This window comes from Bombus huntii, chromosome 12 (genome assembly GCF_024542735.1).
Source record: "Bombus huntii isolate Logan2020A chromosome 12, iyBomHunt1.1, whole genome shotgun sequence".
NCBI lineage: Eukaryota > Metazoa > Arthropoda > Insecta > Hymenoptera > Apidae > Bombus > Bombus huntii.
The window spans coordinates 7451374-7523462 of NC_066249.1; the positions used below are offsets into that span (position 1 = coordinate 7451374).

General features: G+C 37.2%; 1 long non-coding RNA gene across 1 annotated transcript; it reads right to left on the reverse strand.

Annotated features, from left to right (window-relative positions):
• Positions 1-5129: 5129 nt before the first annotated feature.
• On the reverse strand, positions 5130-35272 carry LOC126871825 (uncharacterized). Its single transcript, XR_007691754.1, has 5 exons — positions 34671-35272; positions 15739-15924; positions 14279-14449; positions 8137-8290; positions 5130-7546 (listed from the first exon to the last, which is right to left on the reverse strand). It is a non-coding gene; the product is annotated as an uncharacterized LOC126871825 (long non-coding RNA).
• Between the last annotated feature and the right edge of the window lie 36817 nt (positions 35273-72089).

Below are 72089 nucleotides of genomic sequence, written 5' to 3' on the forward strand. Positions count from 1 at the left end.
ATTACCAAATTTCCAGTGTTATTTGTTTTCGTAGGCATTCTCAGGGTGAAGAACATGAAACGCGAATAGAACAAAGATCTGTCATTTGATATATTGATTTGCACTACTAGCGTAAAATTACATTGTCTACTACTTGAAAAATACTATCACTGTTTCACTGTCTTCGTGTATGCAATTTCATTACGTCTTATAAATATCGCTCACTTTGCTACCACTCTGTATAACGTAATCGAACCGGATTCTTTCTGGGATGAAGATCGGAGAATGCAATAAATGGAAAACCCGAAAGTACCGACGAATTATTACATTTTTGTGTAAAGCACACGGTCCATTACCGTGTCTACGCTTTTTAACGAAATTGAATGCTCCAATCCTCTCCGATGAAATTTTTAAACTGTACTTTTTGAAATAAGTCGAATGACCAATATTTGTTGACTCAATTTAAGTAGATAGTACAAGAATTATTAAACGGAATGGTTTCAATGATCAATGGTCGCTTTATTACAATACCAAAAGATCGATCTCCCTAAGAATTTGAGACACGTAATTTCCTATGACCCCTTAACGTTGACCAGTGACCAACTGGAAACATGTAAAACCAACGTGTAGTATACAAAAGGAGGTCGATACAGTTAAACAGGAGGAAGCTTTCAGCAAGGCCACCGAGGCCACCCCTTTTGGTTCAGCGCCCCGGAATTCAATAAGCCGCTTATTCCGGCACGTAATGCGGTAAGCCACGCGGAAAAGTTTACGGTGTCTGCTAGTTTCGGTACAGCAGTGCCTTAAAAGTAACGTAGGATATAGGGAGTGGTTCTCCAATGTGCAGCGCCACCCCTTTACGATGCACCGTGTAGCAGTTGATAATATCTGGTAAACCATTACTTCCGTTTTCCGGGCGGACCCTGTAGCTTATCTTAAACTGGGAAGGCGTACGAGGAACCATTTAGGAGATTTAAAGTAAACTACAGTCGGCTATGAGCCAGCACCCACTGGTTTTCGTTCTGTCTTCTATCCTTCTATTCTTTGGTTTTTTCCAGAGTCCTACCATCTTTTATGATTTACCATGGTTTCGTTCGTAGCTGAAATAATTTCACTTTTTGTCGGCTAGGACTCGATCACTGTCTTGTTCCGCTGCCACTGATTTACAAATCAGTATTACGAGTATTATAACGAATAACGCCCATGTATTATACCGCAGGTGGAAACAATATAAGTGCTTATGCACGGATAATCAAAGAAAGTTTTGGTCGCTGTAAGATTCTCGAGCAATATTGCATCAAAACGCTATATTGATTCTAATATTCTATCAACATTTTCATTTTTAAATTTCATTACATTTCTTACACATAACACACTAACATTATAATTTTATTTCCACCCTATGAACACGCTTACACATATATTACAAATAAAAACAAATAGACAAATAATAAACAGACAAATAGACATTGTCGAAGTTTCTTCGGTACGGTACGGGAATACAGTCCTAAGCAAAATCCTAACAGTTTCTATATAGGGTGCACGATAAACGTTCGACAATTCTTCAAGTCCAGTTACAAAAGACGACACGAAACATCCCGAGGGTTGTTCGATTTAACAAACAGATGGAATTCGTAGCAGCGTCCTAGCGAAAATAGTATCGACAGGGAAGCTTCTCACAGGGGTTAGTCCTTAGAGATTGAAGAACCTCCCTCTGAACAAGGGTCGCTATCAAGAGCCAAGCGAAACGCCCACTTCGTTCAGTGGTAACATAGTTTATTTGGGTAAACAATATCTGTATTGGTGAGTCATTGCTATGATTCATCGTGAGAAAGTTAACAGGCCGTTTATATTTAGAAGAGAAAATGTATATATATATATTCGAGTTTCTCTATTTGCAAGTAGTTTGATGGAAAGTACTAATTTATTTTTATTTGGTAACTTCGTAACCATAAATAGCTAGCTACGTTAAAAAGAACATACTTACACGTACATACTTCTTAGGCACAACAAATCTTCCACAACTACAGAAAATTTTTGAATACTTTGAAAACTTTGTTCGATATACCTAATTCAATATTTCGGTACCTGATATCTGAAACTTTGATCAGGAGGAATCATGACGCGTGGGAGTAAACGTTCGATCCTTAGGATGAACACACAGGGGAATCAAACTGCTTCTTGCCACTACCTCATTTCATCCTACCATATCCCTGGTCCAAGTTTACTATTTGCATAACTAAACTGTTCCAACAGCCGTGGCTGCTGTTGGCGCTCTTTAGTACGGATGCAAGCACTTTCTCGGCTCGGCTACAAAGTCACTCGATGTACGTGCACATGGATGCAGGCGCACATGGATACTGGTGCACATGGATACTGGTGCACACGGGGTCATGTAAAGTCCCAACAGTTTAGACTTCCTCTCCTTTTACCTGCGCCACCCTCTTCCTTTCTTCTTCGTCGCGTCACCGCGGTAAATTGCATAAAGTACACGACAAATGTTTAGTTGGGCAATGCGCGTATTAAACGTGGAATTATTATACGATGAAGATATTCATAACACAATGTCGCTGAATATCGATACGTAAGAGGTTTGATATAAGGTCAGTCGAATAGTTTCAGCGACTGAAAGATCTAAATGGATAGAAGCTGATTTCATATAGAAAAATTGATTAAACGCGATACAATAAAATGCTTTTATTTGAAGTTTGCTTTTTTAATTGAAAATTAGTATAGTTCGAAACCTTTATCCTATGAAAGTCTAAAAAGTGCTCTTAACAGACATAAAGAATTATTCTATACGAATAACGAAATCGTTCTATAAAGAGCCAATTTATCCGATAAGGATTGGCTTCGTAATAACTCCGTAATTAAATATTCAAATTCCCATAAGGCTGGTTGCATTACCGTAATTTCCAACGCGAACGTTCGTGTATCACCGTGCACAACCACGCTGACCGATTAAGAGAACACGTCAAATTTAAACTCGTTGCCCTGCCGTAATTTTGTTCGATCGATTCCGAAGGAAAGAAAATCAACGACAACATTTTTATGTGCGACAATTCTATCAGTTTTAATTATTGAAAGGTCGCGAAATTGAGAAGCACAGCAGCTTTTGTTTTTATAATGAGCAACATCAGCTCATTATGACAAACTCGAACGAGGCTGTTTTAAGCTGCCTGGTGTAATCAAGGCAGACAATGTCGGATATTGCTCTATCAATCTAACAACGTCCTTTCTCATTCTACTTCCTTAAACTTCTTGCAACTTTAGCCAGTCTTTAGCGACGAACGCTGAACAAATGACTAAAGAGGAGATAACGGATGCTTCCAGATGGTCGTTTGTAAAGAATTGATATTGAAGGGTAAGAATGAGGAAAAAAGATTGTGACGCGTTTTACGTTTGAGAAAGTTTGTAAAAATTGTCATATACGTATATAGGTATAAAAATGAGAATGTAGAGAAAGAAATTAATTTCACGAACGCTTATACTACGCTAAAAAACACAACAACTGTATATGTCGCAATAGATCATGTTGTAGACGTAAATTTGTTCGATAACAACTTTCTCAACGTAACAAAAATCAAATTTCCATTGGATTCTATTTTAAAACGAAAACATAAACCGACAAGTAAATTTACAAAACGGACTTCCATGTACTTATATTACATTTCGGAATTACGCATATTGCAGACACAACGTGTTCTCGCCGAATCATTTAACGTAATTACGCGTCAAGCGTGAATATCTCGTATCGAGATAAGTGAAATACAATAAAGATGCAGGAGACTTATCGCCTGTTCTTGTAGAGTTAAATCGTTTGGACTGAAACTGTGGAAAATGGGTTTGGTAGACAGAGAGAGGAACGGCCGCGAAAATGAATGGTAATTGGAGCATTTTAAAACTCATCACCATCATTTCCTGCAGCTCGTCCATTGTGGCCGTAGCTTGTTCGTTTTATCCGGAACGTTCGTACTAATGAACGACTCGGATCCCGGTTAAATTCGTTTTAAATACCTGATAGCCGCGGCTTTCGCTCGGCTAGGGCTCAAAACAACAATGTTAACAAGCTCCGGTCGACATGTGACGACGCAAAAAGGTCAGGTGGTTTTGGAACAATCGCGTTTTCGCCCATTTCACGCATAGTGTTTTTCTCTTTCTCTTTTTTTTCAAATGTTTCGATACTGCCCAATTAGTATTCGTTCAATCCATGGAACAATTCGTGTTCTCGCGAACAATAACGATGTTAACGTTCCAATAGCTTTCATTGAAAAGCATGCGTGTTCCGACGATTTGGATTCAATTTCAGAACAAACTTTCCCAATTTTTTCTAACACGAATATTTCTCATTCTCGTTTTCGCATCTTTTCTTGGAAGTTCCTTCCTCTTAGATGTTTTTCGTTAAGATGAGTATAAGAAAAAACTGTCACGTAGAATTTATTACGTAATATAAGTATAATATTTTAAATATTTTCATGCGTCTGCGTATGAACAGTTTGATTCTATAACACTCCTCCGTTTATTTCTTAATTAATTTACATCTTTCGCGACGATTCTTAAAGTCTATGTAAAGTCATCGATAGTTCAAGTTTGACTTGATCCTCATTTATGAATGTTTTCGGAGATTGAATGGTGGTGGATGTTTAAGCGAAATATATCAGGACGAAAACGAATAAACCATCGTTGATATGTTCTTTATTTTTTATTAGTTTTATTCTTTTTTTCAAATTAATTTCGTATTTAAGTCCATCCATGACGTGAATGAGAAAGCAATTCTATTGATAGATAACTCATAACAGGATGTTTGCACTCATCTAATATCGAGTACTTATTATATTTTTGGTTAAATCAATATTATCATCCATCCGTTTCTATTTGCTTCCTATTCGTGATTCGTAAATTCTATTATGGAAAATACACTATGATCTTGGAAAATTTTATGAGGCTATAAACTTGTCTCACGTTGGATTCGTGACGACAATCGCAAAACTTTAAGAGACATAGAGTTAACAGAAGAAACAAGGATTTATGTGTTAGGCGTTGGGAATTATAAATAAAGCTACTTGGGATTGGAAAATAGTATCCTCTTATTTCTAATATTTATTGACAGAATTCTTTAATTTGCCGAGGTTTATGTGTGTTTATTCAATAAACACTTTTTATGTATATGTTCAATAAGAGTAAAATAAAAAAAAATTTAGTGAGTTTCATTTCACTTAAAATAGTATTTGAACTTCACGAAGATCCTTTTTAATCGATATACTTCTCAGAAATTTAATATTTAATCCTTTTTATTTCTTTAGAATATATTTAGTAGCTTCTAAGCTACTTATAAATTACGAAGTAGAAGCTCTGACAGTATTAAGACACTAGTCTTATAAAAGAAGACAAAAGGTATATATTTATATACAATACCTTAATTTATAATTTAATTTCAACGTTCATAGCCTTTAAGAATACCATACAAGTTCACAAACGAACTTGTATTCTACTATTTCACTCGTACGAAACACGTATAAATTTTTATTAAACAGGCACATTGATTTATAAAAGGTTCGACGTGACATCGCAGTTTCAATTCACTGTTTGGAGCTATCGTTTTCCATTCTACCATCGATTCGCAAAAGATCTATCGGGCGGGATTGTTTAAAAGCGGCATTATTTCGGTTGGACCAACGGCGATCTAATTTCTAGTTGGACAATGGTCCTCGGGTTCGATCAGAGTCTGGTCCTTCCGTTTCGACCTTATTCTACCTCACCCTACGGAAAACCTTTCGACTCTCCAGTCTCACCCCTGCCCAATATCGACGATAAACAACGCAGAGGGCTGTTCGATGTCAGTCCGCGGATTTTAATTCCAATTTCGGACGTAAATCTGTAAGGGTGTTTACAACCACGAAATCATAAAACTCGGAGCGACGTCATAAATTTAATATGGAACTTCCATAAAGCATAAACATAAACGGAAACGCAAGCAGGGTTGCGCTATGAGAGGGACGGAGTTGGTGGCAATTGTCGAAGGAGGAGCGTGAAACGGAAGTTTCAAATGGGTGGAGGTAGCTGACCTCGCGACCGAGGTGGCAGATGACAACAGTAAGCCAAAACGGTGTCTGTAGTTGGCGGTAGAACGGAGAAAGAGAGGGAGAGAGAGAGAGAGAGAGAGAGAGAGAGAGAAAGAAAGAGAGAGAGACAGGTATTGTTAAGGGTGTCGGAGGCCACAGTGAAAAGTTGCTTTGGAAATTAAAATTCGAACAACAAGCAATATCGTAGGAGCGATGGAATTTTCTGCAGCGAGTGGAAACTGAAACAGAGTAATGTACACTGCCTCACAAAAATATTTACTTACAACCATAGAAAACTTTTATGTACGTATTGTAGATACGTATACATGACATACATAATTTTTGTGGGTTCGTTCTATTTTCTTTTTTCGTACATTCCTTCTATTGGCTTCTATTGGCGGCTATATATCTACGTACAGGTTGTAATTTCATTTTCAAACTACCTGTATCCTCTTGGAATGTTCGCAAAGATATAGAAATCACGTTTTCATAAAATATGAACCTTTTCTTATCGAACGCTAGAAAAGTTTTTATTTATACAAAGAATCCAACAAATTTATAAATATTTTGTATTTAATAGTAATTTTACTAATAGTAGAACGGACGATTACTTAATTTTGCCCGTGTCTCGGCTCAGTGACGATAGAAAAATCGCTGACAGGGCTAAGGCATTCGGGTCGAGTAGGTTGTAATTATCGGTGGATTTTTGGGCAGCGCGATCGAACCGTGAGAACGCGCACGCGATCGCTCGTTAATCCGTCGTTTGTATCCGATTAACGATCGTTTATATCTGCATAAATTTTCGAACGCGTACAAATCAGATTTCACGCTGGCGATTGTTTAGGAGCGACCGACGGATTCAGTGAAGCGCTGCGGGGTCTCGATTGTTGGAAGTAATTCAGGGATACGCTGTTCGGATAATGAGCCTCTTTTTCAGGCACAGTGATTAGATTCGAGCGACATGAATAGCAATTAATTGGGTAACAACATAGGTAAGTTTCGAGAACGATCGAAACGCGTACAACGAAAGATTCTATTATCTATTTCACGATGAGAAAATTATGAAAGATTAAAAGCAGAGAAACGTGATTTCCAATAAAAAGTAATCGAACCTGCGAAATAAATAACTCACAAGATAACGTTTCCTGCAAGACGTTCGAAAATGATTTTTCTGCAAAGATAGAAGAATCGTCGGTGCTACTTCAAGTGCAAGGAAACACAATTCTTATCGTGGTGAGGTTCAAAGGGCTTAACGAGTTTCCAAGATTATCTTCTTCCAACCGGACTTCGTGCACGTGTGTCAATCCATTTCTCGGTTCTCGTTATAGTTTCCCCTTTGTATGGGGAACCAGCTTCTTTCAAAGTGATCGTACCACCGCGTAATTACGAGTTCCTTTCGCGGGAAACCGTCTCTCTCGTGTGTATATATCATCTCTGCTAACGAGTCGGTCCGTTGTAAGCGCGTTTGTATCGAAGTCGCGTTGAAAAATCGACGATAATCCTTCCTGAAAAAGCACCGGCAATTTTTTGACATAGGTATATGCGCGCAAGTCACATGCCATCGGTTTTTCCTTTTTTTCTTTTTGTCTCGCTCTTCGCCTTTTTTTTCGCTACCGGGAAATCGTGGCGAGTTCGGTTCGACGGGAAGTGGGTCATCGGATTGCAGTACATTCAACTCCATCGACAGAAATTGGTAAAAATATAGTAAAAAGTGAATTAAACGTAACAAACTGTGTTACATGGTGACGGCGTTTACGAAACAACATTAGATTATTTTTTACGTTTTCGACAGACCGATTTTTGGGTTTGTTTTGAAATATCTCCTGAATCTGAAAATATTGTGTATACGTGTGTGCGTGTGTATATGCGTTACGAACTAAAGTTAGATAGAATATTATCATTATCTTATTTAATTTCGGTCTCATCTGCCTAGTAATGGGTATGGCTTACAATACTTTTCATTCGTCCTTCCGTAATTATACTACCTGTCTTACAATCGCTCCTTAACTAATTGCTTATTTACTTAATTTCTTCTACTCCATTACTTACATTACTACTTCATTACTACTATTTTATTACTAACTAACCTACCTACCTTCGGTTTTCTTTGCCTTCCTCTTTCTTTTCTAGTTCTTTCAGTCAATTTACTGTTTTCTCGCAGTATCTTTCGCACGCCACTTTATCCAGGCTGTTTCTTAGTCTCCAAGTTAGATACTCCATACAAGTTAGATACTAATCTCCATAAAATTCTGCAGAAAGAAAATTATTTAGGAAACGAAACATTTTATTATACAAATATTTATATTTGTAGAAAATTAATCGTTAATACAAAATTATTTGTCTATGAACTATATAAATATGAATTATTTGTTATTTGAACAATATTTATTAATAATAGAAACTGAAAAGCCACGAACTAACTGCTTTCATTGTATATCATCCCAGAGGAGAAGAAAAATTCTCGAGTCGTACGTCGCGACAGGAGCACAAATTTCATGAAATTTCTTCGTCGTTTAAGCTAGCGCTCTGCCATAAAGTGTTCGCAATTTCTTTGCGAGCGTTGTTGCGTGGACTAACTCTGTCAAGAACGATTTTCTTCAAAGAGTCGCGTGTTTTTACGAAGCGAGAACCTAATCGTTGATGTAAGAAAGATAGAAAATAGTTGAAAAATTAGCTTTAAGATGAAGAGACGAGAAAGCTCTCGAGTACCCACGAGTTTCCACATGTCACAAGATGTTCACCTGTTTAATTAATGCGATACAGGACCGGTCATGGGAAATAAACGTTGCGAGTTAATTCCCTCGCGAGTCATTCTATCTCGTTTCTGTTGATTTTCTCTCTCTTTCTGTGTCTCTTTGTCGCTATTCTTTGTCGTTCATGGCCTCTTCCTATTTTTCTCCTTTCTCTCGTTTGTCGTTTTCCTATTGGCTTCTACTTTTTTCTTAATCCATGGCGAGAATTATTCCGAGTCGATGAACGCGCGCACAGATAATCGGATTTATCGACCGAGACAATGAAGAATACACCTGGAAATAGCGGTGTCCACTTTCCATTCGGTTCGTTCGCCCGTACATGATTTGGTTTACGTTTATGTCAGCATGCCCGTGGCCTAAATTTTTGCTTCGACTCGCACGATGTGGCTACGCGCCAAAGAATCTAGTTAATGTGGTTTCCGCCATGGTTTATTGAAAATGATCTGTCCTTACACGACAACGAACAGCATCAAATAATGCTCGTAATTCCTCGCGTAATCCTTTTCATTATTTTTGTTATGTTTGTCAAATATATTCAATGTTAACAAATATGTTTTTAATTCGTTTATTAAACAGCCAGTTTCGCGGTATGGTGCCCTTATCACAAAGAATATTTTTAATCTCTCTCGTATCCCTCTGTGTAATTGGTTCCCTTGGTTTCGTTTTGGTCATATTGAAGGATTGTATGCTTTTGAAATCTTTCTATTTTATGATCATTGCGAGAATTATGTTACCATTACACGTTTTCATGCATATGCGCACACACGTACCATGGTATTCGATATTTCGAAATATTCCAGCAGATATCCACTAAAGCCTATCCCAAACAGATCAAAGAGACATTATTTTCTATTGTGCCTTTCGATGCAAATAATCTGTATTGGATTTTACTTTATTTATTGCAAATAAAATGAAGCGTAATCCGTGTGAGCGCAAAACACGTGTAACAGAGAGAAAGAAGGGGCGAGAGAGATAGAGGGCTTCTGTATGGTTTTATCGGGTATTTGGTGTATGAAAAAATAGAAGGGCGACAGGAAAAAAGTTGGAAAAGTCAGAGAGACACCGATTATCGATTCACCGCAAACAGAAAGATCTCAATAGTCCATTCGAGTTCGTGATCGTTATGGGAATGCTGGGGATAACGCGTTTGCAAATACCAACGGACACGGTGTACCTATTCGAATAAACTGCTTCTCGTCCTAGATAATTTGTCACTGCGAAATCCACAGGGATTATTTGTCGAGCTAATAATGTGGGTCCACTGTCCCTGCCCGCTGTGCAAACGATAAAATCAGCGAAAATGCGCCCGCAACGAGTAATTGCACGCGCAAGTATCCATGTTCGCATCTTCCTGTATAATTATCAATGAAAATCAACAATTATATCGACAATAATGCACGTCCATGTGCTTAACATTTATTGTCATCTTCGTTTTCTGTTATTTTTCTTTCCTTGCTCGAAATAACAGTCCACGCGTGAAATGTGTCGTTAGTTATGACTCGTGATTATTTTCGTGAAACGTTTATGGAAGAGAAACGAAGAAATGTTCAACCATAGTGAAGTTCTTCAAAGTTAATGTTAATCTATAATAGATCAAAGCATAAATATAATTCCGAAATGACAATTGGTTTTCGTGGCAATGTAGCAAAACCTTTAATGATTTTATCGAGCGCAGTGCAATTTTCTAATGGCGACTAAGACCGTGGGACAGTCAAATGACAATGGCTGATCAATTTAGAATATTCACATAATACAATGTTGACGATTTAATCCGGGTAATAATTAAAATTGTAGCGTTAAAAAGAAAAAATGTACATTTTCGACGACTTTATGGTGTACAACGCACTTCTTTAACTATAATTGGGACCATAAAACAGTCGAATTTGAAAGATTTGGTATACTACGTACAAGCAGGCAGTATTAACCTTCCATCGAAATAAACAGAAAAATTTCGTCGAGAAATTTTGTTATTCTAAGACAAATAATTGTATGATGCATCGATTCATTCGTAGCAAATGCGTGAGAATCAAAGTATCTGCTTGACGATGTGTATTAATCAAATAGCTGAACATTCATTCTTCTATGAATATCTGTATCGATATCAGTTAGTATTAGTTAATTTTTTAAAGAAACATATTATTATTGCAGATTTTGAAATATTCCTAAAAATAAACTACGAAAAAAACAGACGAATAATTTATTATTGAATAAATATTAATATCAATATTATTATCCATTTACTGTCAAAGCATAAAGAAATTTCGTAGCGACTCTGTTCAATTATTATTTCATACAAGTTTCTATAAAAATACGCTATGAATAAGATTCATGAATTTTAGAGATCTTTAATTTCATCGTAACTTCATCTATTATTTATAATCTTGCGAATGCGTCCTCTATCGTAAAATGGAGTGCGATCGATTACGGATCACTTTTATCGTTTCTATGGTATGTATTTCGACTCCAATACATTAATAATAATGACCGAAACCGTTGAACAATGTATCAGCCGAGCGACATACCGGGTAATTACACTTTGTCGGCTCCGTTAAATTTGTAATCACAAGTTCCACGTTATTACCACCGATAACGTCGAACTGTTCTGTTGACTGAATCGGATTATTTTAATATGTTATTCATGTTTTAGTACCGCAACAATCGCGCACGGGGATTCGAATATTCAGTAACAGATACGCGCGATACCATTGTGTAGCTCATGCTAATTCGAGATTATATCGATTATGCTCGTGTTATCCTTTATTCCAAGACACACGATCGCATAAAGTGTCGCATTAAATGACACAATTTACCCAAATTAAACATCGTTTATTCGATAACGCTCGATCATTTGCATACGTTTGATCGACGACAGGCAGAATAAAAAAAAAAAAAAAAAACCGTGAAACAGCTAGGCAACTGTTTCGCGGCTAATCGGATGCGAGCGAGTTCGAGTGCTGGGTTATAAATCGCGACGGTTGAATATTTCTTTCTGCCAACCATCGATATATCGTCTCTTCTCAGGGTGTATTTAAATATTTCACGTTCAATTTGCGTGCAAACTATTCACCACACCCTTCAAGTTGTCATCCATTTTTTCACGTCGTAACAATGACGAGAAAGCTTTGTTTAATTCATCGCTTGTCCTCTTCTCATATTTATTTTAATGGTTTTCCACAACACGTTAGGTGACTTATTCAAAGAAGATTTTGCATTGTCAATATAGTACAACATCTTTTGCGTATTGATATTGGTTAATTGTTACCTTACGATGTAATTCCACTTGTCTCAACCCCGTTTTTTATTTATAGAGTTTTACTTACTGCTCGACTTAACGAACATTTGCAGATTAAAACCATTTATCTAAACGTGAATTACTACACGAACGAAAAATCACTTTCAAAAACACTTTCACATTTACGATATCCTGAGCGATTCTCAATTTATTTCATGAAACATCTTCCATCTGGAATTTAATTCAGACAATATTTATTGTTAGACATGCAACGATACATAACACCGTTCAAAATACGTATTATATAATTGTCTCTAGTTACAGAACTGTTTCTATGTAGTGGCGCACGAAAAACTATTCTCGTTATTTCAGCTTGATTTCCAGCGCTTGTATGTCGCTGTTCGCTCTGTACCCACCCCTTCTACCACCGTTAAAATGATAAATAGTGGACGAGAAAAGTTATCGCGCAGCGTTCATACACGAGGTGGTCACTGATCGATATTATAGGTCAGGTGTGCTCTCGGAATACCGTGCCATAGGACCAAACGGGAGTGAGTTTGATAGTGATGATACAGTGACGCTTCACAAGCGAGTACTGTTAGCTATGTTCTATCAACTTCTCTTGTGAAATTAATTTTTTAAAAACATTAAAGTTATCTTCTCCATGTTTTGCGTCGATCGATTACACTAGACATATATATATATATATTATTTTTCAGCAGATATCTGTTGTCCGTATTTTAACGAATAAAATGCGAGTTCGTAATAAAAGAATTGTTTGCATTTATATTTGAATGTCTTAGAGAGAACAGAAGAAATATTTCAAATTCTAATCTCGTGCTGAAGTTTCTCTCAAAATATTAAAATGCTCTCCGTTTTACTGAAACTAGAACGAGCTATCCGTTTTTCAGCGTGGACACCGAAACATCTCTGCCATCGACGTTTATTCGCTTAAAAAATTGATTGTACAGCATGCGACGAATCAAGCTCGAGTGGCCAATAGCTGGTCTAGTGCTTTTCAACCTCCCGCTAAGTTTTCTCCCTTCTGTCCCTGCTTTGTCTCGCACTCAACCTGCTTTCGACCTCTCCAGTTGAGCCGGCTTCCTTCTTCCACCGATTAAGATTACCCACGTAAACATACTCGAAAGGAGGTAAATGCGAATAGCTTGTGCCCCTAGTGAAAAGTATTAACTGTATTCACTTGACCTTTCGTTGAGTGTCGATCGGCCAAGTCCTGGTCGCCATCTTGTCGACCGGTAAATTGTCTTTACGGAGTTGACACGGAGAAAGACAAAAAATGAGAAAGAGATCGATGCCGAAAGCTCTGCCCTAATTTCTTGCTCGTTCGTCGCTCGTCGAAGTGGACGACAACCGAAGAAACGGGATTAAATTCTTTTCAACGATCGTTACAGAAAATGTTACGGACTCTCAAGACCGTCCGTCGTTTTCAACACGAGAAATCTTCGCAGTGAGAATGCGTTAATTCAATTGTATCTCTTTCTCAACGATCCTTTTCGCGTTTTTGTTCCATTGTCATTCGATTAATCTTCGCTTGAATCTCGATGTTACCATCACTCGTAAGAAGCATTCTTGATAATATCTACTTGGATGTTTTTTCAAACGAAAGAAAAGAAGATGATGACAATGCATCGGTGCTTTTAGTATAATTGTCTGTATATCAGACGTGTTGTGATCGCGATACCGTATACTTTCAATTAAGTTTTCTTTTCGTACAGAGATATTTTTAATCAAGATTGATTGTTAGCAGCAACTTTTAGTACACCATTTTCTTATATCTATTAGGTTCACATTTTACGAATTATACTTTACTAAGCTGGTTCTTTTCGTGTTTCTTTTTGACGCTATCCAGCTATAATGGAATAGTACGTTCTAAAATAGTACGTTGCCAAAGAACTTTTAAAACGTCTGCTGGATCGTTACAATATTTTTAACATTACCGAGACCTATCGAAATGTATGATCCCATGCTAAACGAAATTATGAATTCTATTCTGAAAATCATGCTTAACCTATTTTATTTCGAACCATTGAAGTGAATTAATATCCATTTTATTATATTATCTGCATCGAGAGGGGTTACCTAGCTAAATAGGTAAATAAGTCTAATAGGTAAAGATGTATGTATATATAACGCAATAGATGACAGATAATATGTATATAATAGTTGAAACTGACATAAATAGATGACAGACAGTCATCCAACCTCTTCTCCTCTAGTTTTCTAATTCGTACCTCTCTCTCGTTCCAGACTTCTTTTCGCTTTTCTTTCACTCTCTCCTCGTATTCTCACCCTTTATTTTCCCTTCTTCGTGTCACTTTGTATTTCCTCCTCCTTTTTCCCTTCGCGAGCTCCCTTTTTCTCCAGAGCTCTCCGTCCTCGTGTTACCTTCGCCCCGAACCAAACTGAAAAGTCGACAGACAGTATATAAATATGTATAATAGAAAAAAAGCGTAAAATAAGATTGGATATGTGAGTGTACTTATGAATGTGGATAAATGTGAATGCAAGGCAATAGAGGGGGTAACTGTAAACCAATTTTCTTTTATGATTGATAGATTGAAAGTAAACTAGATTAGCTATAACTATAATACTATATTATCTTTATCAAATTATACTGTAATCTAAAATGTCAACTTTCATTATTTCGTCAGGAATATCCTTATCAATATTATATCAACAAGTTATCGGTTATAGCAGTGCCAATAATACTGTTAAAGTACTATTTTTGATACTCAATAAGTAAACGGTAGCAATCAATTAATTTCTTAATATAATTTCAATTAATCACTCGAAATTGTGATAGTTTACGTTCATCGTTTCATCCTAAAAAGGATGCAGGGTTCACTTTCGTATACAGTCGTTCACATTAATAGGATTTAAGAGTAATACTCTATCAGTAGTATGAAAAAATGCAACAGACCATAAATAAATAAAAGTTTTACCGCTATCTCGGAAAAAATGGCTCGCGATACTTCAACTAGAATATCGTACGCGAATATTTGTGTACGTTATTTGCGTTTTTTTAAATTTCATAACTCAGATGTATATAATCCTGTACAATTGGTATTTGTCTGTTTTACTTCTTACTCCAACGCGTAACACTTGAATCAATATTTTGATAATCCTCGTTCCTAACAAAAGAAGGACAACATGAAACGAAAGGGCATAAATCGGTGTTCAATTTTATACGAAACATATTGCAAGCAGATGATACATTTTTAGACACGATCCAATCAGTAAGTGACAAATCTGAAATGTCTGCAACTGAAATTTCATATATTATCTGAAAACGCGTATACGAGTATGTATATCGCTACAGATTGATAATATTATTAGAGACGCATAAATTTCACAGCCTACCGTCACTGAAATCGACAAGTTAAGCTATCACGCTTGTAATAAATACATTAACAGCTGCATTTACCTCGAAGGATAACAAACAAACCTCCTATACAATTTTACGATACTACTAGATTAGAGACATCTGACAATAAGCTGACAAGACAGTGTCTACCACATTGCATCTATGTACAATACATTCCAGCAATGACACGGCATTTTCGCGAAACAAACTGTCATCCTGGTACGAATTTTATCGCATACCAGAAGAATCAGGGTAGAAGTAATGGCGGTGACGCAACGCGGAGAAAACGGCTTAGTCGCACTATTATTAAGCATTTTGCGTAATCACCCCTAACGTTGTCTCTGGCTGACTACGGAGTTTCCTTTGTCCCTGCCCCTAGGATTCCCATGCGCGTGATCGTGGTCGTGGTCGTGGTCGTGGTCGTGGCCGTGGTCGTCATAAGTGTGGTGGACAGGCACGGTTTGTCAGAACACGTTAAGCCCCGTCCTTCTCATTAATTACGTGCTCCGCTTCCTACCAGAAATAAACGTATTCCTCTTATTAATTCCGGCGTCAGCAATTAATCTTACACGACAATTAAATTGTTTACGGACAGAAAAGATGCACGTTCGTTGTCAAAATCATCGCGCAAATAAATGGAACGCTTCGTTCGGCAAGAGCTCCGGTTTCAACCACACCACCTCTTCATTCTTTCGTTCGTCGAAATTATAGCGGCGAATACTCGATCGTATTGCCTACCTCCGTCGCCCCTAGGTTCTTAATACATCCTTTTTGGGTTTATTTTTCGAGAAGTAGGGCTGTCTCTCGTTCCTCTTCCATCGTGTTTACTTTTGTAAGAACCTACGTATGTATATACATCACGTACGCTCGTTTGCTTTTTAAATATTAAATACGACAGAGGAGAGACGGAGCTTTTGAAATCGAGCGTGGCTTTAGGGATGAATAATTTTCACGTTATCTACTCCCTGTTCATTGGATTTGGAAGACGAGCGTGAGCGATTTTTGTACCATTCGAAAGAATATAGTTTGGAGTCGATTACGTCTTCGAATCTCACAAATTCGAATTTTCACAAATAACTCGATATATTATACACCTATCATAACCTGATTTGATTCAACCGTCTCAATGCCAACATACGCCCTCACGACTATTAGGTTTATTTTCCTCGAACGTGAAGTAAGGAAACCTCTTGGCAAGCGACTAGGTAGAATGTAGAATGCTACAATATCGCTATAACTTGGAACCTAACCCAGGCACCGTGCCATGTATATCCTGATTTTCCTTTATTATGCATCTGCTTGGGCGATCCCAAAGAACCCTTCTAAAATCTTTCAGCCCCATAAACCGTAGCAGCAGCAGCAGCAGCAGCAGCAGCAGCAGTAGCGTTACTAGATATCTCTGTCCTGTTTCCCTCAAATTTTCACCTTTGTTCGCCACGAAATATTCCTCCATTCTCTTCGATCCGTGCTTATTCAGTTTCAAAGTCACGAATATTCGCGTCTGAGCGTAATAACCAGTCGTACGTCTTCTGCTGGAAAAATCGTCCAGATAAATAATAAGAATAACGTCTACGAATCCGTTTCGTCCGAAACGAAAGAGAGCGCAACTTCGCAAACTTCTCTCAGGCTGAATTATAGCTCGTATTATGCCTACCCTACGAAATGCTTACAAAGAAATGCAAATGGCAAGAGTTACGAGGGAAAAAGAATAAGCAGCCTCGAAAGCGGGCAGGCTACGAAAAAATATTCGTGGATCGGTTATAGACAAGTTAGAGGAGGGTCTGTCAGTCGCAGCTCTAACTCGTTGGTTGAGTGACTCACCGCGCGTGGAAAAAAGTGAACGTCCTATCGCCCTTTCTTTCCTTTTCCGCCTCTTACCATGGACAAGCGAGCGTAGTGTCGCGAAAAGGCAGAAAAGGCACGGCGCGCCTCGTATTTGTCACTGGGTGCTAAGGGGTTGTCGGCTTGTCGCCACATAACTCTCCGGATACCTTATACCTCACACGGCTGTTGCCTTAACTTCAACCCTCTAACTCTGCCTCGTCTTTTTCCTCGTCTAACTTGCGTCCTCCGCGTTGTCGCAAGTGTTTGTCTTTCTCGAATCTCCTCCCGCTTTTCACCGTTTCTCCTCTCTCTCTCTCTCTCTCTCTCTCTTTCTCTTTCTATTCTCTGTATTTCCTCTTTCGCCTAGGATCTCGGTGCGTCTTTTTCTTCCTTGACTCTCGCGACACGCGGTTCCAGAGCACAGCTGAAAATTTACATTCGACCCGGAATATCTCGCTCAGTGCCGGGCGAGCTGCAATTTGTTTCGTTCCGTCCTTCGTATGTACAGCCTGTTTTTAACCTGTTCGTGCTACAACCGATCCACCTTATGGAATATTTATGCGCCAGTTAGGCCCTCGCAGCGGAGGCAACAAATTGGCAGCCAGTCGTGTTCGAAGACGAACGAGATATTATGGTCAGCGATATTCTAAACTCCATGTGATTTGTTCATATCTAACGCGAATTTCCACTTTCAAACGTGTTATTCCGATTTATGGTTTCTTCGGGGTACGTGACTTTTTCCAACCAACAAACGAATTTTTAACGTTTTGTTTTAAACTCTCTATATTCACTAAGCGGATCACGAATCGATACGTTTTATGCCCGATTCGCGCAAATCGACGCAGACTTCGTAAGAATTTTCGCGGATTATTCAAAGCGATTAAAAAACTTGGTGATGTCAGTCAGATAGATTAAGATTGACTTGCAAAATTACAATCTAATTTCAGCGTATTCCAATAAATTGGATCTGGACATTTTCACCGAGCTGAATATCTTTGCCAGTTGAAATCCTTGACGTTTTGCGATCAATCTTCGCGCCAATCGAAATCCACCGAAAATCGTGCACCAACCAGCAGCCTGAGGGATGTACACGATATCTATATACATCATAAAGATTTCAGGAAATCGAAAATGACAAATTCGATGTACGTGGCTATTTCGTATTCGCACGTTTCGGGAAAGCGGTTGAATTTGCGCTCGGAATTGCGATTCGAGCCACTCTCGTTTCACGGACCACGAATATTCTGTTTGAATCGGATTCGACTTCGAGTAAACGCGTGTCGACTTTCCTTAATCCGGCTTGGGAAATTGTACGGCACTTTCACCAAGTGAAAAATATTTTTCGAGTTATTCATGCCGTAAAAGAGTGTAAGTTTTCTCTTCTTTGATCTTCTCGTCCTTTCGATTCCATGTTTCTGCGGTTCTTGCGATATTCTGCTGCAATCAACATCGAACAGGGAATAAAAGGAACAGGGGTACGATACTTCGGCAACTATATTCCCTCGACATTTATTTCGATCTTCGGCAAACTTTCTTTACAATAAAAATTTCATTCGTTTTAAGTTGATCAAACAGCCCTTGCGTGGATCCTTTTTATCGGGAAACTTTTATGCCGGTAATATTTTTGAAATGAAACAGAGAAGCGGTCAAGAGAGGTTTCCAGAACTTTGTTTGAACAAAGAATCTTTCTCTTTATCTTTTTAATATTTTCTCGTACTTGGATCGTAGAAAGTCAGGAATACAGCGATGTAACGGGAATGTACTTATAGTGTCTGTTTCTGTCATGAAATGTTATTTCATATATAATATACAAATCATTTCTGTGTAATGCCTTTTTATAGTAAGATACGCAAATACCTGAAAGCTTGTAACAACTGTTATCGCAAATTGTAACTCATTTACTTCATTTGGCACTACACGAACCTATATATTGTACGTACTACGTTTTTCCTATTATAAGAAGAATTTTTAAAAACGCTTTTATTTTTATAGTCTTCAAATTGTTTAATTATTTCTCGTGAAAAGAATGTTCCAAACTTTGCGCTCTCTATGGACACAATCTTCTTTCTTTGTGGTCTTTGAAACTTGTGGAACAGTCTAATTTGAAAACCGCTTTTTCCTAAAATATACCAAGTGTGTTTTAAATCCTTCATCGAGGTTTCCGTTTAATTCGACTCAACAGTTTGAATAAACTCAACGATTAAAGTGTGCAAATCCTAGGTGTCAAGAACGATCCGGTCTTTATTCAGCAAGCGTCGAATCGCCGCCGATTATTGGTGAAACGTAAGGAAGAGGGTTCCTATAGTGAAAGGAAGTAGCTCAAACGAAGGAATATTTTACGAAGGAAAAATCGCGAAGTTGACAAGTGTTGGACATCGGGCGTGAAAAAGGGAGGTGGGAAGGTAGCTCGAGATTATGAGAGGAAAAACTTTCATAAAACATCCTTCGCACGACTAGTTTTCGTCGACTTGCGACCATTTTGAGCGTCTGCTAGGGAAGAATTTGAAAGCGTAGGACACAAGGATAGGTGGGTCGATAAGTACGTGGATATTACACGAGTTTGGGGACAGCCATCCCCTGCGAATTACGCTCCTCACTATTCAACTTTTAACTGCCTGCAGAAGAAAAAAGTCGCTCATCGGATCACGAGATTGGGGGATTGCTGCCAAGTGTGGTAAGTTGATTTTCAAGTATCACGTACCGTTGATGCTTTTGTTCTTAAACAATGCAAATTTTCATAGTAGATATGTTTAGGTTGCATTGAAATATTTTTACGAAATGGGATAATTTTCCCAGGCAGCTTTGATTTACGATTTAACATTATCCATTGATATTAACATAAGTATCGAGAAAAATATCGACGTCTGTAGTTACAAGTTAAGAAAGTCTCGATATATTTGCGTGCACAAAAGAAACAAAATGTTATAACAGGAATACAAATATTCTTTTATAGCGTACATATTCATACGTATAGTTCTCAGATTTGAAGAAAAGTATGGCGAGCAACGGTTTGATTCTAAAAAGAGACAGCTATATGCAGCCCTTTTGAGAGAAAAGAAAATACGGGCCACTTGTGCAGCTTGGCCTAGCTTTCTTTCGGGATCGCTAAAATATTGACCGTCTTTTCCTATACGAGTTCTTACACACATTCGTATTTTCGACCAGAAAGGAAATTTCAAATTATGTTTGAAGTTAAACATTTCACGGACGTTGTTCGTATGACGTAAGCTCGTATTATTTCCAGAACATTGAAAGAAACAGGACATGTTTCTGCAAGCTCGATGCTTCTCCCTGAAATGACGAATGCCTGTGTACTGTACATACTTCTGCCTGAAGGTATCTTTTCTTATTCACCTGTGATCTCGAAATATATTTTTTATTTTTGGAATGATAATTGAACTGTAACTCGAATACACGAGATTTTTATTCGTAAGAACGATGGTTCGATGAACTTTTTATTATTTCATTTACGTGTTTATTTCGCGTTTGACGGTAAATTAAACCTGTAAAACTATAGAGTTTAGAAATACTGTATCGATATACGATGTAATATGATAGTTAAGATCTAGAAATATTAAAAATGCTATATACATGCTGTATATTCTACTATATACTATATTATAATGTATATCTACTCTGGAAAATGGTTCGCAAGTAGCATAATGTACTCATCGTGGATAAAAATAGCTAACGGGAGGATTATTTATCGTCAGAAGTATTTTTCTCGAATGATCGATGCCGGTTTTAATTTAAGGGCACGATCGATTGTTGTTTTTACGATGGGTATGTAAAGAAGAGTTGTAGCCTGTAATTTCATTAAATTCTTTGTTGCCTCTCCAAGACTCGCTTGCGCAACGAACGATTGATAAAGGCGTGGCCCTCGTATTAATTTTAATTAAGGGAAGCCTTCTTCGCTACCATCGACTGTAACTTATCGTACTTCTTTTCTACAGCGAGTGTTTCTTTCGAACTCGCGAGAAATTGCCCCGGAGATTCATTTGGAGATTGTAAAGAAAATTTATCAAGTCCTTTATCTAATCAAAAAGTCTTGCCAGACATCTTATTCATTTTAGATATATATATATAGATATGAAACATTGTAACATCGCTACACGCATGCACTCAAGTTTTGATCAACGTGTGGCAATTAACTTTTGTTTTAACATGTTTTAATAACATGTTATAACAAGGGTAGAATATGCAAAACAAATTCGAAAAAATTCAATTGGAAACTCGCTTTTCTACGTTTGTGTGAAATATATTATTCTATGTAAAATTGTATGCTTGCATTTTTTACAAATAAAGGAGTTACGTTAAATAATAATCTATTATTTATATCGACGATCTCAGATATTATAGAACGATAGTGCAAACTGCGCAATTACGATAAATAATAAAAATGCAACTACGGCGCATGATCTGCGTGCATTAATGTTCCGATTTGATAAATATGCAAAAACGAATTGTGTCTCCGCAGCCGTATTATGAAAAGCAGATACAATTTCGAAGTGCTATTTCAAACAGATGAAAAATATTTTCGAAGATTTATTTCATTCGACCGTGGACCTTGTTTAATAATAATAAAAAAAAAAAAGAAACGTAGTTTATTGGTGGTACTGCAAACAACATACACCTAACCAATTGACACTGTCGTACTGGGGATTTTGGAGAATAATATGCATTTACTCGGTTTGTACAATCAACGGAGAATAAATTTTATACATGTTTTCCATTCAATATTTTTCGAATCATTCCGTCCAAATCCCTTTCATGTTTCTGTTTTATTCGCAATTTTATATTTACGCCATATCAAGGTATTTATTGGAAATCGCTTAAATTACAGAAAGGATTGTATCATTTAAATTTGATTCAGAAAAATTTTTCATATTACAGCTAAGGTTGAAATATTTTCGAAATAATGTCGTATAAAATAATGAAACGTATATATAGTAATAAAGAAAAAAAAACGACGCTGCGTCTCAAAATAGTAGTCTCAATTCACTCAAAATTTTCTTAACTTCTCCTTCGACTCTCAAATGACTCAACCTTTCTTCAACTATTTACACAAAATTCTCTCGCTTCTTTTTATAAATCTCACGTATACAACATACATTCTTACCACATACAACAAAATTTTCACATAGTATCATGTATTCTACTGGTCTACTTGTACATTCTTCGAATCGCTTCTCACCTGCTACCGATACTCCAGTATAAACACTCGCCACGGTCTCATTGTCACAGTATCGTAAATTATTGCGGCTAAATATACGCTAAACTCTATATGTACTTATAAATTATATCCGCAAATTATTACATACAGTTGAAATGTTATAGATTCAAACAAATACGAGGGATAATCGTATACTCTGATCTTTCTATGCTCTGATGATTCTATGCATCTAATTATTTACAAAGATACCTCAATTTCATAAGAATCGTATTCAAAGTAAAAATCTTAAGAACGTGAAACACAGAAGAAATAAGTCAAAATAAAAGATTACAATCGACTTGCTATGTAATATGTATATATTGACTTGCTCATATACCTACTTGCGATTTTAAAAAAGAACTGCAGCTTAAAAATTTAATTTTCCGTTATTTAATTATCATTTCACGATATCTCTGTTACAGCATTGAAAACATCCGTAGTATTTAAACGTTTCGAGTACGATATTGAACAGAAACTGAAATTACAAACAACACGAAATGGTTTTTTGAAAATCACCTACCACTGCGCCAGTAATACAATACTTTATCAAATATCAAACACGCTTTAAAACCTAATACCTCTCTATCCTACGTCTTTTTCTTTTTTGTTTTATCATGTCATCCTAGTGAATTAAAAAACACGACAGGTGGTAACGCAACGCAAGAACGTTGCAGAAGCTAAAGCCTTTCAGCAAGGGGTGCTTAGGCAATAGCTTATTTGATGTTTTAATAACGTTTCTAAGATGCGGCTTTACGAAGATAAGTTCGCGTAATTGTTTCCCTTTAACTGAGCAACTTCAAATTACTCGTTCACCATGCGTGTATCATCCGCCTTTGTCTCGGCATATTATAGTAGCGAGGATATTTTATTAGGAATATGAGCACAGGCTTTTATTGCGATATACATTGAATTATGACTGGAATTTGTGAGATTCCGCGAATTTTGCTTTTCGTAATTATTAGTACACGGGTTCACGGAAGTGTTCCAACGCTTGTAAATATTTTTTTATGAATATATTACATTTATACAATTTCATGTCCAGTATTGGCGATTACCACTATGGGACTAAAATAAAAAATTTAATTAAACCAACTGAAATGAAAATGAACGAAGCTTCAGATTAATTAACACGTAATTTATTATTTCAAGATGTTACTGTTTATTTTTATTTCGAATAAAATTTCTCCAAGTTTGATTAGCAAATAAGATAGATATCGCAAACACAGATGGATCATATTAGAACTAAGTTAGAAAAATATCATTGATACAGTTGCTGATCATTTTTACGATAAAGAATCGACCAATGTTCGCGACTAAAGATAATATTTTAATGCAACAAAAGTCTCTCATTTGCTACTGGTATTTTCACAGTCTATTATCCTAGGCAGCTGTTCGTTTAACGATCTTCGAGAGACCATACTTCTAGGTCGTCAGCTTTACTGAATTCTCCTCTGCTCGTTTAGCAATGCAGAACGCTGGAAACTTTCCGAGCGATTTCTTTCGCGAACCGGAGTTTCGTTCGCGATCCAGCCGTGATTAAACAGAATCTCAAAGTTCGATGCGATGCTTGCTACCGTTGTTTCAGTTCAACAATACTTCTACGATGCTCGGTAATTAACACTACTTATTTCGTCTGTGTGAAACTATCGACGAGAGGCTTAAACAAGTTTTATGAACATCGATTCTGTCTTCAAAATTAGCGCGAATAATTGTAATCAACAATAATCTGCAAACATTTTTTGTTTCTCGAGTATTTTTTTATTCTTTTTAATATTGGATCAGATACGTGTAAATAAGGTAGATTTTAACGATATACAACTGAAATCTATCTCAGATATTTGTAAGACTAGAAAATAATTTGCAATATTTAAAATAATGAAAATAATTGCTTGAGTAACAAAATACCGACGGGATGCACAAAAATTTCGCAATATGTGTCGTTTTCCTAGCAGATTTGTATACAATATTCCAAGTGCGTTAACCATTTCGAGACAACGTTAAGTGACTCTGCCTAGTTCCGAGTGTTCTCCGAGAACTTTGGAATATTTCCTTCATAATTCTTCTACAACTATTTCCTCTTCACGTTTGTTCTTTTTATGTAGTTTAACTTGGGGTTAGAATCGAGTTCGGATACACGTTGCAGTGGCTTAAGTAAATTACACATGCATCGACAGACGCGCCGAAGGGGATTATGCGATAGAAATTTTTCTCGGTGACACATGCAATTTTATTTTGGAGTAAAATATTATTAGTGGACGCCGAGAATTACGCGGTTCATTCCGGTTTTGCGTTTTACGATTCCAGAATGATATAATTTTGGAAATTTTAGTATTACAAGTCTTCACGAAAATGCTAGCAATGGGTGCTATTCTTCTAATAGTTAATCATCTTCTTTTCGCTTATAAATCTCTCTTTTTCAGTTTTCTTTAACATTAAAATAATCCTACATAATAAATAATTTTTTTTTTATTTTTGGTACTTATACTTTGCTTACTATAACACGATATAACATGTTAATTTATTAATTTCTACTAGCTTCTATCTTACATTTATTCAAAATAGAAAGCTACAAGATCAAAATTACTTTGATGTTCGAATATTTCCACGATCGACTATAATTATCGACTATAATCTCTGCTTTTTGATGATATACCGATTCAAACGTTTATTCTCTCGTATTTCGAAAAAGAATTATACCGACGTCGAATGAACGTATCCAGCTGGAAATCCTTTCAGCAGCCAGACGTCGTCAGAGTCTGACTTTATCGTTTTTGCAGCATCACCGACTTTTCGTTTAAGAAAAACGAGATAACGATGCGGTATATAGTATCGCAGCGATGTTTAATACTGCTCGTGGAATTTCGCTTTTTAAATGGTTTCTTCTCTTTCTCTTCTGCTCAAACTTTTTACGTGCCAGTCTGTGCATCATTTCGGTGGCCCCCGAATCATAAATTACGCCTTCTTTAAAAATTGAGACCAGACATCGTGGTAAAAAGTAAAAGTTTCGAGTACTACGGCTTTTCTTCGAGTCGCGCTTTACGCTTCGAAGTAGTACACGAAGGAAAGAAAATCTAATGCGCATCGTTCTTAAAGTAGCCGACGAAAATGTTTGAACGCTTACCATAGAAAATTTTTACGCATGTGTACATATATCGCGTGTAATATATTGTTTCTTTGATGACAATTAATCGATAATATTCTGAATTTGGTAAAAAAGATGGAACACGTGACTTATCACCTTTTTTCTTTCTAGTTTTCATATGCATATGCACGTGGCTGTCTTTGATGAAAACATTATTAATTCAGAAAAATTAAATATATCCATATTCATACAGCATAGTCAAATGATATAAGGGACTTTAAAAATATTTTCTGAAAGCGCCGACTTGTATAATCAACTAAATCAAAGGGATTTTTTTAATTTGAATAACATCACACTCGGATTCTACCAGCATCATTTTTAAATTGATGTTTGATGCAAAACAGTACCTACCATCTCAAGTTCATATTTTAAGTCTCACTTTTATGAAATACACAAAATAAAGCATTGTTATTGTTGAAATTATAAAATGATTATGTAAATTGCTTTGTCTGTACCTACATGAAAGTTACATGAAAGTAAAAGATAATAAGATCAGTGTCCTGAATAGTTTTACTTTAAACATTTATTTTAATTATTAATACGAGTGGCCGTAAAACCTTCCATTGCGTTATTTAAGTGAAACTGAAAAATTATAACATTTAAAGTTAAACGCACGGAGAGGTCGACTCAACAAGGTACATACTTTTATCATGAATTATCCAAGAACATTAACTTTTAACGACAGCTTTCGTCTTAGACCTAGATAGTGAAACATAGATACGTATTAAGTTCAGCTAATAATTGTTAAAGTTTCAGAGTCGTTCCATTATTGTATCTACAGTTTCTATTATCTTATCAGTACAAGATTATGCAAAACACTTTACCTCTACAATTATACGAAGTAAAACTATTAAAGCATTTTCTTCGTATCGGAATACTGATTACGGTAGAAGATTCTCTTTGCAAAAGGAACTACTATAGAATTAAGTAAACCAACTGAAACTATCGTAGATAATCAACGACGAACAATATCAACGTCAATAATTTCGCAACGCTCTTTCAACATTTTCCCATAAGCTTGCTAACACTTATGAACAAGTGTGCACATCGTTACGTACACGCTGTATGAAATCATTACCTCTGAGGCATTACTTACATGTGTAATACTTACACTAATAACCGACAAATCCAATTATTCAACAACGTCTGTGTCATAAACGCGAAGAGGGCTGCTCGACACGGAGGCATCTTTCACGCATCTGGAGGGCTCGTAAATCCGCTAACATACGGAGCTTACTGTGAGAAAATCGTCGTAGCGTTTGGCCGTCGCGTCTTGTGTCACGGACGTTTATGACTTTCAGACTACTTTCACTGTGACATACCACGTTGTTCTCCCCAATGTGTACAAATAAACCGTATATATACATATAGAACCATACGTTCTACGTACAACCAATGTCGTGCGTACAACCAATGTCGTGCGTACAAACAATGTCGTACGTACAACCAATGTCGTACGTACAACTAATGTTGTACGTACTTACACGGATATACATATACATTCCCGTTCATAAGTACTAGGGGAATGTATATGTATATCCGTGTAAGTACGTACAACCAATGTCGTACGTACAACCAATGTCGTACATACAACCAATGTCGTGCGTACAACCAATGTCGTGCGTACAACCAATGTCGTACGTACAACCAATGTTGTACGTACTTACACGGATATACATATACACTCCCGTTCATAAGTACTAGAACACTTACGCGAGTTCCATTAAATCTGAAAAATGATTAAGAAATCATTCGAATCCTTAAAAATTATTACTTAAAATAATTTACTGAAAATGACAATATAATAGATAATTTTATAAATTTTTAATATAGTAGAATTAATTTTTATAGTCGTACAGTGTTAATAAAATTTCAAGATTTTTTGCATAACACACATAATGTATTCATAAAAATATTATACAAGTGTTCGAATATTTTCGTGAGTTACTGTATATAAAATCATAATTTTACATCGATATAAAATTTTGATCGATTAATTGTTTCCTTGATAACTCGGATTAATGCTCGCTGTTCGACCAGCGTTTCGCGTTTCATCGTGAAATCAGCAAGTGTTCCAATGTTCGGTATTTATGAACAGTACGTAGGCGAAAGGCGCGAGGTTAATCGCATGTCTGAAAACCTCGTAACCCCTTACCTCGACTGCGACATTTCTACGACAGAAATAAGTTCGAGTTTAAAGAACATAACCAGAAAATTTTCCAGAGGCTTCTCTCTAATAAAACGAATTAAAGAAAAAGTCTGTTTATTGGATAATATTACGTTTTATGACAAATATTTTCAACAACACAGAGAAAAGACGTGCGGAAGGAACAGCCTAAAAACACAACGTGTAACCTGTTAGCTTGACAAGCTAGTAAATCATTCACAAGCATTGGTATTTGACGATCCGTGAAAAGCTGAGAGTGTAAAGGGTGCAGAAGGCTGACCTATAAATTGTGAGACGGACTATACCATTACGTTGCATTCTAAATCCATAATTCAAGGGGCTCTTTGCTTAGTAATTGTCAACGATACATACAGTCCCGACTGTAGGTAGGAAATTTCAACAGACAATTGTAGTTTTCGTATAACGCGTTTAAATCGACTGCGAGCTCTATTGTTCTAAATTCCGCGTACAATCTTGTTTACATTGACAAAATTCGCGGAATTAACGCTGCCCTAAAAAAGACACGATATACAGCACTCGAATATGAATTTCACGGTCCAAGCAACTATTTAGTAAGGCGAACAAATTAATCGTGACTTTGTTTAAAACAAAATCATTAAATATGCTGCAGAGAGTTTATTTAGCTACAATTAGCATTAAAAGTATCTTTACGTAATGGTTGATCAATTTTTTAATAGGAACAAAATGAAAATAATCGAAAATTAATATTTTGTCTTGGAATTGTATAATTCTGTTCTGGCCTTATTCGCTTTTGGTGTTCATATTCTTGTTAATATAATTCTATACAAATATGTACATTATCGCTTGTAACGGTAAATGAATTTCAACACTACGACATTAAAAAGATCAAAGTTACATTAACGCAACGTTTCATTTGTAATTTTGTTCTGTTTTCTTTTCAATGTACACTGTAGCGACTCCATTCGATCGCGATTATGAGAATAAATTTCAAGAATTTGCTGGATATATTATATTAACCTAATACATTCACTGTCACTAAAATATAGTTGTTTCATAACTTGCATGCATCGATAGCAGCGAATATCTTACGTAAACATCTTTCCTAACTCCTTTCAATTTTCCGAACAACATTCACATTACTCTCTTAACCCCCTGTGTCATTTATACCGCAACAAGAGACGAAGCAAAGGAAACGTAAGGGAAATAGAGACGAAGTTTTCCACTCGATTTTCAGAGCCGCTCCATTCATCCTCGAAGTAATCACACGAATCTCGTACACGTAATGATTGTGCAACGAACAATATCAATTCAGTCTCGGCAGACAGGAAAATCGGCGAAAGTCGAGAGACACAGCTCCGAAAGGGGTAGAAGAGACGAGCTGCGAACAGGAGGCTAATTTTCCCCGGAGAGGGATTAACCCCTCACGGACAATGTATAGTCCATGGAGAAGCGTCAGCGTGGTAGAGAACCACGAGGGACGGAAGAAAGACGAAGAGAGGATCTTAAGGAAGAGACTCTTACCAGTGGTAGATACACGTAAGAAGAACTTGCGGTCTTGAGAGGCTAAAGATGGTGGTAGAGAGAGGCGGTGTGGTAGAGAAGAGCACTGTGGTTGAGGAATAGCCGGTGTACAACTCGCTCTTACCAGATTTCCTACCGCTATCAACTATTTTGCATTTCGTTGTTATTCAGAAACAGTCGCAAACCGCGCCGTCTAGCGAACCTGTTGTCTTTCTACTATCTTTTCTCGTTTCTCGCCTCTTCTCTATCCCTGCCATCCCTTTTTCCATGGAACTTCTTACCCAACGAGATGTTTTATTAATGAAAATGAAGAAGCACCCTATATTTTCCTTGATCCTCTCATTCCTGCCCTTTTTGTCGCTCTTGCCTTTGCTCTTTGCGATTCCTCTTCATCTTCGTTCTTCTATCGTCCCGTGTTGTCTTCCAATCCGTATCTGGCGCCAGCTTTGTGTCGATTGTCTTTCGTTCCTGCAGCGTCCGTTTTCCCATTTTCCAGGATATTCTCAGCGACCAAGTATCTCGTTCGAAACGATTTCGACGCTCGTTCCCTCTTCGTCCTTCGGCTGACGACTCGCTTTGTCCATTTTTCCTTTTTGCTTCTCCTCTGTCGCCATCTTGCCGTCACCCTTCGTACCGTCACTTCCGCCGGTGCTTCAAGTAACGATATTACTTTCCGTACAGCGCGCCACGGCGGTCCGGTCTCCGGGGAATGCGACAACAAGCTATGCGCGAAATTAATTCAGACTGGCAACAAGCACGCCTCGGTAAGCCGACGCGAAGCTCGCGAAAAAGGGACACGGCCGTTCTAATACCTACTAAGCAGATGTAATAAACACACGGACATGTTCTCTCATCTTCAATTTTATTACTTGTGAAGCGCGTGTTTCGACCAACTAACTGCTTAAAGAATCGTATTTTGAATGGGTAGACTCTGAGCCGGCCTACACCTTGAAATCAACATTAGGATAGAGAATAAGTTATTTCGAAATATAGCTTCTTGTCGCAACTGTAAAGAGGACCTGATGTAGATTCGGATGAAACAGAATTTTTAATTTATAGTGCATATCGAGTGTCATTCTCTCTAATAGAATTTGATGCGCCAATAGGAATCATTAATTTTGTTTCGTAATCTGTTGCTATCAAAAATTACTCCAACAGTAGACGCATTAATTCCTGTTAGAGGAAGAAGAGATTTCCTTGTATGTCACATGTATCTCAACATTTCGAACAAATATCGTAAGCGCAGGAACGTGCTTTAGAGCAGCTATGCAGCATTAAGATATGCTAACATGTATTGTCAATCCGAGTGTATTTCCTAATAAATACATCCTAATAAATATCAAGAAGCTCTACAAAATCAACGCGCGTATCGTTTGATTATAAATTACTGTAAAAATGTTTAACAAATTTAAAGAGTTAGATCATAATCATTGCCAATCCTAACAAATCAACTATACACAATCTGCACCAAGAAACAATTTTATTTCACCCTAACATTGCCAAATCGTAACTCTCAAAACTTTCCTAACAATCCCAACTGGTCGCGTTCTAAAAGGACGTTTATCACTGGGAAACACGAGATCACACGTAAATCAGACGCGCTACACGGAACCCCAGGCGAAACACTTTTCCCAATAGCAGTCTCCTTGCGTTGTGGTTGTAACGGTGTGCATTTATGGCGTGGAAGAGGAGTTCGAAGCGGATGACCGATGAAACTGATGACGGGCGGAAGGTAGCGCAGAACCGGCTGCTGGTTTGGCTAAGCCGTAGATGCATAAATGCACAGTCGAGCGAACAGAACGTTGGTTCGGCTTGGTGGCGTAGTTTGTCGGGATGTCGTGCAGAAGCAGGGTCCAGTTGCACGCGGAAATGTAGGTTCGTGCTGTTTCAGCCTTCAGGCTACTACCTATATCCCTCCTTTACCCTCCCTCTACGCGTCCCTCCCTCTTCTCTGTCCCTTTTCAATGGAGGAATTCCTCTGTTCATCCCATTCGCGAATCGTGGTTTCATACGCTAATGTGCCGGAACCCGTTGCTTTATCAGATTATGACAGATTGAATGACTCTAACGAATCATTCAAGTTCGTTATTGGTTTTCATTCCCTCGTGTCAGAGGAATGTGATTGATTAACCATTTTGCTACTACGGGCGACCACAATCGCTCTCCGTAAAATGCCACTGACGTATTACTACGGGCGGCTATAGGCGCTCTACGTAAGATGCCGCGTTTTGTACATTTGTACGACGAGTATTGTACATCCTTAAGCCTTTTATTAAAAGTAAAATGGTGTGACGAGAGGGCGTATGTGGTCCTCTTTCCACAATGAAGAATTTGTTGAAAAATGATGAAAATGATGAAAAAACCGAAGTGTGTTGTCGATTATAATCGATTGATGGGAACTGTGGAGCGAATCGCGATACCAGTGTCAGATTTGATGTTAGCCTATGTGTAACACCATGTTTCGAAAAATACCACACGCAATACCATTATTAAAAGCTATTAGTATCGTACAATTATATTCTATTATATCATATTATTATGTTGTGTAATCTGTTTGTTTCCAAATTGTAATTGAAAGTGACTGTGTTAAGAAGTTATAAACACTCTATTTTGAGGAAAGTATTTTTCTTCGAAAAACACCGTTAGAGCAGCTCGGTTTGCAGTGAGACATAAACGCGGCCGCTGACGATCTTCTTCGCGCACCGTGCACTGTTTTGGCGCGGCGGAGAAGCCGCCCGTAGCCAAAGGGTTAAGGGCTAAATATCTGTGAATTTTAGACGCTTAAATCTATGTTTGCTGGAATGTAATTAAATTTTGGGTAGCTGTGCTATTACAAGCGTGGAAGTATTCAATTGTCTATGGCGAAAGTCTATATAGGGTGTCTGATTTGAATCGAACGACTAAATTGTCTTTGTGGATCACTGATCGTGTAGATCATTTTGCCTTGATATCGACTGTAAGTTTAATTACTGTAAAATCAATTGAACTCTTTTCAAGGCTTGTTCGATGTTTCTTTTTTCGTTCTTTTCCTTCTTTTTTCTTATAGTAGTTTTTTCGAATTCTTCTATCTTGCATTAATATTCAACGTTGTCGAGCGTTGATCCGTATAAGAAACGTGTATTATGTTATACATATTATGTATAACGTTGAAGTTCCTCAAGACACGTATTCTACACCACATATTTAGAGAAAAGAAAGTTTCGCGTTATGTTTTATTCAGCCAAGAATGTCTTTAGCGTTTTGTTGGATGCTAAAATATACAGTATTATGCATACCTGTATAAAACTATGGAAGATTTCTTTTGAAAGATTTCAGTGCATAAAGCATTTTAAGAGATATTCTCTTCCTGTATTTTTTCAACTACATACTTTACATTGATAAGTATAATTTCGTTAGAACTTTAACCTACACAAAACTTCAAAGTATCGAATATTTATGTAGGCTTAAAGAATATAATCACATTTCATAGTTGAAAATCAACAAACAGTTAATTGTATATCTTGCTAATCGTAAAATTTGTGTAGTTCTTTACCTCTGCCATGCAAATGCGGTTTGTAAAGGATTTCAGCCGTAATATAGTTGTTACACGACATTTACCATCAATGTAAATGACACGTGCTCGTGTTTCCGAATAAAACTCACTGCCCTTTATTACAAATCGGTCAATTACTTTCAGCGTTGAGCGAAGGCAATTTTGATCACGCAATTTGACACACATATACGTACACACAAGTAATTAAATCGTCTGCGCGGATCATCGTTGATGAGAAGATCAGTCGAGATGCGATCGTAATTTTCTATGCAATAAATGCCTGTTTATTGGAGAATATTTTTTAGCAAAGTAAACAGATGATCTTGTCAACTAGTCCAATGAATGGTAATCGTTGTAGTAATCGTTGCGATCAAACAGTATAGCCACAAATAGCGTTTGTCCATCCTATTTTGTAGCAAGTTAATTACGAGAGCAGAGTCTATTATTCCGGCGCAATGTCAACTCATAGCTGTGTTATTGGACGTACATTTAATACCTAAATTCTTCTGTGACCACGTCGCTGTTAGCTCTTGTCCTTTGTTGGAACTGCAATTTCATTGAGCACAATTGTTGATGTAAACGGTGGCCACAGCTATTCGAAAACGCGTCTTTTCCAAGATTAAATTATTCGCTGTGTTGAAGATCCATTGCATAAAAGGATGGCGTTTGTATCGGTTGTAATTTTAAATTTGGGGGTTGGATTCTATACTAAATAATTATAGCGTATTATAATAGCATTACGCGACTTCATTGTCAAATTGACGACGAGGAAAGAATTATTGGAATTTACTACAAAATTTTTATTTAATGGCGTTTAAAGATTTAAGATTCACGAACTCTTTTATTGAGATTTTCAATATTTTTATAAATACGATTATATTTGTCCGATTATACCACCAATTGCGTTTGTATTTTCAACTATACTTTACGTTCAACTTTACTTCTATAAAGTTTAATATCTCGAGATAAAATATATAGCGACACGATTTCATTTAAAAACGTGTTAAATGATGGAAGAAGAATCGTATAATGTAACATAGGCAATAATGTTGCCTTCCACGTAAACGGTGAGTACAGTTAACAACAAAACTTCGCCTCTTTACTACGTGCTTATCGTAATATATATGTCGATTACGGCAAGAACGTAGCACAAAAAGAGCGGCCAGTTGCTAAACCGCGAATTCAGCAGAAAACAAAAGAGCACGATTGGCGAAGGAACGCGGAGCAACTCAAACGGTCACGATTGTTGCAAGTAGTAACAGACGCCGCGAGTCAGCCAAACATTTTAACGATCCCTATAACCCGCTGACTTTACAACTCGCCTCGGCGGCGATCCACTCGGCTGGTTGACTGAGACTTATACAGCGGAGCATCCACATGCTTCTCCGTTGCTTTAAAGCATGAAAGTATAACAACACAATAAACCTGTCCCGTTCTCCGCCCACACTGTTCCTGACTCGTTACCTACTTTCGCTCGTCTTCTCCGCGTAATAAGCCTTCAACATTGCACGTTTTCTACCAACTACGCTTCGCCCTCAGCCAACCTCTTCTGCGCTGCTTACCCCGCACATGCGCCACGAAGCCAGAGCTTCTGCCTTGATCGGTGCATAAATAGGTTTGCCAAAAGTTTATCATGGATTAGTCTCCGGCATTGTACTCCGTTTCGGTGGTAAGGAACAAGCCATGGAGAAGACGAGGATAAGCATCGCCGGTAGGCGAGTACACAGGTGGAAGCAGCAGCGGAGGAAGGTGACTCGAGTACACCGAGGGTGTCTACCTACTCGGCTACACACTCATCCTCTCTTCTCCACAGCCGAGCTAGTGCACGTTCGAGCGAGTTCAACGAGGCAACTGCTTATGGCATCATAACCAAGCTTACGAAATGCTCGTCGTTGTCGTCGTCGTCGTCGTCGACGTCGCAATGGCGACGTCGCACCCATTTCACGTCGAGCCAGAGTCTGGGGCCAACGCTGGAGCTTGCCTCGAGGTCGGTTAGACCCGGTTGAAGCCGCTTGATTCCACTCTAGAGTGGAGCGCGCTTCCGCGGGTCATCCGACCGTACACCGCGAGCGGAATGAAGACGTTTACGTGGGTAAACCTCGACGCCTTCAACGAATTTTCCGCGAGGATACAAGCACGCCGTTAGTTGAACACACGACGGCACTACCGCGGTATCTTCGTGTGCTCCATCGCGTCGCGAACTGTCTGCTGCAGCAACCGAGGACTCCCGCGATTTTAAAGCTTGGTAATGTGAAAACCGGTCGTAGTAGAGGGGTGGCGAGTGAAACTGTTTGCCGAGTGGGGTGTAACGTGCCGGAAGTCGTTTACGGGAGAAACGATACCTGCTGGCAGCAGTTCTGCCAACTTTGTTTAACGCGATACCAGTCGGCACGTATTTTTCTTGAATTTTATGATATGCGTGGTATGTCTTATGCGAAAAATTGAAAATCATCAGATTTTAAAAAGCAGAGCTCAGTTCGTGTAAAGTACACGTATACGAGAACACGTTCCTCGAAGGAAATTGAATCGAATAAATCGTTGGATCTAAAAATGTCAATTAAAGGTAAATAACTAAAGAGTTTCATATGCAAGAGATGTAATTTCGTAGGAGATTAATTTTTTCAACGTAGCCAACCCTTTCTTTAATCGATAAACAACTGTATATACTAAATAATAAATTTTACATAATGTACAAATACTCCAGGCGAATGACGTTTTACGAAGTTTTAAATAGAAACCATTTGAATAAGACGTATATTCCTTCTTTTCGTTAAATAAGCGCAGCACAACTTACAAAGAAGGAAATGAAATGTCATTTTTCTTCGCAATTCTTAAAGAATGTTTTTAAAGAATTTTTCCAAAGAAATGAGCGAGAACAAAGAAAAAATAGTTCCTCATATTTTCAAGATAGATTCCGAGTTTAATTTCGATCAACATTACTGCTAGAAAAATAATTGTTTTACGACGAAGTATTCGTGGTCCTTTTTCCAAGTCCCGGATTCTCGAGACAACGTAACCAACGAAAACCGCTAGAGGATTTGCCAACTCCGGTGTGTACTGCCCCGTGAAAGTTTTCTCATGTTGAATTCAGAAAGCTATTCTTTCGGAAAACGAATACCAGTTAGATACTCCCTTCCAGATTTAATTCAACAACTTCGTCCCTCTGACTCTCTGAAAATGTAATGTCGGCGTTTAATAAAATACGAGTAAAATGCAATTACTGTGAGATATGGCGACACGAACGCAAGTTCGCAACGCAAGAATATCTTTTATACCTTTGGTTACTTAATAATGAAATTTCGAATTTCAGCAATTCGTTTGATCTATGCTGGACGACATACTAATTCTATGAAACCAACCCTTTTATTACACGCATGCATACAGTATGATTCTAGTAATTATGCTTGGCTTTATATGTGTTTCAAATTAAAGAGAGATCGTGCAAAAAAATTTTACTCATCAGGATCTATCATTCTGTAATGTGAATTTCTTACATCGTAAATCCTCGACGTTTCGATCTTAAATTAATCATCAAAATGCAATTATCAAAAATTATCGATGAAAGCTGGAACTACATAGTTTTTGTACCGAGCGATAGAAAAATAATATTTTACACGTCATTCGTTCAAAATTCCTCCTAGTTTTATATCTGATCTCTCAATGATATCTTCAAATTTTATGGCAGTAAAATGATTCAAAGCTTGGTATCTTGATAAACCCACGAGATCTCGAATTTGAAAGCAAACGATCTATCAATTTTATAACTATTTTATTGAAAACCGAATCGATTTGAATCAGAATCAGCAAGAAAAAGTATTTGGAAAGTTGAAGGAATTATCTGCACCATTTTAAAACACGTGGAATAATAATGCAAACGTCGTTACTGTAACAGAATAAATTTAGCAAGGGTGGAGGGAGAGGCACAGTTACCGAGAACGAAACGAAGCGTATTCGTTGAATGTTCGATAAAGCGGGGAACGCTGACGATATATTATTCAAAGGACCTTTATCTTCGAAAGTAGATTCTATCGTGCTCCTTATTTCGGACTTGAGTTCTTGCCTCTATTTACGGCCACTTAGATCGAATGGATCCCACGGTACAGGCTCAATTAAACGAGTGATAGGGCTGTAAAAAATTTGCTGCTTCGCGAAATCTTTTTTCATGTACACGTCCTTCCTTTCATTTCCTTTTATAGTCGATGTGTCGTGGATTTCTTATCACAAAGGTGGGGCCATCATTTCGAGGTAGAAAACTCGCAGGCAGCGCAATGACAAGAAAGCGTACGAAGTTTTATTCGAGTGCACACGATGACATATAAAAGTTTTCTCGTGCAGTAGTCAGAGAGTTGTTCTGGCGAATATGCGAACGTGATCGTATTCTGCGTCTGAATTTAATACACTTCTGCGTTATTTATACGTTTAGTTGCAGACTGCAGAAACAATATATTTCAATAATAAAAATTTCATAGATCAGATACGATTGTTTCCGAGGGGTATCTTTTTATTTTTTTAATTACGATATCTATTTAGTTTGGATAGTTTTATCGTCGTTGAGAATTCACACGCGTACAAATAACAAAATGCTTCGCGTCGCGTTCTGTAAAATTTCTTGATGTGCGTTTCTAGTTCATTTGTCTACATGCTAATTTCACGTTACGTTATATAAAGTAGAAAATCGTTGTATAAGACATGTAATAGAATGACACATTGTTAGTCGGCTAGTTTGCTCTCAATTGTCAAATATTGGATCTTGTCATTGAACGAAGTGCATTTACGTACAGAAGTTCTACGAATTTACACACGAAGACGAACAAGACATTTGCATGAGAGAAAATGTCCGCGTAGTATCTAAAGTGGTGTACAGTCTTGGATAAAATTTCCGTCCAAACGCTTATACTTATCATTTATTGTTACAAAAAAAAAAAAAACAATCCTATTTTATTCACGCTATAAATAGTTTTCTTCCAATGAACATGTATCTTCAAAATATTCATTCTATATACGACGATATATACGATGTTTTAAAATTCCATTTATATGACATATTAAGTTTCTCCAAAAATTACGTTCCATCGTTTCTTCCATTGTTTTTCTGCAACTTGATATTAAATAGGACAGTTAGGTGAAAATTACGACGAAGTGGAGTCTTATTTACGACCGCCGCGTCGCGTTGCGTCGTGGAAGCATACGATATTCGCTCTCTTCGTATTTCGGACTGTACATCGAGGCTCTCTAGGCGCAAGCTCAGGCTTGGCATGAGATTGGACCACATTGCACAGCTGCAAAGTACCGCATTTTCTAAATCCCATGGGTCGAAAGGCGCAAAATTCTTCCTGACGAAGTAGCAGAGAAGAATATACAGGTGCTGAGAGTTATCTTAAATGACTAAGAAGAACCACGAAACACTCTTACGAATGGAAAGTATTGTAGTGGCGCGACAATTTTTCTTAACGGGAACAGCGCAATTCATTTTGTTGTTGATTCAACGTTGAACGAAATTTATATATAATATTCTAATGAGAAAAATATAAATTATACGCAATGCTATTTACCGCGTATATCGGTATTGCATGTAGGTGGTACATTCATTATCTAAATACGACTGCTTGCATTAAGGTTAGAAGTCCTTTTATAAATCGAGAAAAATCTTTCTAATCTGACTTGTGATGCAGAAATTGAAGAATCCAAAGACGAGGAGCTAATCAATTAACAAAGTAGTTCCACCAAACTCGTCATAATGTTTCATCCTGTATTGCCGTGATGATTATAAAGAGTGAAATCGTCGCAGTTGAATATACCGTAATCTTGTAATTAAAATATATTTTGTCAAAAATAAGGGTCCGAACAGTAGTACGTGTTACAATTTTCGTCTCAAATAATAATTAACTTAATATTTTTATCATTTATCTCCCACTCTTTTCTTTCGTGAATTCCAACGCTAATACTGATTATTTAATCCTTTATTCAGCATCTAAAGCATTATTTCAATTTTTGTTTAGTATGTCCCAACAGTGAAAAATATTGCTTTGTGATATGAGAGTACAAGGTTGGAAGTGGAAGATCGTAACGTGTAAAATGTCGAACACGTAAAATATGAGGATGATATGCCGGACCAAGGTACTTCACGGTTATGTAAGATTTCCTGCTAGATGCAAACCTCAGCAGTATCGAGAGACATCACGTGTCGGCAAACGTGAAAGCAATTTTCTATAGATGGCTCGCTGCTTTGCCCTGATAATAATGAAATACTATTTAAAAATAGAGACAGTACTTTAGTTACAAGTATTGTTAATAAAATACTAGTTCGAAGTTGAAACCAAAATTGCTACTAAAATCGTACTAAATGTATGATACGTATAATACGTGTTAGCGTTCCTTCGTGCCAATATAATGGTAGATAGCCAGTCGCTATTTAACTTTACCGATAATTTATGACTGTAAACCGCAGACTCGAATTTGCCGAGCTATAAGATGTCGATGACACGACTATTCAGAGGATGCGTGAAACAGTTTGACGAAAAATAAATTAATAGAGAGATAAATTGATGGCAGGCGATTCGACGTTGAGATTTTGTTTAAAGGATCTGGCAACAGTTTCGATGCTAACATATATATCTAAGTTGTAATATTCTGTGTTTGTTTCTATTCTGTTTACGGCTGGCGGAAAATTTTCCGAAAGAGAAGATTGGCTTGTTGCTTCGAAAGCTGGTTAGGGAATGTTTGAAGGAGTTTTCGTGGAATTCTGTGGAATGGGAAAAAATAGAAGAGGTTAAAAGGCTGACGTTGCCGGGGGTGTCTCTGGTCTCCGTCTCGTCTAGGGGTTGTAACAGGTACATCCGGCTCGAGGCCGTTTGTTCTTAAACAATGGTTGTAAAAGTGACCCTCGTTGAGCAGCCGCTCGACATGCCACAACACGCGGTTTCCAGATTCAAAGAAAGACCAGAATACAACCGTAACATGAATCATAATTCATTAATCATACATTGCTAGAAATAAAACTCCAATCAGAAAATGATACGTAATATATTCAATTACGTATGTCGTTTATATAAAATACGCAAAATCTATTAAATATGAAAAATACGCACTTGTATAAAAATCCGCAATCTATTAATAATAAATGAACGAATAATACTCCTGCATGTAGAGATATTACCTGGTAGTGGTATTTTTGACACCCTTTTTTTCGAGCATTCGCTTGAAAAAATCTATCATAGAATTTTCTGTTCGTTGTACTCACTACGTTCTGTTTTCACAATATACTGGTCGCACTCAATAATTCTTTGATCCCTACATATACAACAATACGGGTTAGGATTTTATTCTCTACGAGCCTCTACCACACTCAATATTCAAGAAATATTTGTATATCGACGCTTAATTCAGTCTCATGTTAATAATAATATAAAAAATTCTTAAAAATATGTAAATTATTTATGTTTTCATGTATTTACATTTTATATTTTTCTATATTTATACTCACATTGAAACGTGGTAGCATCGAGATATAAATAAATATCTATCGAAATAAAAACTTCGGTGTATACAAATGCTTGAAAACTGAAAAGGGGAAATTCCATATACCTTTTGTATTTTCTTTTGTATGTTTTTACTATAATACGATTAAATAAAATCTCGAAATGTTTAAATATAAAAATATCTCCGAAATTTAAAAGAACAATATGTTGCATATTAAACGAATAAAAACCCTTTTCATTTAAGGAAATATAACATCACTTCAAATCGAACATGTCCGTCTTACCAATCGATCTTACCAATCAAACATGCATTATACTTGTTTCCTACTGCAGAGAAACCAAGATTCGGTTGAAATTTACACGTTTGATTTTCCTGAAAACACTGGAGCAAAGGAGCGATACAGAGATCAACAATTCTATGCAATTCCTCTAATGATTTGGCTCGTAGAATTTCCAGCACGTCGATTCGAGGAGGGCAATAAACTTTCGAGTACCATTTACGTCTAAGAAGTTTCGGTAACTTGCGCTAAATTAATTATGTTACGCGTACGATCCTACGTAGTATATCACGTCAAGCACTATAGACGCGCAACAAGCTAGTGGCAGCGTAACATCACCAAGTATCCCATGGATTGACACAGTTAATGCTACCACTTGCGACAGCTTTCTCAAGGATCAACGAATCGGCTGTTAATTATCGCAGCAATGTAAACGTTTGCCTCCATTTAATTATGGATCTCGAGAAATTACGCTAATCGATCGCTCGAACGTATAAACGATCGTGTTACGAATTTACGCTGAATCCGTGGAAAGATCCGTAGAAAGAAGATAAGCTTACGGCTTGTTTTAAACGACTCTCGGTACGAAAGGTACGATTTCCTGTTTATCAGGCGTTTAGCAATTATAATAATATTTCACAAACGATTCAACGAAATCTCGTATAAGCGAAGAAAAAACTTTTCTCGTTACTTCGCCGAGCGTATTTCAGTCGGTTAAAGGGTGGAATTTTGTTCCGAACGCAAACCATCAGCCTCTTGGTTCCGCTTCTTCGCGGGATTAAATAGGGAGGATTAATTAAAGGTGAAATTCATCGGCGTTGAACGTATCGCGGCGCGGGTGCGTAATAAACGTTCGCCTAGAAAAGAAAAGGGGGAAGAAACGCGGATAAGAGCGGGCAAAGAGAGGCGATGGGTTTCCGCTGCGGTTGATTTATGAACGAAAATAATGATGCACGCTCGAACGGCTTCGTAGGTTAATCAACAAATGATTTTCTCTCTGTCTCTCGGTTTTTCCGTGAAGCACACGGCACCGTTGGGAGGAGAAACACGAGACGCTCCAGTGGTTCGCGAGAAACGAGCAGTAGAAAGGGCCGTAAGGATAATAGGGTCCCGAGTACAATAACGTGTGATCAAAGGGAGAGTGTCTAGTTATCCGAGTGCAACGGCACAAAACACACGGAGAATCGCAAATCGATAGAGGTGAAATCGTGTTGGCGAGGGTGCAATGCGGCAATGGCTCACCCCCTCCATCACCCTTCTCTCCTACTCTCTATCCCTTCTCCTTCTATCTGTCTCAATATCTGCACCCTATCTTTTTCTTCATCTCTTCTTTTCCATTCTCACACCGTCACACCGTCTTCCTCTCACCCTATTCAATCCATCTTCTTTTTTCTTATTTCTCTCAGCATATCCTCGCACGTTTTCCCCAGCTTTTCCTTTCTAACCGGTTTTCTCTTCGTGTATATACTTCTCTGTTCTTTCTGTCCTTTTCTCTTCTTTCATGCAAAGTTCCTTCGTTTCTTTTGTAGGCGCAAACTACTCGACACTCTTCATTTTCCTTCTTTCTTTTCCTACCACGGTTTGTCGTGTTTTGCGATGGTAGAAGCGAAATCAGCAGGCACGCCCCTATCAAAACACCGACCCTGTCCCAGACCACAAGAGATTAGTCAGTGTTCACGGAGAAATTCTTCCTTCCTCCGTCTCTTAGCCATTTCTTTGTCGATTCTATAGTCGAAATCTTTCGTTTTAATGAGAAATTTTGATAGAGCCACTTCCTAGCCATATCGAATTGCCACGATTATATCGAGCGCCGTAGTGAACGCAGATTTGACAACGAAGGCAGATTGATAGGGGGAATTCTTGCTTCAGGTCAATCTTAAACGTTAAATGAAGTTAATATTTTGACTACTTTAAACCTGTTGCTTGAATACTATATATTTGTGGCATAATAAATGTTTTTATCTCATCATATTAGATACATTAGATTCATAAATTTTAGTTCTTTGTATCTTCCTTTGTTTTAGCAATTTCATAAGGAATAGGACGATATGTCGCATCATATGCTATATCCTCACCTAACTGGTACAAAATAGTTTAGCTCTTTTTAGTTCAGACTACATACGTTGCTTCATTTTCACTAATCCACTTACTTACTTGCAGTCGTATTTCTCAATTTCCTGCTATTCGCACACGTTACTACTTAACAACTAACAAGATATTCAGCCAACGCAAAACATACACAATTACTATTATTTACGACTCAGAATTGTCTACTATTCGTATCATACTACCCATACTATTGATGCTATTCACGCTATTCAAACTTACTACTATTCATAACAAAAACCAACATATAGTCAGACTTTACATAGAAAAACTTTGACGATAATTAAATCAATAAAAGATATAAAAACTACTCGATTACCGAGATCCTTCCAAGATTGGAAGAATGTTTTATATTGCTGTTTGCTTCCCTATAGTTTGAATAGTAGGAAAAATCAATCCATTCACTTGGATTTGACTGAGAGCGATCGATGCAGCCATTCGTGAAGGTGGCAACCGGAAGGAGGCCTCCTCCATAAGCTGTGAGACACGTCCTTGGCGTGGCGGCGAAGACAATGGGATATTAGATTGTAGCCAACGACGTGATTTGCCACAGGGGAAGGATTTTGGCTAGCCATTCCGCGTAATTACTGCGGTATCTGAGAGACGTTTAATCCCGTTTACAAAGCATTACCAGTTAATGGATATGTCGGGTCGCAGACTCGCGGTGCAGTAACGGTGTTCAAAGTCGGGCTACTCGATACTGGCCACGGGGATTCATTGAAATCGAATATACTTTCCTTGGCTAGTGCCACCTGACCGTAACGAAAAGAGCCTGGATTTGTTTGAAAGCGGTAAACATGGTGGCGAGGTGTAAATACGTGTACCGGCTGAATTTCAAGAGCGAGGTACAGTCAACTGTGAAACGGAGTTTTAGTCACGGTTTACGGAAATTGTTGCGGTTTCCATCGTTCCTGAACTATTCTTACTTCAATTGCTAATGTCTTAATGCGTTAAGAGGTTGTTAAGTTAAAAGTTGTACTTTGAATTAGTCGATAACGATGCACAAAACTTTGACAATTTTGTGTTCTCTTACATTTACGATATACCACGTTTATAGTTTATTTCTTTTATCCTAGTTTCAATGACGACAAATTTTTCGTTAATCCGAGCTCTATTTTCACCATGCATTTATTACCACGTAATATTTCAAAATCTACAGACATATTCTGATTCGTTTCTTTTATATTGTACCTTCTATAATATTTCCTATAATACTTTTATCCTAATTTGAACACCACCAAATTTTCCAAGATCCAAATATCTCTATCTTCGACACAAATACATTACTCTCATTATTCTCTTATGATCTCCATTTTGCAATAATTTGACGATGGTTTGAATTACACGGATCAGTTTCGCATGGGATTTAATAGGATCAGCCGTGAAATCCTTGACAAGATTCGAGATGCAGGGAGGGAACTCATCTAATGGTTGTTCACGATCACCGTCGTCGTCTAGATCATCGTCTTAGGTCCGTCATTTGCGGATGCCATAGAAACTTGGTCTCATAAAATCCAACGGTCAAACTTGGTCGTCCGGGGTAGCACGAGATCAGCCCCAGTGCCGTATAAAATAGCGTAATGCCCGAGGTACGTCGATCGGAATCAGGTGCAGCCAATTTGGCCGACGTCCAAAACCCTTGGCATGTAAATCCAGTTTGGAGGCATCAATGCTGATGGTACCGACCGGAGATCGAGCGGAATAGCATGCTCTCGACGGTCAGGGCCGATCAGCCGAGCTACACAGACTTGTTTTTCGTTCGTTTCACGTACAACACCCAGTCGAACCTTGAAAAATTTCTTGTTGAACCCGATAATTCGGCCAGTTGCATTAAAATTTTCGCGATCCTACGGTAACTACATGGTTTCACTATCGATTTAACTATTATGTGCTTGAACTGGGGTGATCGCCCAAGTAACTGCAATTGCGTGTGCTCGCTTCTATTTCAAATCGATGCATATAGAATTAAGAAAGTGTAAGAAATGAAACGTGTACTAAATTTAATGCGTGTACTAAATTTATTGTAATAGTGTAACTGAACTTTCTCTGACTTTTATTGAAATTTATTTTCTGACGTTTATTGAAATAAAATTTTAACTATTCTTTCAAGACATCATGCACAGCATATTCCTAAAGAAACCATTTACATCCACGATAATCGAAATACATTAAAAATATAAACTTACGACAAAGAATGCTTTCAATCAATTTCGCCAATTCCATTCACTGAATCCTTTCGCTTATCCTGAAGAAAATTTCTACAGATGTCTCGTACGTCACATGCTTGCCTTGAGAATGCAGAATCCAAGCTAATACGAAGTATTCTACGGAACGCATCAATGACAGAGCAAGCAAACGTCAGGCTCGAGGGATTATCATCGGCTGTAGATCGAAATCAGAGCAGCAGGTTCAGGAGAACCTGCGGATTGTTCGTAGCTGAGTGGCACGATAATGGTATCGAAAGCAAGCCTGAAACCGCATCGAGGTTCGATTTTATTTCCCTCTTGCTTTCCCATCGCATTTTCCACGAGCTTCGTTGCGTGCAATTTCCTCAGTCTTATGTAACTTCTTTGTCGCTCTTTGGAGCTCCTCACTGGCCTCCGCCGGCGTTCTCACGCGAAAGTTCCGTGCCACGACAAACGGTTTCCTTTTATTAATGTTCAGTGCCGACGAATACGTCAGACGTTCCTTTATTTTCCGGTCCGCCTCTGAGGCGAATTTCCATATCGAGGCATTAACGACGGAAGTGCAAGCTGCTCAACGGCGATAAAAGTAAACGTCTCGAGGAAAGTACCGTGCGAACCTCACAGGCGACGAGCACGCGATCTCTTTGCCATGACCCCGCCTGTGTATGGTGAAGCAACGTGCTTGTTGCTTCCCTTGTGTGCGTCCTTTGTCGATGATTCACGAACGTATGACGTTTCCAAAGAACGAACTCACTTGTGCAACACAAATTCAACATACACTCGTTTCAACGAGCATACGCTTTTGTGCGAGTGTTGAACAATCGGAAAAAGCGTGGCGTAGGGAGTACAAGATTTTGAAGCAAATCTGCAGCAAATTTTAAGTGAAATTTTCGCCCGAAATCTGACAATTTTTGGCTTGCGAGATGATTATAACCTCGCGAGGATGGTCGAATGGTTTCTTCGTATAATGGCTTTTAGATATAAATGTATATGTTTGTACCGATTTGTCTAAAAAATATGTAGCGGAATTTGAGAAATTTTGTAAGCCAATGTATTTTTATGGAACCAGTATTTTATTGAATTTTCTTTCAATGATTTTTTCATCATTTGTTAAACGCTAGTACTGTGCTACTTTTGCAGCCTTTTATCTTACTCTCGCACCTTTAATCAGTGTCAAAACGCTGAATTACTCGCAGCACGACGACCGGGCCTCCCCTTTTCCATGTAGGTATTCTCATCAAGCGTGCTAACCCTCGCACGATGGCACTTACATACGTGTCAGCAGCTAGCTCGACCGGTCGGAGGAAACTCGGTGCAAACTATATCGCGGCACTGAATAGCTCGGAGCTGAAGCGACCCTTCCACGAAACCGCGGCATCGGCCTCGGTGTTTATTAACCCCAGCCTACGCCATGCAGCTTTTGCTTTGGTCATGACTCTCTTTGTCGAATCTGCGAACCAACTGCGTGACAACGCACCTGAGGACCTCTAGAGTGTGAGATTTTTGACCTACTTCTTTGGTCAGTTTGAAGAAGATTGAAGTATAAAAAGGTTTTTTATAAATAATAAATTATAAAAAAACTGATACAACTCAAAATAAAATATAACATTACTTTGTTAAAAAATTTCTCATCCAACATTTTTTTTTTATAAAAACACATTTCTCAAATTATATCGCATTTGCAGCATTCGTTTATTCCAGCGTAGTTTAAAAAGGTTTAAGAAGTACTCGTCGCTTCAATAAGGTCACAAACATGATTTCAACGAACAATCCGATAAATAATTAAAGCCTTAATTATTTGATCGAAGTAAATACGAATCAACTAGCGCAGAATGTCTAACTATATCTTACAGCTCGTTTTGTATTTTGCTGATTTGTCTACCGAGAACTATTCTCGATCAACAAACTTTTACCCAAGCAACGTCAACTCTTCTCCACTCGACTGGGCGCAAAACTTTCTTCAAACTTCCGAATCCGCCGTTTAACCTAAAGATTCCAGGAACGTCTCTGCAAGAAATTCTCAAAAATTGTAATTATATCTCTTCTACCAAAGAGTGTCTCAAATCGTTGCAATCGTTTACGGAATAAGGTAAAAATGTCCAAACATTTTCACCGTTGAAAATAACAAACTCTAATCTCTCCCCAGACAGGATGTCGCTTGTATTTAGTAACGGGTACACCAACCACGGAAACCAAAATCTTCCAGCACCAAAATGTCCATAGCCAGCGATCGTGTTGCATATCCAAGCCACCAGAATTTCCGACAGCGTTGTCGTGCACACGTAGCCAAAGCCAGGCATCGACAAAAGTTGCCTTGCATCGAGCATTCATTGAAGCTGTTGCGGTCCGTGGGATCGCGGCCGTGCACAGAACTTCGTGTGTACGTACTTATCAGCACGTCCGTGACATACCTTTCTCCGTACTTACACGCCGCGACAACGTTTCCATGGAACTTTAAACACGCAGCCAGCCACGTACGGACAGAATGGTCCGAGATTAGAAGCGGCTCGTTATTGCGAATTGCCACATAGTTGAAATTGTACGAACCTCCGGAATTAGAGCATATTCGTATACATATGTATATAGGTTACAGCAAACTGTTCGTCAAAATTTGATTGGTTATTAAAATATATAAAAGAGAGAAAAGAAAAAAGGAATTTGATAGATACAAGTAGATCTAGATAACAAAGTAATTTTTCTTTCATCTTGCTTTATTTTGTTACCTTGTTGAATTTCATGTAACCTAGAATTTGCTAATATCCAGGCTAAAATGTGAAATGCATGTTGCACAGCGATGAATACAGAAGCAAGTAAGTAGTTACATTGATGGGATTTTGTAAAAAAAAAAAAAATTTCAAGCTACAGTGACAAGAGTATAAGTAGAGAAATGTCGATTTGTAAATTGCGTTAATTTTATTATGGAAAGCGTTACTTTTATTCGCTTCGCAGAATATAAGATTTAAAAATTCATATCTCGTATTTTAGAACATTTTTGAAAAACCCTTCGCGTTTTGAGTAATAATTACAAACTCGTTAAATTTTGCACGAGGACCGTTCCTATTTATATAATCGTCACTGCAGCTTGTAATTAATAAATTTGTTCCTCTGTAACGTCTGTTTCATATTTAAAACATCGAACATTATTTTTACTGCTTTTTATTAAAATAAGAAATCTACCCATTAAAGAAATTAAATATCGAAAGATCGTGTGAATTATCTCTGCTTTCCTGAATTTTGTAGTTTCCTTTATTTTCTTATGTTTCTGCAGTCATCGATTATTACACATAAAATTATTAGATTATTCGTAAAGATTAACAGATTTCGGTTACAACCACATCCATTACACAACCGTGATGGGTTAGTCGGAGTTTCTCTTGCATTTCAATCGTTCTGCGTTTACTGCCATGGAATGCACGTTCACTCGTTTTCCAGTTATTAAACTCCTTTTACTTGGCAGCTTATCGGGATAGTGCTTTCGATAGGCAACAGTCGCTGATAATGGGCCGCATCCAGTCGATTAAACTCTGATACTAACTGGAAACTGCTTTTTATGCATTGTGTATACTACGGGCTCTTTGAGCAGGGTAATCGGGTTTAAGATTACTCGACCATCTACAAACGTATTTTTTTAGTTATCTCTTAACGATGTATGATCCCTATGTCATAGCATCGGTATTGGACATCATCAAACGAATAAAATTTTTAATTCGATCAATTGATAAATACCTACGATTAAAAGAAATTAATCTTAAAAAAATCCGAATACTTTAATATTTATATTGGATGCGAATAGCCGCAAGATCTTTCGACAAAGAACGCTGACGAAATTAGGCCATTCAGTTTAATGAACATCGGAAATGTTCTTCCGGTTCTGTTCCGTTTAAATTAAGCTCCCCCATTTCGTTCGATAGGTGGCCTCGGTCAAGTGACTCGAATTCACGCGGTTTAAAATTATATTCATACATACATTTAAAATCATACAAGTAACGTCAAGACATTTGATTTCAAATCAAGAACGCTGACACGCTGAATTTAAATGAACTAAGGTGACTGTAATTGAAAATGTATACCTAAACTTGACTTGTTTTAGGAAACTAATATAAGCACCAGTCAGAAACTATATCGATTAACCCTTCAAAATCTAGTGTTTGAGTTTTTGTATACATTTGAATATTACTTGAATATATTGCATATTGATATGACTCTAATATTGCAATTCTACCATATTACTTCTTCTAGTAGCTTAATCATTTTTTCATTTTGAGTTAAACCTTTTTACTACTCACTCGGCTAACGAAATATAGTGATAAAATGTAATTTGTAGTAACAATAGTAATAAACAAATATTCTACTTTTATTTCAAAATAAACACTTGAGATACGTCGTTCTCTATCAATAATAACAGAGCTGTACGAAATTTCTCATCTGCAGACATACCGTCAATTACGAGAATAAACTTTTAAAATAAAATTCCGACGTCGTTCGGTACATTTCCGATTATACAGAAAATGATGAGATCAAATTCGACAATAACGATCCGCAACGAAAGATACGAAATTGGATTGAATACGCGAAAACCGTGGAAAAATTGACCGTATTTGCGCCTCGTAAATAGTTAATATCCAATTCGGGAGTAAAAGCGGTGACCGTGTTTTATTAATAAATTCCTCGTGAGCTGTTCCTTGTTTCGTGGTTGGTTTATTTCGACATTTTACTCGCGTGCCCATAATAAAAACCATGGGGGTTAGTTTTAAATTATTTTTTAACAGCGTGGCGTTTAAGGGTTGGTCGTAGTGGCGATTCGCGGCCAACGAAGCCACCGCTTTGCAGAACAATAAGAAACGAGAATAACATTGGAAATCTCGGACGTGAAATAGTCAGTCGGTTAAAGAATAACTATCTTGCCCCTTTTTTCGTCTGCATTTTCTATATACCTTGTTTCCCACGGTAGAAAGGTTTCTTGAAGAGAGCTATTATTGTTCTTCTTGACGTCGAAGATGAGAGAGAGAAAACGTAGATCGTATATACCCGTAACGTAACTCGTGCTTGTTTTCGTTCCATGAAATGAATTAAACGTGTAATAGATTTTCCGACGTATGCTGGTTAAAAAGGAAAACGCGAAAGGAGATAAGAGAAAAGATCTTACATCCAGAGATATTGGAAATTAAAAAATACATTTCTTGCGTTTTACACATTTTTGGTAAAAAAGTGATGCTCGTGGTGTATCAACTGTTTGCATAATTGTAACGAACAGGTATCTCATTCGAATAAATCAATTTCATAAAATTGTTAAACCGTAATTATTTTCAAAAAATTAATTAATTAAAAGACATTCCAACTGCTGTATGAGATGTCATTTATCATGTCAACTATCTTAAGAGTAATTAATTTTGAAATTTTCTTAAAACGATATCAAAAATTGAATATTAGTCAAGAGGAGCTGTTTTTAAGAAGGGTAACACGTAATTAATTATGCAGAGGCTCTATATAGAAATTTCACGTAGCTATCAAGCCAGCTTTGGTACGTGTCTCTCTTCGTATCCTATTTTTTATCCTGTGTGTAACTTGTCTGACGCTAGAATTAACTCCGTAATTTGATAACAACGAAAATTCAATAACATAGACATAATTCTATACAACGTGATTCTAAAATCTTCCGTATACATATTCTATTACAAAATATTTATATATTTCAGCTAATTATCATGGAATTAATCGTACCAATTATTCGTAGAGCACGAAATGATCTTTCAGAATGTTCTGCCAAATACATAAAATAACCATACAGAAATGTCTTATGTTAACTTACATAAACAAATTATGGTGCAAATTCACAATCGTCATCTCGAAGACCGACTTATCACATTTATCCGAAACACTTTACGTGTGCATCGCGATTTCGTCGAAATACTACAATTTACATTTTCATGTGGCTTCTTCGCATCAGAAATATCGTTCCCGGAAACTCAGTTTGTCCTATATGAAACGAAACACGCCTATATATGGTCCCCTCGAAATAGAAGGGGGAATATCCCATAATACGCTACTGATATACGCACGAACCCCAAATGTAAGAATATATATTACAGGGCAGCATAAATATTTATACGCGGTCGCATATTTAGTATCAGCAGCATCATATATCTATGACAATGTCAGGCATGCTAAGATCTTTTCTCCATGTTAATTTTATTCTTACGGATGCCGTTGGTTCCGGGCGGCGACGATGGCGGTGGCGGTGGTCGGTCGTCGGATTATTAATAAAAATTTTCCTCGTTTTATTCTTTCTAGACCATCTCTCGTAAACCGACGACTCATGGCGAGCTAGCTCCACCTCCGGCCTTTCCTTTTCCGTTGTCTCTTTATGACCGCCATTCTCCCCTCCCCCCCCCCCTCCCCACCTACTTTCGTCCTTGCCTTTCTTCTTTCACCCCTTTATTCAACCAGCCTCTCTTTCTTCTTCATCTTTTCTATACAATTCCAACCCACCAACCCGCTTTCGCCTCGGTTTATGTCTCTTTTTCCTCTTTGTTCAGATTCCATCTTCCACGTTTTCCTTCCTTTGATCATCCTCTCTTTCCAGCTCTCTCTCCTTCTCTCTCCCTCCCGTCCCTGTGATTTTCATCCCAACGTCCGTCCTGTGTCCCTTATTGCCCCCCTCACGATCTCACCTAAAGCCACTATCCCCCCCTTTTCATCCTCCATTCACAGCGGTCCCGAACGCGCACCGATGTAAGTGCAGCAAAAATTCGGCTCGCGAGTATCGCAAAACCCGCGCCATTAATTTTAAATCCGAGTAAGTCACCCCTGCGGAGGACAGTGACTAATGATTCATATAATCGGCGCGCACCAGCAGACGGTCCGGCCGTCTCTTTAAGCCACGAGAAGAAGCGCCGAGGGTGAGCTCGGGGTCCTCTCAACGAGAGACACCAAGGGTGTGCTTCGTGATTCATAAAGTCTAACTTTTCTCACACCACTGATGCTTGGACGAATCTCTGCCACCTTTAGTGACTGATTATCATCCGTACGAGAGACATCAGTGCTCTAACGACCTTCTTGATTGATAAATAATTTTCGTAGAATTTTTTTAATTGTCTTGCCACAGCTTTTACGATTTTAGAGAAGAAATTGGCGGAGGGATTCATTGAGATTAAATTGGCAATAAATCGCTGCAAAGCAGTTGCAAAGTACCGACGAATTTGATGTATTGAAAAGATTATTTTCTCAATAGAATTTTATGCATTTCATTAATCCATTCAAATTAATTATGTCTCTCGATATCTGGAATCCTATCTCACGGTAAAAGAATGATATATTCGCATTTTTCAAATATATTCCTTGCTTCTTTAAAAAGTAGCTTTTTTAAATTTTCATCTACGAGTACGATATTTTTGTTAGAGAATCATATGCAACGTTTCACGCAAGGAACAGGTTTTACCTTCTTTTATAATACAGTAAACGCTCTCTTATCCGGTCTCGCTTTAATCGGACCCCACTTTAACCGGCTATATTTTCATTGCGAGGTGCGAGAGAGTAAATAAGGAAACTTCATAAAGAAGACTCGAATTGAAAAGACGACGATATAATACGGATTTAATTTCGAAATAAAAGAGGGGAGAAAAAGCTAAAAATTTAAGGAATTTGCAGAGTTCTCTCTTTATGGTTAAATATTTTAATCCCATCTTCTAAATTAATTTTTAAAATTATATATAATGTTTAAAAAATGTAATGTTTTATAAGGCAGACCGACATTCCTTTCTCTAAATAATCTTTCAATCATGAACGATATCTGCATAACCTTGGAACAATTAATAAGTTTTTATCACTAAAATATCAAAAACATAGAAAAATTTTAAGTGGTTCTAATTTAACAAGCAGGTGTATTTTAATATGTCGCTATTTTGAAAATTCGTTGGTGCTACAATTACGCCATCTGCAGAAAATCCTGATGCTTCTTAACATATTCACCGTGTCTCGTCTCACGTTGTTCAACATCTAACATTTCCCCGTGATTATGGGCGAAATTATTCCGACTCGTAGCAGCCGCTGTAACGCGATAAGCCGGCTTGTCCACGCTCCGGCCAAGGATGAGACCAAAAGAGCTTGATGTTTATTGTCGGCCGTAAAAATGTAAAAGCCACAAGTACGGCTTAGGTTGGCATAGTTTCCGGCATCAGTCGTGAAACTCGGGGCCAAGGAAGCAGCGACTGCGTAACTGCTAGCCGCAAATCAACTTAAACTAAGCGGACCGTTTTATCTCGCGCGAAACGGCCTCCTAGCTGGCTCGTGTATCTTTCAGACTCTGTGGAAAATCCGCGCTACTGAGAAGCATACTCGTGCACACGATCTGGATGCAACTTTGCGCATTTAATTGTCCATCTTTCGCGTGATCCATCGCTTCGTGCCGTTTCCACCCGCACCTTTGGCCTGACTTCGGCGAACAAGTCGACGAAAGTCCTTGCGATAAGTTCTAAGAACTACGTAATCTTTGCGCTCGAGTTTCGAATCTCAACAAGCTCGACGACGATTCCACATTTGGCGAGAACTTATCCATCGGACGAATCATCGACGTTATCGAATTTGCATGAATCCATTGCAGCTGAATAGGAGCTGTCCTCCTCGAATCGCGGTGCAGGTTGGTTGCATGGGGCGTACACCGCCTGAATCGGTATAAGGCGATCGAAGAAAGACGCGAACGGGCTGTGCAACGTAAGGCCACCATTTGCATGGAAAACGTTGTTCGAGTACGGATGTGATTTTACATCTCGTGGTATCTTCTGAGTAGGAGAATATCGGCACCATTTTTGACAACGTAACGATTTTGCTGTACACCGCAAGGCGCTGTATATAAGCGTATTCTGCCAGCAGGTAGTGGGCGATTTTGAGCTAGGGTGCTGTTAATGGATTATGACACAGATTAGGTAAACGACACTGACGTGGAGGCTTCTAAAGTGAGATACGGGACAAGAAATTTCTTCTGTTTCCAGGCATGCGATAAGGAGGCCTATAGAAAGTCGATTTTTACTGCTACCATGGTATGTATTCTATAAAATTCTTATAATTTCATAATATAACGTCAAACAGGACAATCATTTTCTTGTAATTTAGAAATTCTTTTTTTTCTATTACTTAACCTCGTAGCATTGGTAATTTGCAATTTATGATTCTTAGAACTTCGCTAGCAGTATTAATTCAATTGCACAAGGTATCTAAATAATCAAAAATCTATCGAATCTAAAATCGGGAAAGTGGGTGTATTTAATCAAAATTTACTTACTCTAAATAATCAAAATTTTAGTCTAAATCAAAATTCTATTTTTTATCATCGCAATGTCACGAAATATCAGTTAAGATAATGCCTTAAAGTATTAAAAAACGTTATATGAAATTGTAAATTTCTATAGAAAGATAAGGGAAACCTCGAATTGTGTTTAGTTGCTATGTAAATGTTTTATGTCACGCTGGCGTGTTTATTGAGAGAATGTTAAATAACCCTATGGAAAGGTATCGCTAATTACAGTAATTAGGTACATAGACAACCGTTGTCCTGTGGCATCCGATCATTGTTTGGCGGAAACATGATGAAACAATTATGAAGTGGTATGTACACTATTGGATACTTGAATATTCAATGAAATGTGCTATTAGCTCCTTCTTGTGTTGTTTGACGTCACCAGATGGGCTGCAGACGAGTCACTCTTTGAACTATTCATCACGGTTGACGCGCCAGAAATGAGCATGTCACACGATTTGCAAGCTTATGAAATTTCGTGAATTACTCCTGTCGTTACCCAATTAATCAAAAGAAAACATCATCGATGTCAAAAGTTTACAAATATCTTTCTATACCTATCGCTTTCCTTAATCCATGATACATTTCCATTATATTGAAATACCTAATTACCTATTCATATATTCTTAAGTCACTTATTTCATTAAGTTAGCTCATAAGTTTTTTATATTATTCAATTAACTTTAATTACTTAATTCTAGAACTATTAAATGCATCTTTGAATCTGTAAAAACAAATTTTAACAATATTAAACGTCTAAAAGTAATGACTAATCGAGTTAACTAATGAATATCTAAATTTCGATAATAATTATTGGTGAACTTAAATGCTTGGTTATTTTTAAAAAATATTAGGATTTAACATTCGATGGATGAAATATCGACAAGCGTAGAACGACCGAGTATACGTAGAAGAAACAAGAACCAAAGACAATCCTAAAGAAATGAATATCCAAAGTGCCAAATGTCGAAAACACTCGAAAGGTCGAGATATTTAATCTCTTCGGAAAAGCAGCGTAGGAGTATTAACGTAATTATACATAGATTCTCTTTGATTCGGTATCTGCTAGCCGGTACTCAAAGTCAAAGGTGAATCTCGTTACGCGCGAAAGGCTTAACCAAGAATTCCGGCTCAAAGGAAAAGTACGAGAAGTCAGTGGAACAGGGGGACTAGCTTCGTTCTACTCAGCTTCTACTCTTCCATTTCGTTGATTTTCAATTGTATTAGCAAAAACTGCGCGGTGCAAAAGTCGTAGACAAATCGTATGGGAAATGATTGAAAATATGTATAGGAAGATGAATTGCAAATACGAAATGTAAGTACTGTTAAAATGCGTATACTTATGCAAATTCGTATTTTTATGAGCAGAATAAAAAAAAAAGAAAGGAAGAAAATTAATTAGCTACTTTTGACATAAAATAGCAGAAACTACTTCATATTTTTTTTCAAAAAGTTTCCCGGAAGAATATTCTCAACATGAAGCACGTGCATAACAGAAATGTAACATCTTTACGTTGCTTTCGTCCTAACATCCAAAGAACAAAGCATAATATAAGCGTAATATACCATATCGATCCCGAACAATCTTAAAATTATTCGACTAAAATTTGACACCTTTATTCATTCTCAAGTTTCTCTAATACTTCACTTAACACCTTCCTTTAACACCGTCGCTTCTCTCGTTGAATTTCAGCGAGCCAGCGACGGCTGGCAAAGCATCCAAGTTGAAATTCCAAGCGATCCTGGCGATTCCGTCCTCGAGGAAGGAAAGTTCAAACTTCCAACAGGTCGGGTGACACTGAAACTCGCAGAGACTGTTAATAAAACCGAGTTATGAGCGCACGGTCCAATCCTGTATTCTGTTATAATTCCACTTTCCCTTGGCTGCGTGATAAACACGAGTCGACCCCGCGAGATGCATGCCACATGTGCGATTTTTCTACGTATGCATGTGAACATGTAGGGACGATAATGTCGAAATAAAAGTTACCGGAGCACCTGCAGCCCATGTTGCTCTGAAGATAGTGAGAAAAAAGGAAAAAGAAAAAAGATAGTGAGGCAACGTGGCGTCGCACAGTGTTTTAGAACTTAGAAGTTTTAGACTATCTAACTACAAAAAAAGTCGTCGAATACTGCGCAGCCTACATTGCAAGTAATATAATTCTTTAGAAACATAATGAGCAGATGAAGGAGTTCAAGTACCAAATTTATCGTAACTGTTGGAAATCTTAAAATATAAAATTAATTGATTGGTATCGGCAACGAAACGCACGGGGACGCGGTTCCATTTTTTCCAAATATGATAAAAAGATGTATCAAATCTTAATCTGATATCAAAATCCTAGAGATTAGTTGAATGTATCATATGGATACATGAAGACTAACATGCAAAATAACGTCTCTTCGTATAGAACGTATCATCTTTGTATAATCCACAGATAATTTACAGATTGTAGATTAGCAGCTTGTATTGTAGGGATTAGTACAGTAACTTTTGATACTAAAAATAGTACTAATAATAGTACTAATAATAACTAAAGTGCGAATGTGAGTATCACGCTCAGTGATTGTAAAGTTTCATTTTACTACGTCATTGTCATCCTTTGTTTTCGAACAAATACTGAAATTAAATGGAGCAAATACAAAATAGGAAACGTGTATGATCGATTCTCTTTACTGCGATTTGCATGCAGCTAATTTATCAGATGATAATTCTCATCCAGGCAAACTTTTCGCTTAAAATATCTCCCTTTGTGAATGAATTACGAATATATGGATCTGGCTTGAAAGCATATGTCGGAAAAGTGGACGTAATTTTTGAATGCGTACGTATAATATGAGATTCGCGAGGACTTTACAAATATGTCCGCACATTACGTACCAAAACGTTGAGTGGCAGCTAAGCAGACATTCATGCGTGTGCATTGCATGGTGAAAATATTTAAAAAATAAAAAGAATTTTTTTAACTAGGGCATGAAGATAGGGTGTAAGAGCTTAACGGCTGAAGCATATTTGGAGAGAAAGAATTTTCCTTATTCTGTACTCATCTTGCTATTCTTCTTATTAAACGCATAAATCTACTTGAGTCTTGTACCTTTGGAATAAGGTATCTCTACCATCGGATAAAAAGTATTGATTATCTGCTTACTACGTGCATCTTAGTCGTGTTTCTAATTCGTTTTCTCTTTTCTCATTTTAACCGTGCGTTATACGTCGCACAGTGAATCGTTTCTTAGCAACGATTGCATACGTACGTAGTAGATTTTCAAACTCGATTTTCTCCAAAACTAAGCCTGGGGCGAAAAAAGTTTGTTCCATATTTTCTCCTTATTTTTTTTTTTTTTTTTTTTTTTATGAGAAAACATCCTATGCCCGCTTTGTACATGTTATTTGGATAGATTCCATATAGCATTTGTCATTTTGTTTGAATCAATTTAAAAATCCTTTTTAATAAGCGAATTTTTCGATACTATTTATGTTCCATATCTTTATTTACAACATTTAAAAAATGTTATTTCTCAAAATATGATGGTATATAAAATTTTCAATCGAGTAACAGAGAGTATTTGCTTATGGATATATTTCCAACACAAATTCATAAATTTACTAAGGTATTTAACGTAATAGCCATTTGTAAAGAATTTTAAGGTATCTTGATTTCTAAATTACAAGTTTCTGCCTTATTAATTTTCCAGTTTGCCAAGCACGCTTTATACTTTATTCGCTGAATGTCGCTCGTGACCAGAAAATATTCTTTCAAAGTTAAATGGAGGATGTAATCGCTTTCAGACATAACGAATCGCGGAGTTCTTTAACTTGTTGGAATATCTTTCACGTTCGTAAATTTATGTTATCATAATATGCATGTTACTCCATTATATACGTAGTCCATCCACCCTGGTTTATACGCATCGGGACAGCTAAACCCTCTTGCACAATAACTTGATAAAACACAAAAACCAACGAACTATAAGTTACAGATTATAGACTTCTGTTTTATAATTGTGCAATTTCATATCGATGATTATTTAATTTTACATACCGCTGTTATGCCGATTTATTTCTTTATAAATAAAGAAGCGATGGTATAAGAAGTGATGGAAATAATAATCGATTCGAGGAACGAAGCGGTTCTAACAACACAAAGTTTTAATAATACCTATATTAAATTATAACCCCTATTTTCTAAATTCTATATTTAGTGGCATATTTTTCATGATGATTAATTCTAGAATTCAGAAACACTAATCATAAGGATGCGATCTATTTCTTGTCGAATACAAAACCATTTTAGCTTTCTACATATTTTTGCTAACATAGAAGATATCAGAAATGATATAACGTACAATATCATACGTGTCTTTCTACAAGTCAATACAGTACTTTCCACGTCTACATCAGTTTTGTTTCACCGACAAAAATTCTTCCATGTCTACCATTGCCGTACCATGCCATATACATTCTGAATGCCAGAATGTATTCTCATATTTTACGAATCAGTTCTCTTTATTGGTGAGACGCCCTCTTTTAAATTTCCTTGTTATTTGCGCTCTGTTTCGCTGTTTGAACGAAAGCTTAAACTGCCGGTAGAACAATTACCTTGCAAGCGTTCTTATCCGAACACGAGTGGGAATTTCAACGCCATTGGGGGAAATGCAACACCTGACTGTGTATCTTGTGAAAATCCTGTGATTCCATAAAATCACGTCTTTAAAAGAACTTTAAAATTACGTAGATAAGGTATACATGTTATTGTAGGTATGTGAGTAATTGGATTACATTGTCAAGCTCATCGTAAATAGACGATTTGTTGTTCAAATCTCTTGCGATATCATTTTTTCATCCTACCAATGATAGCGCATAGAAATGTCTATCTCACAGTCAGTGATCCTTTGATCTCATCAGCTAGTCGACCGTCTCACCACTTCTAACATCGCTACCATTCGAGCACCGAATCGAATCCCCTGCGCCTAATATACTCTTGGTTCCTGCCGAATCAGCGCGTCGCAGATGTCGTTTCGATAAAATGTCATAATTCATCGTTCGCGGAGCACGTGGCTGGGTTAATACGGCGGCATGTCAGCACGGCGACTGTCAAAGTGCACTCAGCACCAGCGAACCTCATGCATAATCATATATTTACAGTAGCCGCCCGAGCGATCCCCTTGCCAGCTTCGAGCCACCCCGTCGGGTGTAGACGCGCGGACACAGCGGGCACGACCACATATGCCACTGCCACTAGCGCTGCTTTAATTAAATATTTGCATGCAAGTACGCATACTTCCAAGCGACGTAGAAGCCAGCGGCCGGAATACGTATGCACAGACATCGGCCGATTTCGCGAATGTTCTTCACGGTTCTCGCCGTGTATCGGTCTTCTCGAAAGATTAATCGCAAAGTCGGTATTTATAAACATTCATTTGAGATTAGGACATTTGTGGAAAGCATCTGTTGGGAAACTGTCGTCGTGATGCGACGGGAAAAAAAGACGCTGATTTTGACAAAGTTAATGGTAAATATCTTTCGTTAAAATAGAAATATGGTTATAAGTCGACCGAGGATGTTTATGCAATTGTAGATTTTTGTAAACATAACTAAAGAAATGGAATTCGAATAGAAATTTGTTTCGTGTATTCTACTTTAGATATTTGATATATTTTTAAACATTCTAGACATTCTGTAGGCTTTTGCGAATATTGAATCGTAGTGAGATGTTTCTTCATTGAACATAAAATCAAATATTAAAAACTACACGTGATAACAATATGAAAAGAATAACGACGGTAATTTTATATTTAACTTTCAGTAATTTCGGATCTTGATGAAAATGATTTTAAAAAATTTCCAAACGAGAGCAACCATCGTCCATATCGCTCCTGACGATCCTAACAGATTCCAATTTTCCTTCTTGACGTTCTAAGCCCAGTGCCATCGTTACATATTCAATCCTCTCAAACTGTGGACAAGGCAATAGCATGTACCAAACTGCGACATGCCGTTGATATCACTACGCAACATACGTTACCATAATCGCATTGAAATAGTCACTGGCATACGAATATCAAATAACTCGTGTAGCAATACATAAATTTGTCAACAAAACGAAATGTCTTACGATTCTTTACGAAAATGACATTAACAGCGAAAAAGAAGGAATGAAACTCGCTACTATGGCCATTATACTAATTAATACGACCATAAAATATACATAGGATATATTGACAACATATGGTTGTTAAATCCTGGCACACTCTTTATATATATTTATACTATTGGATATATCATTGATTATATTATGTACAGAATGTGGCATTTAAATAGAAATACCTAAATATCAGAATAAAAACTTTCAGGATGAAATTACACTATTTAAAAGGAGAATATTCTATAACGATGGAACATATTTCTTCTTTTATAAGATTTTTAAGGGCATTAATATTTCTTTGAATAGACCCTATATCTCGTATACGTGCCAACTGATGAGTTTTCTTGTTCTCGATACCTATACAAGTATAAAAGTACTCATAGTTGAAAGAAAAGGAACATAAAATCTACGATATAGCTACATAAAGTGCTATTTTACGTCTTTTCTTACCTCTCATAGTTTTAGCAAAGTTTTACAAAGTTTAAATTTATATATAAGTAACATTGGAATCTTACGAAGTGAGCCTTATGTTGGATATTGGCATCGTAAGTAGCTGTTGAACTCGATTCCGTTAGTATTCGTTAGCCTACTGCAAAGACGACAAGTAAAAGACTGCGTTTTAATCGAAACAGTTCACCAAACTCCGTCAAACTAAACTAATTCGTATATATTTATCGACGATTAAACCATTAAGGCGTTCCACGTCGACGTTAAGCCTTCAAAGTAGTTTATCCCCTTGATAGTTTCGACCTGCATCCTTACAACGCTGATCCTTGAGAATGTGTGATCCCTTTGAGGCACTAAAACCGCTAAATTGCTTGAATCGTTGGGAACATTCGCGTTTGCTGTCTTCCGAGACCCGGCGCTTCGATTACCATTCTCTTTGGGAAAGTATAGCAAACTATAAAGAGCAAGAGGAATATGTTAAGGGCGAATGATGTTAGCGTAATATTGAAAATCGATACATGCATCGTCATAATCTGTATTGGCATTTTTGAAGAGAAAAAGAGGGGATTCTCTATATTTTTAACTGTTTTAAAAATGCAGTTTATCTTAGTTTTATAAATTACTCTGTTTTCCGTCGAAGTCCTTTACTGAAAATTTTCTAATATCGAGTAATAACATATATCGAAGAGATAATTCATTGGAAAATAACTGAAAACTTAATAAACTTATTCAACAATTTATTCGACTACTTATTAAAGCGACATATTATAACTCTAGTCATAAAGCGATTGTATACTGCTACCACCGTTACATGATGGTTCTACAACTCCGTCTAAACTCCAGAAATTTAGAATTTCCAACCTTCTCTACTATTCTACTGGACGAATAATATCGTAACTTATATATTGTAATTCTATAACGCTGTAGAACTGTATGATTCTATTACCTGAAATTTCGCGAATACAATTCTCATTGTACCTACACTCCCTTTCCCTGTCATAAGCATAAATATAATAGTAATAAATAACGTTGTTCACGAGTTCCTTCAACGATAGCGATACCATGTTAGATTGAAAGTTTATTAAGCGCGTTGAATTGTCGCGTCATGATTTACAGCGGAGATCATCAAGACAAGTTAAAGCGTCTCGCCAACAATATCAGTCACAAAAATGCTACAAGTACTTCAATTAAAGGGCACTAAATCTACTTGGTAGAATCTTGTTTATTGCGGAAAAGATGAGAATGAATGCGACTCATGTAATATGTGTACAATATAAATCAAGCGCTAGAACGATGTGGTATCAGCTGTGGTTTATTCATTATGCACACATATATGTATGAAACTTTTGACATACAGACGTATGCTAATTTCCCATACGTGATATCTGCTAGAAGAAAGACTTGTTATGTACGTTAACTACGTTTCGTGCAAGCGGACTTGAAAGTGTGAAATATTCGCTCTGATTAAATTGTACCTATTGTACGATGATCGATTAGTGCATTAAGATCCATCATGCAAATTTTCTGAACCTTCTGGTGGAACCTTTTAATTCAAGTGTTCGAGGTGAATGACTTTCTCTTGTGATAGGAAATTGCGAAGACGTGTATTAATTAATAATTCGGCGAATAAAATAAATTACTTGTAACTAATGTGTTTTCCAAAAAAAATACTATCTATTATTCTATATCCATCTTTAATCTTAAATTACTAAAAATTAGGACATTCTCCTTCAGGATATAGATCATATCTAAATCTGAAAAAAGAAATTCGTTTCTTACGGGATCACAGCGTGAAAGCAAGAAGATTTCATGAAACGATGCAAAGTTAGAATGACATCCTAGATTAAATAAATAGATCAGAGTCAATTAATTAATTAATCTCGTACGATAAACAGGTCGTGTTTTTTGTTCAAAATTTCTGAAATTTATTCTCCGGACCTATATTTAGATCCCGTGAATCGAATTGAATATTTTTCACCGTGGTCCAACTGTGCAACACAATGTCCGACGATGCAAACCAACGTGGCATACACCGCTTTTCCTTTGTTTCCGAAAGAAGGCAGAGAAAAATTCTCCATATGCCTGTTTCATCGTATGAATATGGTTAAGCATGCCACTTTAATCTAAGAGAGGAAGAACATAAAAAGAAAGAAAAGGATGAGAAAAAGACAGGAAAGAAGGTATCTAAACTCTAAACGAAGCTGGACCGCGCAGCGAGAATCGCATCGGACGTTGGACTTGTGACGCGAAGCGCCGCTTATGCATGCAGCATAAACTAAAACTACCGGTGTCACCGGTGATATACCGTTGGTAGACGCTGGACGAGGCCGGTTTATTGTCCATTTGCATTCCGCGTCCCGTATTCGCATAGCGTTCCACTCAAATTTCTAGTTTGCCCACCACCCTCGGTGCTCCAACGCCATTTACCCAGTCTCCATTGCCCGCTTTCCCCCCCCCCCTTTTATCCTTCTCCCTATATCCTCAAGGATAGTGTGTGTCGGGAGAGAAAAGGTGTACATCCTCTGCGCCTCCTCCTTTTCCCTCACGACGGCTATTTTATGAAAGGGAAGAGGAATTGCCAGCTTTTAGTCGTTGGTTCAACCGACACAGACATATAAGTGTTGGTAAAGGATGGTCAGCTTTTTTTTTTTGCAAGCCACGTTGCTCTTTTATGGCGGTTTTATGTCGAGCTTGCTAACTTTTTGGAGATTACAGTGAGAAAATTACGGTAAGTATGGAAAGGAAAAGATTCGGAGAATATGAGGATAAGGAAAGGGAAATGAAGGGATTGGCGAGGTGATTGATAACGAAAAATCGAGATTGAGTTAAACAGGTGGGTGGGATTAAATCGGTGAGATTGGCAAATACGAATGAGTTGTGGAGAATTGTCACGATTTCGGCTGCTCTTCTGGCACAGAAATAAATCTGAGCTTTATATTTTCTTTTCTATTAATATGCTAATGTTTCGGATTATTTATACGTCAGTTATGTATTTAGATAGCTATGGTAGTCTTATACACTCCTGACCATATGTATCGAACTGAAAAATTTGTGGAAAATGAAATGAACGTAAAAAATGAATAGGAATTTATCGAAACCTCTGTAATTATTATTTCCCTTTGGAATCATGGGTTGGGAAGAATCCGTATGTTCTATGTGATAATAAGATTTTTCATTCTGTGCCATAAATAATAAAATTAAATTTCTTTTTCGTAGACAAACCATCTACCGATGTATGTAGAATGTATGCATATCCATATAACTAAACGTTGCGAAACGGAAATAGATTTAAAAACAGGCAGATCTTTTGTTCTTAAAATTGTTTATCCGTATATATGGGCAAATAAAGATTTGAAAGCAATCGAGAGGTAAGCTGTCCGGTGCATTTACCGAGGAAAAATAAAGTGCACGCTTCCAAGGGGTAATAGTTTTTCCCTGAAACGACGAGACCTTTTTCCTAGGTCGTAGACCCGCGTGATTTATCGCTGTGTTCATAAACTATAACGTGTTCGCGCAACTTCTCATTGCTTTACGACCGTCGAAGGCTCTTTTCTGATTTATCGACGTTTACACTTCCGGCTCGTGTACCTACGTTTTAATTTTCCTATCTGTAGCGGGAGCGCGCGCGCCACCCTATTCCCGTAGAATTAAAAAACTTGATCGTCGCCGCTTACGAAATAAATTTACACAGCAAATTCCTGTTGGAAAATCGCGCCACGAAAAAAATCGTTCTCGTACAAGCGACTTTCACGTGTTAATCACCGAGTCGATAAGCATCGCGCGAAAACACGCGCCCCGAAGCAAAAAGTATCTTCGTGACCAAACTACTGGTCACGTTCGCGTGTTACTATCGTTTTTCCCTTTTCTCCTTTCCTTTTACATTAAATCCGATAACTTGCTTCTTCTCACTAACTATTCCGTGATTTTAGCAACACAGCGTAACGCTTCTTCTTTTGTCTTGGTCCTTCATTTAGCCTCATTCACTTCGTTTTCTCTTCTCTCGGTTCTCCGCTTTAACGCGCTAGCTTCTTCTCTTCGACGTTATTTTTATTTTCCGTTTTCCCATCACCTCTTTCGTTACCTCCTATGAGTTTCCTATCTTCTTCCTTTGCCCTTTCATCTCACCTTTATCTCCAACCCTTACGCTACGTCTCTTCATTTTCCTCCTCATACTCTCCCGCACACACACTTTCCTTCTTTATCCCTGTCAAATGGTTCCTCTTTTTCTCATGGTCTTTCCTTTCTGCCTCTCAACCACGTGAAAACCTTATCTTTATCTGCCTCATCGGTGGCACACCAGTGTCTCCCCATTTTGTCGACTCTTCTCTTTTTTCCCGGTCTGTCTGCTTTTTCCTCTATCGTGGCCGATCCCAGCCAAGTTTTTTCGGGAAAGCGTTCTCGCGCGTGGCACCCGCTGCGAACGCGCGATCTGTTGATAAATATGGCGACTTCCGGCGGTCAGGCGGCTCGACACAAAGAGACCTCGCGTGTCGAGCCGCTCAGCACCGTGTATACCGCCCATGGAGCTTTTAAAGCGGCACTTTTCTTGGCTTCTGACGTTTCCTCTATCCGTCTCTTTCGTTTTCCCCCGGTTTGTCATCTTTCTTTGTGTTACACGCTGACGTTCGTGTCCTCGACCATCGCCCCGAGAACTTGTTATAGCGGGCACGGGGTAGGGTTGTTTATATGTATCTGTACACTCGTACGGATTCAGAAATTGATGCAATTCATCCAGTCCTCGGAACCACGCTCGATCCACTAGCTGTTCGTAATTTTTTCAGAGAGTCGTACCTGCGTCAGTTATTGTTTCCATCGTACAATTTGACATCAGGTGCTTCCACGAAACGATGGAAGAGGCAATATTGCAATTTCGCAATTGTAGGGTTCTCTTTCGTCTGTATAAATCTCAGCCGTGCTTCGATGTGAATACATCGGTTGTATAAATTAATAGAATAGCGCGTTGTTCCAAAGATTAAAACAAACGATTGTGCTGCTTCGACCGAGAAATCGTTTCGAAGCATTTTCTTGAGAAACTGTCTGCATCAAAATTGATTACTGCATCTTTCTTGCGTTTCTGTTTTGTTGTATCTTGGAATTGATCATCATATCATTGGCATTGTCTTCCCCGTGGAATTTTCTTTTTTCTTTGTATTTATGTCATTTTTAATGCAGCCGAGGAATTTTTGATAAATTAAATTCTTTCATGTCTTATATTTAAACAAACCTAAATTAATGAGCGAATAGTCTTTACTTTAACCTGTAAATAACGGAGAGATTAATTAATTAAGACGCAAAGCTCCGCATACGATTCAACGTAATTTACACATGACATAAAAAAATACGCCATCACGAATCTAACAAGGTCATTATTAGCACGAACATGAAAGGTTTGAATTACCTCGTATATCTACATTAGAATCAACTAATTGCTATTTATAATCGCGTCGTTGGAAGTGTAGCATTCTCAGAACTTGATTTTGAACGGTACACATTAGTCAATTTTTGTTGCAATACGTAATGCACGTCAATTGTTTGTGTCAATTTGACACGATTTTCTGCTAAAAGATTATCTCATTCGGCCATTTATAAAACAACTTTCTGAAATTTTGTGTCTTTCACTTTTTTTCTTTCTTCGTGAACAATGCGATATCTCAATAAAATAATTTTCACGATTAATTATTTATCTCTTCATCTCATTGTTTCTTTACCATTGTATTAAATTGAAATGAGAAACTTAGTTGACAGACGAGGGTTAAACATATTGAAAAAAATGTGTAACTAAATAATGGAGAAAATTGTATATCTAATTGAATAACATGAATCTATCTACGTTATATATATATTTAAATTACTGTGATACCTTTTTAATTTATCTTACTTAATAAGCTAAATTCTCGAGTAATTCGTCTTCTTCAATTAAGAAAGTGAAATTGTATATAACACAAATTCTTGTTAAATTTTAATACAATCGAGACTATTGGATCACCCAGGGTTTTCTGGCAGTTGAATTAAGATGATTGACCTTAGAAGCTCATGGTTCTCGAGGAAACGTTCAGTACAGACGGTTTATCTCCTCTCTGTGATCATTATAACGGCTTCAACGGAACCCTTCATATTTTCCCGTGGTTGTGGGCGGTTCAATTTTAATCACAACACAGCAGAGGTTGTTGGCTCACGAATGAACAGCACGTGGTATCTCTCCGAAATAGAATTCGCAGAAGAACCACCAACCAACTGAAATCTTTTCAAACCAGCAGTCTTTATGTTTTCACAGTTGCGCCATACGTCTCGTGTCTTACACGACAAAAGAATTCTTCTCCAACTTGTAATCTTAATATATCTTATAACGCTAACAATCTCGAGATCGCGTTCTTTTTAATTTCTTCGAAATATTTTCAAGTTGAAGATAAATTTGATCATATGAAATAATTAATTATACAAAAAATATAACGTATGCATGTGATGTAAGATATTTGTCATATAGCTTGGTTGTATTATTTTGTTGCGAAATGATTTTACAGAATGGTGTTCAACGGAATATGTCAGAGGGATCGATGTGTACGTAATAAAAGGAAAGGCTAAATAAACTATTAATACTAACTAAATAAAATACTACCGAGAGAAAAATTCGCAATAATCTCCTACAAAATAAATTACCTGCATTTTTCGTAACATTGAAACCCAAACAGAAATACAGAAATTTAAATCCGTTTTTACATAAAAACAATATAACTAAAGAACAAATAAAAGTCGATACAACTGTATTACCATTTATTTCCTAAAGTTGTCGAACCGTTTTAAATCCAAGTGTCTTTTATAAAGACGTAATGTTATAACAACGAATGACCCAAGGAGCAATTAGTATCTGAAAGATGCAAAGATAGACTGCGGTTAATGGCATTTGTAGTTCCTTTGATCGCTTGTCATCGGACGTTATCGATAATAATAGTGTTGCGTTTCATTGTGAAAGCTTAAGTAATTGTAAGTAAGATTGACGTGGCCTGGGTGTTAAGAGGTTAATAGTCGGGATTGCACACCAGCGGATGCCTCCGCGAATAGATTGATTTTTTTTTAAATACATCTTCAACGACTGGTCGTCTCAATCGTCTAACTCTACTGGTCATCGATGTAATTAACGCGTTCACCAAGAAAATGCCGTTGACTAATTACGTAGAAACACAGAACATCTGTTTTATACATTCATTCGCGAGTCACAGTTTCCTTTCCATTGAAATCGTTTATCGCGGTTTCGTAGTATTTGCTTAATCGTGCAGTACTGTGTACAGAATTCTCACGCAAGCATTAGCGCGCAGTATGAATAATGTTTCCATCAGATCTATCGCATTTTTATCTACTACTGATATTGCTAATTCCGTTTGCACCGATGGAAATTAAGTTGTAAACGTTTTGATAACTCCATTGTCTAGTTTGATAATGTTTGTTATTATTAAACTGCGGATGTTTGAGTATTTATAGAAAATTTATATACGGAGAAATGTACAAAATGTACACAATATGGAAAAATATATGAAATATTCAAACTATCTAGATCGTTTATTTAGTTATTTATTTTATTCCCATTTCATTAGTTCAATCCTCAAAAATATGCAATTGTATAAATATCCGCGCTTTAGTTGTTCTCTCAACGTAGATATCAAAGTATTAAGCCGATAGTGAGTGTTGTTTTATTTTTGTTTTACACGAGACAAATGTTATTATACAACGTTATATATATTTATATATCTCACTTAAGCAAGAACGACCTATTCGTAAATGTTTAGAACGCTGTGCGAAGATTTCTTTGAGAGAATACGCGTACATCTTGTAAATATTGAAATGAACTATAAATTTACGCGAATTTGTGTTATTCGTATGGGATATATCGGACAGAATTAATTTTCCTAACTTTCTAAATATATGAAGACGACATTTTAAATTGCTAGTAGTTGAACCTAACAATACGATATATTTGCGAGTGATCTATAAGGATTTATGTCCACTGGGAAATCTTATTAGTGTTCTCTTGCACTAGGTATTAAAGCGCATCGACATCGATAGAAGCACTGTACACGCGATATCGTTGCAGTGTCCCCTGAAAGTCGGCGATAAGTCGCTCGAAACTTTGCTGGAAACATTTCTCCAGGTTCTACCGGCAATTACATAGCACGTGTCATTGCTGGAATTTGATAAACTTTGTTGAGAACACGAAAGAATTTTCCGTTTACAGTAAAGTAAGGAACTATCGAGTTGGAACAACTCGTGTTTGAAAATAGAATAACATAGCACAAGAATTGGTTGCCGAAACTCTGTAATTTATTCTGTACCAGCGAAATAGATAGAAATAAATACTAGGTGGTACATCTTATATAGAGAGTTCCAGTAATTATAGAATAATCGAAAAGGAAGTAATTCTACATAGAAAAATAAATTGAAGATATAGGGTTAACTTTCTTTTATTTTAGGCCTTGTTTTTGAGAAAAATGTGTTCAATACACATATATGGGATTATTTTTTAACTAAGCATATGCATACCCTGTTTTCTCAAAATCTTAAAACATTCATTCCTACTGATGTTTTACGATGAACACGTCGCGTTTTTTACCAATTTTACCAATTGTACCATAATTATTAGGAAACTCTGAACAATAATTCAAACACGAAACTGTAACTTGTGTCTTTATAATTTGCAACGTTGTTAAAAAATTGTGTATCTTGCTCTGCAAATACAAATAGTTTAAAAATACACGGTTTTTAAATCGTTTCTCTTACATTCGTAATAATAATTTTGTTCTACGGTGAATACATTTATTATTCAACGATGCGATTTTCGGTTGTTTATTGGAAAATTATAATGCTGCTGATCTATAGAATTAGTACTGACTATTATAATAATATGCACAGCGAGTCATTTAATTTCATGAATTGTAATTACTTGTAAACCACTCAATTTACAAATGCATACATATTTCAAATAAAATCTGCATAATTCTGAACGAAACACAACTACATTTGGATTATCTTGTTTTCACAGAAACCTGAGAATTGCTCAGAGTATTTTAATAAAATATTCAACTACTTTAAAATACAAAAAATAGTTTATTGAATGGAATATATAGAGTGGTTCGCGCAATTGTTTCGGTCTAATTAGAAAATTAGAAATGTGTAGCTTTAAAAAAATTTCAGAGGAAAAAGGTGAATAGTTCTAAAATAACGATAATGTAATATAATTTAATAAAATAAGTTCGGATAAATAACGTTCTATTGTAAGCATTAGTGTTAAAGTACTAGTACTAGTTCATTTTATGTAAAGAATTATTGAAGTAAAATTGATAAAATAAAAATAATTAATTCAAGAGCTATACAAACACAGATATGTTTGTCCCCTGTATAGGATATGGTAATAAGGATTGTATCAAAATACATACGTATCAAAATACGATATTAATTAAATTGACAAATTTTCATCGTTCTGCAACTCTTCATTCGGTCACCTTTGGTTGCTTTATTTACAGAAAGATGTAAAATCAAGTTCTAACGGTTCGGATCTTGCCAAGGTAAATTTCCAAAGTATCGAGCAAGATTACGTCTAATTCGATGCATTAGCGTGGAAAAGTTATATTAAAGCGGTAGTAGAATTTTGTCGTCGAGACAACACCACTTGAAAGCCGTATCCACTTTCAACTCGACTTTGTAGCTTCGATCTACTCTAGTTTCCCTTTAATCCGCAACGTGGCTGTCTACACAGGATGTGTCGGGTTATTGAACGTTCAAAAAAACGCTTTATAATTTCATCGTACAAGTACACTTTACTTTAAATATCGATCACTCTGTTGCAACTTTCATCACAGTTTGAATATTGTTAAATATCGGCAACATAGAAAATGATTGTCCTTGTATTTTCTCGTCAGTATCGTGAGAATGTTATCTCAGCCGAAATCAATAACATTGTCTTAGCAATAATTGTTAAATCATGAAATTACTTTTATGTTGTATATTTTTTTTTTTTTTTTTTTGTGTAACTCTGGATTAAATTTGGATAACACGAAATTTATGGAAGAAAATAATAGAAAAAGATTATTTTACAGAGCTCGAATCGCAAAGTTATTTCCACATATTATATTATTTCCTAGTAGATATTAGTATGGCTGGTTGATTATATAATTTCATGTGCATCTCTCGAGCTCATTAGCCGCCTTCGCAATTCAGTCTTTGAAATTCGTCGAATCGTGAACAACCACCACAACCATTCGTTGACAAAACAGAGAATATGCAAATTCTTGTTATTTATTTTTGGAATAAGAGAGACATGGACACAATCCACAAATTCTTGTTTACCTGTCAAAGAGATAAACCAATGGAGTCGAGAGACGAACACGATACGGTGAAACGAAGGAGTAAAAGAGGGAAAGGAACACCGATGGAATGACCTCTTAACCTCGTTTCGAGGCCGGTTGAGTTGAAGTAAAGTCGATAAATCTATATAGCGGGAGTAATATCTCGTTGAAGGTAGTTCGGGATTATAATCAGCAATGTTGCCCTTAACGATAAGGTTGGCTCTCGCGTACGATGCACGGTTTAGTGTCGGCGTAATTCAGGATAAGAGCGAGCTGCGTGTCCACAAGGAATAGGCTGACAAGCGTCTACGCCACCGGCTGATATTAATTTTATTCAACAAAGAAAGTCAAAAGTAAAGCCTAGAAATCGTAAACGTGTCTACTAGAAATTGCACATAATATTCATTAACAATTTACCGAATATTCTATTCAAACAAATTATTAATATCATAATATTCTTTACCAATTGATTACCATCGAATATTTTATTCAAATAAATTGTTAATTATAATTAGGTAGCCATGTTATCGATTTTACGGAAGAAATTGTATTTTATATTTTGCATCGACATTCCATAGACATTGTAGTCCATTTCTCCAGGGCAGACTCGAACAGTTTCAGGTCTATTTACTTTAGCATTAATTGTAAAAAAAGCATACTAAGAGTTAGATTCATCTATTATATATCAGTTACAGTTACACTTTGCAGGTTATTGATTTTATTAATTCCCTTAATTGAAACTGTCACTTCAGGAAGACTGATTTAAGAATTGTTATCGCACTGGCATGGTACAGCGGCATGGAATGCAAAATAGTATATCACGCAGCCCGAGGCTGTGGCCAAAGACTCGCAGAACGATGAAATCTTACGTTCTAAAATTAACCGCAACCGTTAGCCCGCTCTTTCGAGCGGTTTAACTGCTCTTCTTCAACCGCGTGGAAGTTTATGGTAGCCCCGAAGTTCTCGATGAACAAAGCGTTTAACGTCCAGTCGGTTGCTAGTTTACTGAACTGTGTTCAGTCGACATGAAG